The sequence below is a fragment of the Mytilus californianus genome, unplaced genomic scaffold (genome assembly GCF_021869535.1).
Source record: "Mytilus californianus isolate M0D057914Y unplaced genomic scaffold, xbMytCali1.0.p SCAF_4, whole genome shotgun sequence".
NCBI classification, from domain to species: domain Eukaryota; kingdom Metazoa; phylum Mollusca; class Bivalvia; order Mytilida; family Mytilidae; genus Mytilus; species Mytilus californianus.
Window position 1 is genome coordinate 44,271,189 of NW_026262690.1, and position 72,089 is coordinate 44,343,277.

Sequence of the window (72,089 nt, forward strand, 5' to 3'; positions counted from 1 at the left end):
ACATAACCACCACATGAATTAAACACTTTTAATGAAAGTAAAGATGTTTTAACAATTTACAGAGAATAACTCCACATGATATTTTTATTGTCATGTACGCGACATATCCTTTGGGTAGTTATCTAAAAATTAATCTATAACCTTTATTTTAAACATGGATTTAGGACGTTTCGCTGTATGTATTGACATATCGGTTTGTTAAAGGCAAAAATTCAATAAAGAAATTGTTAAAATCCCATTCGCTACTTTTTATCTATCATGTATACAATTGTAAAATTTGGAGAGCATAAGACAGAAAGTTTCGTCTTAAGGTAATGTTTTGTAAATATTTCACTATATTCAAGTTTAAATCAAGATTTACAGTTCTGATTTTTTAAAAGGGATTTTAATTACTTTTTAAAATAAGGAAAATGTTTGTCGATGCATGTGCAATTTATTTGACATAAAAATATTTTTTTAAATTATTTTTGGTATACCATTTAAGACAAAAAGCAACACAAATAACAAGAGTACTGATGTCTAGATTGACTGTTTGAATGATTTCATCAGGCATATTAGTTTACAGTCTTCAGATGTGAACAGCTTAATAATTTACAGTGGACCAGGAAAAAGGGCCCCACATTGAGTATAGATACTTAATAAAAATCGGCGCAATTTTCAGCAAATTAAAAAAAATGTCATACAGATTAGTATTACCATGCAGTCTTGACGATTCGAGTTCTACCGGTATTTGAAGCGACAGACCCAGTCAATCATTGTTGAAGGAAAGCATGTTCAAACGTTACAAAACAATGAAAGCTTGTGACAAAAAACTAAGGAGCCTTAATTGTAAAAATTTACCTTCTTTGTAGTTTAAGTTTATTTAGAGAGTAAATTAAGCACAAACTGAACAAAGTACTAGGTTTTCTTTATTTTAAGTGATATATTATACTGGTCGACTTTCACCTGTGTATTTTCTTTTGAAGAGGGTTTAAAGCTTTTGTAATGTCCGTTAAAGGCATTGTATAAATATTCATAAATATTAAGATTTTATTGAGTTCAAACTTTTAACACGGACATTTTACAGACTTAAACATTGGAATTCGAAATTCATTTTCATTTGTGTTGAATTTAAAGATTTTGATACAAAAGATTACTATTCAAAACTTTCTAAACATAATAGTCCCCATAATAAAAGTATGAAATTTCATTCCAAAATTGCATAGAGTAACAGTACAAAGTTAAAATTTCTCTCGAAAGCTTATTTCAGTATGGTGCGTAGAATAATAATCGTATACACCTGTGTTATGTTAATTGCAACTGGGAACACTTATAAAAGGTATGATAGTAGGTTTAGGTTCATAGGCAACCAGCAAATCGTCAAATTTAAAATACTATTATGTAAGAATGAAAATAATTCTAAGTTTTGTTGTTCAATCATTTTAACTGAAAAGAAATTAATTCATGTACTTCTTTTTCGGTCAATATGTTATGCTGAAAATAAAATCAAATCATACCTGCATTAACTTCAATTAAATAATTTTAAACTTTCTTTTTAACAGAGAACATTTGATTATCAATTTCAAAAGAATCATACCTTGACAGTTCAAGAAAAGTACAAATGTCTTTTGGATTCAATTATTGATAGAAAAGACTAAAAGATTCGGAGGAGCAAGTTTACCACAAGAGACAAAGAACACTTTTTTTTCTAACTTGTAGGTATTAAATGCAATTTCAAAAATAGGACTCTTCATAAAAGATAAAATCAGGTATATAATTTAATTCAAATGACGTTTAAATTTCTTTTACAAACATATAAATCGTGTCATTTTGTATGCACAAACGTGTATTTGGCATAATATATTTTATACTTTCGTTCTCTTAAATGTACTGGGTAATAGAAAGAATTCAATGAAAAATACTTAAGAGACAAACAGCGGTAAGTTTTCTTCTATAGTGTCGTAAGACGCTTTAATTAGAAAAACAAAAAATCAAATGAATTGACAAATTTGTACATTTTACTTTATTATAATCTTCTAGCATTTAATTTTGCTTTCAATAAACTGGAACATATACTTTGTTAGTGTTATTTGAACATATATACTTTTATTAGACTGATACGTTGAGACGGACTTCGTGCCATCTTTTAATGTAGCACTGCATTTATTCTGACTCCGAGTCTCTTGCTAAATGCATATTGCTTAGTTGAGAAGCAACACATACATTTTATTAAGCATTGGTTTGACCAGTCCGTGGATCTAACCTTCGACACCTTTACTTGAGACAGAGACATATGATATTATATGTCTCTACCTTCTAGGAAATACACCGAAGAAGGACAACTGGCTTCTGTGTGATTTTAAAACTATTCCCTCTCAATGTGTTGCATCTACTGATAGACAAAATATCTGTATTTTGTACACGGTCCATATTTCGGGGTTACATGTTTCTGAGTTTACCTGTATTACGCAACACTTAGTTTGACAGATCAATTGACATTAATTTCCTGTAATTGGTTACGTAAATAATTTATTAGATACCAATATCCATATTGATCATTCTTTATACATTTGTATTTTAAATCGTATACTTTGGTCTTGAACACTGTTTGCATAAATTTTGTTCAAACAATATTTTTCTATTGTAGAAATATCATTTATTTTGATACTCATTTATTTTCAATTATTTATGATAAAGCAAAAAGTACATGAAAAAGTCAGTGTATGAGATTGTACAATTTGAAGGCTCAACAAATAAGTGCTTAACATGGTCATTTCTTCATTATACCAAAATAAAGACTGATTCCTTCAATTGATCTGAAAGTTACGAAAATAGAAAACTCGGACATACGTTCAAAATCAGCAAACGTATTGAGTTTCTAAATTTAAAGTTTATTGTCTTGGTTTCTATATGAAAAGTTTATTGTTTTCTTTATAATTAGATAAAAAATAGACCAGAAAGGCAGGAGACATTTTATACATTAGTTATAATATATTAGTCAGAACTGAATTTATTTATTTTGAATACTTTATTTAAAATATAGGTAACTACAAATGTATACAAGTCTACAAGCTGTAAAATCTTAAGGAAAACTGAATTTACAAAATGTGAATGGAACTTCGTATTTGACAATATACAAAAATCGAGTTGTAAATAGCTGTCATGACAACAGAACCGGAAGTAACACAAACACCACCTCCATCAGAAGCCAGCAGTCAGTGTAAGGAATCGGATATTGATACGGATGTCCACGATGAAGACGAGGATTGGGATACTGATCTGGAAGAAGACAGTAAGTTCGCAATATCTATGTCTTACTTAGAAGTAAAGTTTATGATCCCCAAAAGTAATTAAAAAAACGGAGAGACCAAGGGGACATTCAAAATCATAAGTCGAGAGAAACTGACAACGCCATGGAACAACCTGGATAACAACGAAAATACAAACATGTTCACAAAAACTACACAGGAAACTAAAATATGGGTTGACTCCAGAGGTACCCTGGAAGTGTAAGAAAATCCTGCTCCATTAGTGGCACTCGTCGTGTTACTCATGATAAATACAAATTTGGTATATCACAAGTTTGACGGTTAAGTTACGGAGTGTCTGTTTCGTAAATAGGTGGCTGTCTCTGTACCACTTACTAGTATAGAACACATCGTAGTGACTTATTGTCCTGTGATCGTCTAAATCTGTGAGATTACGTGAGATTGTCGGGCTCAGAATTATGACAGTATTTGTGATGTCTTTGCCCGTTATAGGTGTAGCGTTAACAAAACCATCTATTATTTCTTATAGTCGCTACAAATAATATTTCTGTTCGAATTATGTTTATTGATGGAAACCCTTTGAATATGATTCTGATTGAAACTTGACTTTGTTGATTGTACATATGTTTCTAACTATGTGGAACTTAAGTTTAACATTAAAACATATATCATGTTTATTTTATTCGTCGCTAGATAATGCGGTCTAGCAGATGGGTTATAAAAAAAGCTATGAACGCTTCTGAAGTACAAAGTTCGTATAAAAAAAAACAGTTTATTAACAATTCATAGAATAGCCAGCACCCATTAATATGTCTTTTAATAAATTATACCATGTGTCATCTATGCAGTTAATTTTATTATGCAATCTAATTATTATGTTTATCAGTGTAATACCTTTGCAGATAGTCAATGTATTCGTAAATGAAATACTATAATGGCTGTAAGATATCTATAAACATCTTTTATATAGATCTATCTTGAATGCTTACTAGGTACGTTGTGTATAGAAATAGAAAATGAATGCGATTGATAATCGACACTTTACAAATTTTAATGCATATACTTATCATAATACGACATGCATTAAATTAAAGTAACAGACGTTTACCGATTGTCTAACCTCATAAATCGATTGAGAAGACAAATCAAGATAACAATCTAAAACATATGAACTCCAAAAGGATCTGTAAAACAGTTCGGACCGAATCCGGTGCATTTTGATAACATAGAGACATCGCTCACCTATTATTTCGTATTCGTGTCAAAAAACCTATAGAAGTTTGATTTTTTTATTACTCGTCAGTTACATCAGTATAAAAAATAGTTCTCCTTCAGCACGGAACTGTGAAACACCCAGGTTAAGATATGATCCCTGTGGTCATGTTATTACAGGGAACGGCAACCTCGTTCAAGATCGAGAAGTTATATAAAACATTATAAAAAAGAACAAAAATATTGTCTTCCATCGAAACTAAATTTAAAAGTGTGTCATCAGTTCATTAAAGATGCTCGTTCATCCTATTGCTTGAAATTGGTGTTAACGGGAGAAATCCCTTAAAAATCACTTGATTCTTATTTGACTAAATGGATGAATGTTGTGAATATTCGCTTATCACGTTTGGAAAATAAATTAGTAATTAATGATAGGGTTGATAATACGCTCATTTCTAGGATTAGAAGTAACTTCGAAAACTTGCTACGCGTGTGTTATTACCGTCCGACAAAGCAGACAACATTGTGGTAGTGGTAGGACGTAAATACTACACGGAAGTTCTAAAGAATGAAAATATCAATTCTACTACATTCAAGGCCGTGCGCTGCACAGAGAGTCAAATATCGGACAATCATATCATTTCCACATTTCACCTTAAGGTCTCTTTTGAACACTTGAAGGTTCTTATTATTATTATGGCTACAAAATTAACACAAAAAAACGTCAAAATCCATTTCATCTCTTCTTCGTGCGAGTGTTCTTCAACTTATCTTTCTGTTCTTTTAATTATAAAAATAAGGAGATGTGGTATTGTTGTCAATGAGACAAATATATACCAGAGACTAAACGACGAGGATGTAAAGTACTATATGGCTCTGTATGGCCTTGTATGGCCTTCAACAATGAGGAAAACTCTTTACGTAAAAAGTAAGCTTTAAAAGACCCCGGCATGAAAATGTGAAATAAATCTCTTTGGAACAATCCCATTTTAAAGATTTCCAAAAAGAAAAAGGGGAACTATGTGTATTAGAAAATAATATTTTGAAAGATTTATTACACTATTCAACTTATACCAGGCCAGTATAGTGGCTGTTTGTAACAATATCCAATCGAACTTTATCTCAAGTTCATTTAAACTTCCCATGGTCATAGGGGTTAACCTCTTACAAAAGATTGAATATGCTATTTCAATTTGATGTTACTTTATTCCATGCAAGTACATCTAAAATACGTCCATTAACAACTAGCTCAGGCTGTTAAATATGCGTCCATGGGACACGTGCCTATATAACGTTAGTTTATGGACTACGTGTAGATTTATTGTTTATAAAGCGTTTAGGGTTTCAAAAGAAGTAGAATATTGCAATATAATGTATTCAAAAAACCTCAAAATAAATTTTAAAATTTTAATTATCTCTCATAAATTGTATATTTAAAGAAATAACTCAAACTTTTATTGCAAATTTTGATAATGTTTTGTGAACTATTGTATAACATGTAACGTGATAGGATCTGTTGCGAGAGAAATAGACAATGAAGGATACAGTAGGTTATATCTTTATGTTTAATCAGTGGCGTAGCTTCCATTGAAGCACTAAATGTTTGACCAAGAAAAAAAGGAGAGAAAGAAAGATAAAATGTATAACAAGGATTCAGTGTATATAAGATGAAGATAGTTATAAATGTTTGAATTTTCTTTTGATTACACATGTATTCCTCATTCAAAGCTTGATATACAGATTGAATTAATGTGTACAACTTTGTTTCATTATATAAAGGCTAACGTATTAAAAATGTCTTGTTTTAGGAAGGGACAAATCATATTTTGTAAAAATCACGCTGATTAAAATAAAAAATTCCCTGAAACTGACAACATTAAGATATTCGATTTTTTTTTATTGACAATAGGTTTGTTATGTTTGGTCAGTGTGTTTTTCAACAGACAGTTGGTATTCCAATGAGAACAAACGGTTCTTCTTTGCTCATCTACTTGCTCCTTTGTTCATTTAAAACAGAATTTATACAGCGGCTTCTCAACAAAACTGAAGAGAAGTTATCATAAACTTTTAACTTTAGGTTTCTCTATATAGATGATGTCACAGTATGTCAATGAAAAAATCAAAGTTTGGAGTCTATGTTGATTGCATCTATCCAATTTGATTTAATATCTTGACTTTCATCTAGAAATTGACATTACGCATTGTTTCAAAACTTAATTTTACGACATAATAAATATAAAAAAAAATCACCTTACAAATTTTTCATTTTAATGTTGCAACATTCTAGAAGCACCTGTATTTGGAGTATATATATATATCTCCCAGTTGACCCGATTTTCCAGGACCTGCGTTTCATATCATGATATCCTTGATAGAAAGTTGCTGCTTACAAGAGAGCTGATAGACTTATGTTTCGATATAGTAAAATTGGCGTCATCAGTTTAAAAAAAAAATTCTGACGCCATCATAATTTGGTAAATCCTTACGAAATATTTGTGTTAGGGTTTATGGTATTATATAACCGGTTTTTTAGTCGCCACGAGCAACACGATAGGTACCATTAGTGGATCAGGAACTGCTTACCAATCCAGAACACATTAGTTTACCTCTGGTTTTTCTGCCCCTATCCAGCAAGCGCTCGTTTCCCATTGGCAGTCCAAATTATCCTCCCATCATCTTGATCGATCAATTTTGCAAAACCAAACTTCTGGATTTATTGTTGATATGTTCTCGTCCTGATTATTCATAAATTATTTATAGAACATATCATTTCAAAATAACAGGAGAATTGAAGCAAATGTGACACTTAAAAATCTCCTTCAAAACAAACCAGATTTTGGGCACCTGATATAGACATGAAAGACAATCAGTAAAGACCAAATGCAAACGTAAAAGTATAACACGGAATACTGAAAACAGACCGAACAAATATAAAGTTCAAATGCAAAACAAAAATGCACTCATTTAAGACCAGTTAAACAAGTGAAACACATGTATAATTACGGCAAAATATATTAAATGTTATAAAGTCACCACATAAACGTTAAGCAATGAGCATGTTATAGTGTGTCTTTCTATGTTGTGATGTTACACTATTGTTTCAGGTAGGGTGAAGGTTGGCGCCTAATAAAACGTTTAAACCCGCTGCATTTGTTTGCTCCTGTCCTAAGTCAGGAACCTGATGTTCAGTGGTTGTCGTTTCTTGATGTGGTTCATAAGTGTTTCTCGTTTCTCGTTTTTTATATAGATTAGATCGTTGGTTTTCCATTTTGAATTTTGAATGGTTTTACATTAGTCATTTTTGGAGCCCTTTATAGCTTGCTGTTCGGTGTGAGTCAAGGCTCCGTGTTGAAGACCGTACTTTGACCTATACTATGATGGTTTACTTTTACAAATTGTGACTTGGATGGATAGTTGTCTCATTGGCACTCATACCACATATTCTTATATCTTTATATTAAATTAATTTTGCGTATTTATTATTCAGAATTTCCACATCGAGAAGCTATCCCAGAGAAAGAGAAATCTGTAGTGGTGTATGAAAAAGCTTGCAAGAAGTATGGCATTATAACTTCTTCAAGTTTTCTCAGAGGTCTAAAAAAAGGCAAAGTTAATGTCAACAACCAAGGATTTGGTCCACTGGGTGCTAAAGCAGTAGCTTTGAGTTTAGTTGTAAGTTTATTGCACTCAATATTGATTTGCGAGTTTATATTACTTCTCATAACAGCAAACATGAAAGGAGAAAATTTTACCTCCCTTGGACCATGACATCTTAATGATTTTTATGTGAATCCATTTTATTCCTTTTATTCTTTAAATTTTTGTAGTTAAGATAACACATCAAATTGGTTATCTTAGGAACAGAAATATGACTTTTCTCGTAAAAAGCAATGATCATATAATTGGTTTTGCTGGATGTATAAATACAAAGTCACGTTCGTTTCGGAATATGGTCTTAAATTCTGATGCCTTGAGTTTGAAAAGTACCACGATCTGTGTACGTTTGAAAACACTTGCATCAAATCTTCGAAGGAGGTCAACGGCTGTTTTGTTTGATCCGAAGGCCGGTAAATTTTTGCTCGAAGCATAAAAACAACAGCTTTTGACCAAGAATCCAGTTTGACTGTTTTGCTATGCCACCAACCTACCAACAGTCTTTCATTCCCCCAAAAAAACAGAGGCTGAATTCATACAAAAACATCCAGTTTTGGAAACTAATAATGCTGATCGAGGATCTATACCAAGGCCAATACAGAATAACACTTTAATGAAATAATTCTATTTTTAAAGAAACGTACCACATTTTGAAAATATCTTTTTTCAGTTACGCGATGCTTTTTTTGTTTTGTCAATATTTCAGTTTCCCGTGCAAGTTCTCTATCTATGCTAATGCAATTAATTTTATCTATATAACAAATATAATTAAAAGTACATGGGAAGAACAAATCAGACATTTAATGGTCTTTCGTTGATGTGGAGGCTGTCATCATGGCAAAGCCCGTTGATAAACAGCTAAGTGACTCGTTTATACAGATCAACCGGAGAGTGTATCGAAAATGATAAAAGCAGTTGAAATTTGTAATAAGGAAGAAAAAGTAAAAGCTAATGAAACAGTTTTCTACATAAGGAAGTACCAAGTCAGGAATATGACAGTTGTTTTCCATTTGTTTGATGAGTTTGAGCTGTTGATTTTGCCATTTGATAAGGGACTTTCCGTGTTGAATTTTCCTTGAAGTTCGGTCTTTTTGTTGTTTTACTTTTTGTTATTTTTACAGTTTGACAGTGCTGTCACTCAACTTGCCATTTCTGGGAACTTCATTGGGCGATCTGGAATAAAACTTATTACAGATATGTTAAAAGAAAACGACACCATTACCAGTGTGGTATGTTAGCTTATATTCAGTTTGTACATTAGAAAGGAAGCAACTGTTAACCAATATCTACTGCAATTACATAAGCACATTCGATATAACATCCTGGTAAATGATCAGGTTTGCTATCTGTTTAACATACTTTCTCATTTCTAGTTTCTTTTCAACTGAAATCCGTTTGTTTATAAGCCTAATGTATTGTAACGGATGACGTAAGTTGAATATAGAGAAAAACTCCCCCTTTAATTTATTTAAAGTCATACACTAAAAAGGTCGTGTATTCTTTCAGGATATATCGGAAAATGCATTGGGATCATATGGAGCCGAACTCTTGTCAAGTTTGTTAGAAGACAACGCCAACATAATTAATATTAATGTTTCAGGTATAGATGTTTTATACTAGTAAATAAATATTCAGTGAAAAGAAAGAAAAACAACGTAATGGACAAAATGAATAAATGATACAAATGTGCTGGTATTTCACTTTCTGTTCAGGAATAAGTAGTAGAACTATCGTTTTGATTTCAATATATGGAATGTAAAAATACTGAGAAGATGTGGTAAGATTGCCAATGAAACAACTATGCTCAAGAGACTAAATGACGTAGATGTGAGCATCTATAGATCACCGTATGGCCTTCAACAAGGAGCAAACCCCATACCTTACAATATGCTATAAAAGGGCTCGGAATAATAAATTGTTTAGTTATATATCAAATGTTTAAAACTTAAATTCTTACTAGTACCGATAAAAATAATATTCAAAGATTTTGTTTACATTGCTTAATATGTAACCTTCAAGAGAGAGTTTATTCTTATGAACAATAAGTTTGTATGTATAGTATCTTAATTTACGAGCTCAATAAATAACATCACCGTAAAAATTAGTGTAAGCTATCCGATTTGCTATCAGCTGTATACATTACATCTAAACTTTCAAACCCAATCTGAGTATCGATGAAAGAACTTAGAATATAAAAATAAATCACTACAGGCACGAGCATAGCTAATATAGGACGTGTTGGGAAATATACACAGCGGAAAAGGGACCAAGAGAACATCACCGTTAAGGAAAGAAAAATATTGATTAGTACGCTTTAAATAATTTCAATTTGTTTTATAGGCAATGGATTCAACGAATATGATGCTTGTTATTTTGGGACCATTTTATCCAACTACGTATGTATAAAAACATAATCGGAACGTTTGAAAATTCTGTAATGACAAGTTATCTTGTGAATAATACAACTGGTAGTAAACTACGAACTTTGCTAAAAAGTGATTCATCTAAGTGACCCAATAATGTGTTTTAATACAATTTGTTCTAATCAGAATCAGAGGTTCCAAGGAACAGTTTGGCTCACTCAATATATTTCCTTATATTTACTGCTGCTGTCAGATTGAAAAAAAGGGAATTTGATGGTTGAGAGTGTTTAAAAACTGCAGTAAATTTCTTATGTAACTTCGTTTAGAAAAGTTCGCGTAGATGTTCCCATCCTATCCCAGCATAATCTGATATGGTATATTCAATGAATACTAGAACGATAAAAAATGAATATTTTTCTTAACATTATCTTTTGTTTGTGATTAAGATTGGATGTAATTTACAAAGTGATTTTAGATGATACGAATTTGGGGGGAAAAAATCCCAACCTACGACCCTTTGAGCAATGACAAGATTTGGTCCCTATCTGGAATCGAAAGTTAAAGGATACGATTGAAAAAGTGAAGTTTTGGTTTCTGCTGAAATTTTACCAGACTTTATGATTGATTTAAGTTGTCATTTCTCAAAATCTGCCAAAAATTTGTTTCAGAAAAGACATACAAATGTAATTAGCCAACAACAGCAAATGCAATCTCTGATAATACTTACTGGGTTTCAGTTATACACCATCATGTATTACATGACTTAGTTCTAAAAGCAGATGTTTATTTTTCCTTCTTACAACAGACCAATTTCCAGAGAAAAGCTTAGTTGAACTAAACAGTTTTCTTTAAATTTATTAATGTCCAATAATCTCACTGCTTTAGACATTTTCAGAATTGTTTCTTATACACGTTATTGTTTCTTGTCAATATTTTTCTATATTAGAAATCTGGTCTGAAAACCTTAGATTTGAGCCACAATCAGCTGAGTGACCAGGGCGGTATTATCTTGGGAAAAGCTTTAGGTAAGTGTACAGACAATTTTGAGGAACAGGCTTTTTTGAATTTCTGTTAAATCAAAATATTGTTTTTAAATTTAACCGTTGCTTTTAAGTTGGTCGTAAACTTGTTTAAATTACTGCAAGAGGTTATTACAAAAGTTTATATGAACACAAAATGGGAGAATAATTGTGTCAACGGCTTAGGTTGAAGTGCGAATCGAAAGTTTGGTTAAATAATATTATCCCCTCTCCCCACTATAACAGATCACCACGGGATTAAGCTATTTTGCACCGACTCCATATAAAGCAATCATAAATTATTTAATCATATCTACTAATGAGTAGCAGGTTTACAACCGTTTATATTGGTAAGGTACAAATACCTATATTCCATATACGTTCCTATTATATTCAGGAATAAAGTAAACAAGGTTTTGTGTAAGGAGACTCTTCGAAGATTTCAAACATTTTTTTATGTCACATTAGATTGGGAAGAGTTATGTTATTTCTTCTAATGAACAAAGGTCTGCTTGGTATAACATATTAAACCATATTAATAGATGAACAAACAGAGATATTCGAAATTGTATTTAGGATGTTTCAAATAAGGTGGCTTTGTCCAAAACACGAGAAGCTGTAAATTCAGAAATTATTGCGTGCATTTATTATTGCGATTTTGTCATTTTAAACTAAAATGCGATTTTAATTTTTGCGATATTGAGAAAAATCCTGTTTAACTCATATAAAAAAATTTAAAATGCGAGTTTAAATTATTGCGATTATAACCCTGTCGCATTTTTCGCAATAATAACAACATCGCAATAATTTCTGAGTATACAAATTATATATTGAATAGCATTTTTAACAAGTTATCAGTATGAACCTTTGATAAAACAAGATCACCTGTCTATGGTTGAGCCTTTGACTATCATATTTCCATGACTACTAGGAGAAGAAGGGGAATTCTGATTAGCATATGTATTTGATATATCCTTCTGTCAGTTCTTATATGGACTACAATATATTCCAAGATACGAAAGACTTTGTCAATATTGCAATTTGAAGACGATTGAGGACGAGCTCCATTTTGTATTGGAATGTCCTCTATATGCAGCACCAAGGAACATTTTACTAGATACTTAACTACAGATTTTGCTAACATTATTTAGAGTGGAGTTATCTCTCTTTCGCCTAGCTATCTCTCCTCTCAAAAATTGTTTATCTATATAATATTGTTTAATGCATGCAATGCCTATGAATGTGTATGTGTTTGTCTTTTAACATGTCTTGTTGGTTATTGACATGTCATTAAGGGCCCTTTAATTAGGAAGTAAATTGATTTGATTATATAATGTTTATTGTAATGTCACTTAATATGTGTTTTCATTTTTTAGCCAGCAACGAAACGCTGCAAGTTTTAAACCTGAGCTGGAATAACATTAGACAACAAGGCATAAAAAGTCTCTTTATTGGATTAAAGGTAAAAGTACTGTTACATCACAATTCTATAAATGATCACAGGTAGGTAACATATCACATACCTATTCAATGTGTTATCATATGATATCACAGTCGTATCAACGGTGATCAGCTACATTCTTTAACAGTTTAAAGGCAATGTTACTAAATATCATGTATCCATTATCAATATAAAAGTGGATTGAGATAGGTAATATTACAACAAAGTCCTGTTCCTGGCATATTACCGTCTTACCAGGTGGATTAAAGATAGGTTATATTACATAAAAGTCCTGTCCCTGGCATATTACCGTCTTACCAGGTGGATTAAAGATAGGTTATATTACTACAAAGTCCTGTCCCTGGCATATTACCGTCTTACCAGGTGGATTAAAGATAGGTTATATTACAACAAAGTCCTGTCCCTGACCTTTTACCGTCTTACCAGGTGGATTAAAGATACTAGTAGGTAATACTACAACAAAGTCTTGTCCCTATCATATTACCGTCTTACCAGGTGGATTAAAGATAGGTAATATTACAACAAAGTCCTGTTCCTGACCTTTTACCGTCTTACCTGGTGGATTAAAGATATGTAATATTACAACAAAGTCCCGTTCCTGGCATATTACCGTTTTTCCAAATGGATTAAAGATAGGTAATATTACAAAAAAAGTCATGTCAAGTTCAAGAGATTACCAGGAGATTAAGGTTCCTTTTGCATATAATGTTTTTCAGCTATTTATTCAATTCTCTCAATTTATTGCTCTGTTCCACAACAACTGTGTGGATGCCACTCACGGATGGGAGGGCTGTCAGTCCTATAGGGTATTCTCAACCCAGTGATCAGTGCCGAAACACTGATCATAATAGATGAGTTAAATGAATTCAGTTTAGAATTGCAGTTTTTGTCAAATGTAAGGTTCTCATTTCATTCGACAAAAACCTATACGGGCTTGGCATTCATGTTTAGTTTCAATTTTGATTATATTCCTTCGGTTCATTTATACATACAATGTATTTGGCATACTAAATTTTATCGACGAGCGTACCTTGACAGAGTTTATCAATTAATGTTTCTTCGATTGGGTATGATTCATTTGGTTTATCATTTTCCCTATTAACTTTAGTCCACACAGCATGGACTGAAAAAGAACGAAACAATCAAACTTGTTTATATTAAAATCGTTCTACAGTTTCCAGTCCATCTTTTTAAGTGGTGAATTGATACAATCAAGCGATGATCTGTTATTAATTGCTTGTTCGACATTTTAGGATAACACTACTTTACAAGAGTTAGATTTATCTTATAATGGGATTGGTGATAAAGGAGTAGAAAGTATTGCTGAAAGGATACATGAATTGGAATCCTTGCTTCACCTGGATCTTAGTTCCAACAGAATCGGTCAGATTGGCATAGGAAAACTTATGAAAAGTATTGGGCATAACAAATCTTTAATCGAATTGAAGGTAAGTGAAACAAGTTGGTTGTTATTTAATCTTGCTGAAGTCTTTACATTTTTATTATAATCCGATTTTTAGTAGAAGAATGTTTGCCCTATATCAGTTAAACTTGTTACTAAAATTGGTTTTATGATAAATAAATCAATTCAGTACCAAATATTATACCATACGAATTTTTATATCAGAAGCGGGGGTAACTTTTGCATGGCACGGACTTTATCATATCCGTTCACGACAGTTCACATTTGTATCCGATTCTTCTTATGAACCCTAATCTGAATTTTTAAAAAATTCACAGAATCTTGACTTTATTATTTCTTAATGCATCTCCTATTTAATTTAGTGTGGGTTTCCCTTAGCAAATCGTGGACTTTGTCATCGCTCTTTCTGGTTGTACCAATTTGGTATCCGCAAATTCCCCTAAACCTTTTATTAGAATTTACGGAATCATTCTCAGAATCTCAACCATATAATACCATTTTGTTTTCTATGCATAATCTTTATGGTTTCAACAATTTTTGTTAGTTAAAAAACCAATTATTTATCTATAATCAGATTTTATTAATTTATATTAAAACTCAAATCATGGTATGATACAGAATTGACTTATAAATTGACAGAGTGTGTACTGTATTAATTAAATAAGCATATGTATGATTTCAGTTGTCAAAAAACCCTATTACTGCGGAAGGTGTATGCTTAGCTATTGGTATTCTCAAAGAACATCCAGAATGTGGATTACAGATTTTAGAAATTAAGGTCAGAATTATAATACTAAAACAATGTGGTCGTAATGGCTATAAATGACCAATTACAAAATAAAGAATTAACGCAAGGACAATTGAAAAAGCCGAAATGCAAATATTAGGGGGGAACGAATTTCTGAATTTTGAATTATAATACATATTTCATTAATAGAAGAACGAACTGGTTCTAAAATTTCTCTATTCTTGATTTTTTTTTAAATTCGCCATAAATAGAAATAAAGTCAAAGCGCGATAACTCTATGATCCCAATTGTCATGAAATAGAATATCCTTCATAATAGAAGAAAATATTCTATAATATTATTTCCACTGGGACAAACATTCCTGCGGAATAAAGGGAATAAAATATTCCAATAGTAACAGATATCATGTCATTGTTTTTTTCTATCAAAGTTTCCAGAGAACTTCTGTAAGACTGAATAAATATACGTTGACACAATAAACTATTTTATTTTAATGCCGAAAATTTTATTTTCAACAAATTGTCGGCATTCCTATGGGAACGAACTGTGTGCCTCTCCTTGTCGACCTCTTCTTATTTTCATATGAATCGGGGTTCCTTCAGACACTTGTTAAAAACAAGAAGATCAAAGAATCCAGGTTATTTAATTTCACTTTCACATATATTGATGATGTTCTTTCCATTAACAATCCGAACTTTTCTGATTGGGTTCCATTAATATATCCCCCAGAACTAGAAATTAAAGAAACAACAGACACGGCTTCCTCCGCCTCATTTGTAGACTTATACCTCGAATTTGACACACACAGTCATCTCAGTACCAGAATCTATGACAAACGAGACGATTTTAATTTTGAAATTATCAATTTCCCCCACCTTAGTAGCAATATACCAACTTCACCTGCATATGGGATATACATTTCCAAACTTATTCGGTATTCAAGAACTTGCAGCTCCTACTCAGACTTTGTAAAACGTCACCAGTGTCTGAGCAGAAAGTTGATGAACCAGGGGTATGTCAAAGAACGTCTCGTCCTTTTTCTAAAAAAAGTTCATCGGAAGGTACCAAGACCTTGTTGATAAATATTCAGTAGATATCAGGGTATTCCCCGAATTAACCGAATATGTAATAAATGTTCTTCCAATACTGTCGAAGATGAGGCTCATTTTCTATTTGATTGTAACAAATTTGAGGATGATAGAAATTGTATGTTAGCTAGTATTGCAAAATATAATTCTTATTTTAATCATATGAGCAGTCAAAGCAAAATTATCTGGTTATTTAGTGTAGAAAATGTTGAGTTACTTAAAATAATATGTAATTTTATATACAAACATCTTCCTTAGTGAAGATAAGTTAAAGGAAATCTATGTGTGTATATACATTTGATTGAACATAGAAAATTATATTCATCTGAATATCACAAACATACTAGCCGATTAAAAAAAAAAATAATTGTTAGAATATATTATTTATTCAAATGTTCTCTTATATCCTTGAGGCATCGTCCCCTGGTATCAACTGCATTCAAGTTACCTATGATGCTTCCTTGTTTGCTTTTGATACAGGTAGGAAAGAGACATTTACACACATTTTACATGCGTATGGCCCATAAGGTATCGCCCCCTGGTGTCAGCTGCCTTTAGGAAACCATAATACTTTCCTATTTGCTGCTGACACAGGATGAGTCATGGACATGCTTAATTTCTACTTTCTTTTTGGCTAATTATTATATGTTTAATTGATCCAACTTTTTGTGTACTATACATAAATGGATATCTATTTTTCTTTTTTCTTTTTGGGCTGCTTGTTTGTTATCTATATCAACCACACTTGCAATAAAATGCATAAGTATTAAAAACAAACATACTATAGATTCTTTATCTACGTTTTCTTTAAGAACTTAAATAGTTCTCGTTAAACTTTTTTTTTTATCTCATTGTTTGTATTGTATTATGAAAAATTATTGATGTTGTAATGTTTATGCCCTTTGGGGCCCATAATTGGAAATAAAATATCTTATCTTATTCCGTATCAACTTCACAAATAATACACGATGGTCTTGAATTATAGATTCTGCGTACTGACGTTGTTTATCATCTTAATAACGTGATATAGTATTCTTTTATTTGTCTTTATTATTATTACTTTTACTGTTAAGTCTGTTTTTGTGATATCCATTTGACGTGACTCTGTACTTATGTATCCCGTCATACTTTGAACGACAAAATTGTTTTATATCTACCTGTGTGACGTCAAACGCGCGATTCTACGCCAGTACTTAAAAAACCTTCCATCCTTTATGGGTGGATTTTACATAGATAAATAAAATCGTATAATAAAAAAGCAAAATGAGGATGTTAAATTTGATGTATGCCTTTTTGTGCTTCTTTGTTACATTTGTTTGTTTTCATAGTGATTAAGATGATAACCGACACAATGTTGACTGCTGTACCCCTATTTTTGACATTTTTACCTTGTGTCTGTTTGTTTTGTTCACGCATTGTTGTCAATATAATGGAATTTGATGCGACTGTCATACAAGAGAGAGGTTTAGCTAGCTATAAAACCAGGTTCAATCCACCATTTTCTACATAAGAAAATACCTGTACCAAGTCAGGAATATGACAGTTGTAATCCATTCGTTTGATGTGTTTGAGCTTTTCATTTTGCCATTTGATTAGGGACTTTCCTTTTTGAATTTTCCTCGGGGTTCAGTATTTTTGTGATTTTACTTTCTATTTATAGTTAACAATTTCAAGACGGGGTAAAACAATGCACGCTCCAAGTAACGTATTAAAATCCAGAATTTTCAGAAGATTCCGCGTTGTTGTGGAGTTTGCTGTACCAGTTTAAAATCTAGATATGTTTTTCTTTTCAATTTTGTGTTAATATAAATATTCGACTCATTTAAAAGTCTACTTGTAAGATTACATTTCAACAGTTGCCCTAGCATGATTAAACACTATAAGGCCATGCATAAGAACTTGACCACACAAACAAGAAATCCTACAATTCATTTTTCTATGAAAGATAAGGAACGAACATTTTTTACCGAAATCAAGTTATGGTACTTAGGTTTTATTTTAAAAAAGCATTTCTTCTAAAAAAAAAAGCATCAGAATTTTTTAGTTGAAAATATATGATACGAATATACTTTTATTATTTACAGGACATATCAGTATCGAGTGCATTTTCTACATTATTGGAGGAGTTATTAGAATTGAAACCAAGGTTTCGATGCAAACATGGTGGTTTTAGAAACCAAAATGACATATTCAAATTTGCAATAAAACAAAGGGAAGAAAATCTCTTGAACGATCCTTTCATGCAATTAATGGATTTTGTTCACCAAAAGAAGTTAAGATGGGTCGATTTATTTTATCGGCTTGATACAGACAAAAATCTATCGATAAGTGAAGACGAATTTCGCACTGGATTAAAGGTAAGATTCTGTCAAAATTTGAAGACAAAAAATGTACAAATCAATTGGTGGGATAAATGTACAAATCAATTGGTGGGTTAAATGTGCAAATCAATTTGTGGGTTAAATGTGCAAATTTTTATGTGAGCTAGTCAAATTCTTCGCATGAAATTTTATACATTCTAGTTAATTATAACTTGCGAAAAATAAGATACGAAAAGATAAAAAATATGTACTTTTTGGATGAATAAACTGGCATAGCCCTCCATTTTAGTTAAAATTCTTTCTGTGTGCTTTCAAAGACAAAAAGGTGGCAAAACAAAATATGCAAAATTCGGAATCAAATCTTGTAATAACTCCAGCATCAAATGACGGGACATTAATTGTCAAAATGCGCATCTGGTACAGTAAAAATGATACTGTTTATGTTTTTACTTCCATTTGGTCGATACCTCTGCTGTTGGACTATTAGTCCCCGAGGGTATAACCAGTCCATTAGCAAGTACTTCAGTACTGATGACAATACGGATATTTTTTCATGGAAATCCTTTTAGATTAAAGAATTATTTCCCTCATGCAAATCTCTGATTCTTTGTCCAGGTTTGGCTATACTTTGGATCTTTTTTGGTTCTGTCAGTTCTTCAATGTTTGTAAGTGGTAGCGTCTTTTCAGATATTTTGGCCTCGAGCATTATTGTATTCACATTAAAATGTGCATCAGGTGCAGTATAATTGGTAGCGTAAATGTTATTTTAGTTTTTAACTTTATCACGAATCTTTCAGAGCGCTGGTATACCAGTAACAGATTTTCAAATAGATCAACTGATAGAAAGGTTGGATGTAAACGAGGATGGAGAAATAGACTTCAAGTAAGTAATAGTATTTTGCAGACGACCGGAAATAAAGTGATGAAACAAATTACCAGAAGCTAACGGTCATTACTTTCGGTATTTAGAGCACTAATAGACCGACCGCAAACAGTGAAAATGTTTTGGGTCATATTTCTCTCAGAGAAAGCCTTAAAATACAGACATATCACTAAAATGTGTTGGCCCTGTATGATAGTAGAATATTTTCTAACTTTACCAGAATTCAAAAAAGGCAAAGCGTTATTGTGAAGCTACTGAGTCATCGAGAGGAGTCAATCAGGTTTGGATACTAAAGAAAAGGGCCGCTAGAATACAAACAATCAAAGTTCCTCTCCATGTGCAATAAAATATTCGCGTCGGGAAAGAGTTTGTGTCTCGGGGACAACAAAGTTGCTATTGTCCTCATTGCTAGTAGATAAGTGTTTTTATTATTACATGGCATTTTTCATATCATACCCTTTATCGGCCCTCGGTCATGATATCATCCCTCGAGCCTGCGCGGCTCGATGTCATGACCGAGGGCCGATAAAGGGTGTGATATGAAAAATGCCATGTAATAATTCTATACTTATTACACCGACAGCACGGGAAAATGTTTGCTTCCAGTAAGTAGTTCATACCCAGTAAATAGTTTTTGAAACTTTTAACCGGTAAATAATCATATAAGGAAGGCTTCCAGTAAATAATTCATACCCAGTAAATATAGTTTTAAAACAACAAGCATTCTGTGAGTATTGCCTGGCAATACATAGTCCCCTACCGGTTAAAAATTCATTGTACTGGAACAAAAAGCTAACTTGATCCATAACTTGTCATGGTGTAAACTACATGTATATAACAAATATCAAGTCAATATCTTCAAGCATGACGAAAAAAAATGTGGAAAATTGATTATTTGAGTGAATTTTCTAAGTTCAAGGACCATAACTTTGCACAAAATCGTCAGACCGGAACAAAATTCGAACTTGATCTGTAACTTGTCATGATAAAACTAAAACAATGCACCAAATAATCAAATCAATATCATCAAGCACAACGAAAAAAGTGTGGAAAACTGATTTGCCGGACTGACGGAGGGACAGACAGACAGACAGAGTGCAAACCTAAAGTCCGCTTCGACTTCGTCGGTAGGGGACTAATAAACCGGTAAATAGTCCTTTTCAGACAATTTCTTGCAAAAAAGTTAATTAACTCGTTTATATATAAAGAAAATATACACTGAGGTATAATGATATAAAATATTTGACTTTTCTACTCCTTACTTAAGTATTCATCATTTCAAACTTAAAACAGATTATGAAATTAGTCCAAATGTGTTCCATCAACAGGAGTGGTTAACGTAGATACAAACAAGAATGCACGCATTGTCGTGTTAAGTATTCCTCGTCTTGTAAATGATAGTCTCGGAAAACAGCAAGTAGATATCTGACAGATCCGAAAAGTGATCACACGTTACAACTCATCACTGTCAAACTGCTGACCAAATACGATGTTATTCTGTTCAAAATTTTCTGAAAAAAGATTGACGAAATATTTGTTAGACTGACGGACGGACAAGATGATCGCATTATAGGCTGCACTCTACAATATCTTGTTTGAGGAAGGGACGAATCATACTTGGTAAAATAATTACACTCTGATTCAAACAAAAAAAGATGCCTGAAACTGACAACACCATGATTCTTGCTTTTTGTATTGACAACATATTTGTTACTTTTGGAGAATGTATATTTTATATTTGTATACCCCACTCGACGGGTTCACTTCGTTCGTCTGTCCAGCGTATTCCGTTGGTCCGTTTGTTCAATAATTATTTTTGTCACATTTTTCTCAAGTACTACGTATACTTTTAAACATAATGACTTCATCTTGACGGTAGCTTGACAGTGGTTAGTTGTTACGTATGAGCACTTTTCGGACCTGTCAGACAGCTACTTTCTGTTTGCCCACACTTACAATTTTTAAAAATGATGAATGAACTTAATGTTAGTTGTTTTGAGCTTCGTACTAATCTGATGATTCAAACCATACCAAACTGATGTCATGCTGTTACACCACTAACAGAGATTAATGGGAGGACTGAGCATTCACACGTTTTATGTTTAACCCCACCACGTTTTCTGTGTCTGTTCCAAGTCAGAAGCCGGTTATCCGGTGATAGTCATAAGTTGCTGTCTGTCATATTTGTTTTTCGTTTGAAATGTTTCATATTTTGGCATGTCGGGGACTATTTGACTATGCGGTATGGGTTTTGCTAACTGTTGAAGGCCGTACGGATGCATATGTACATGCATTTGTTGTTGCTTACAAATACACGTAATTCTGATTATGTTGGATAGTTGTCTTATTGGGAATCATACCGCATCTCCTTATCTTATATCAAAAGTTTTCGTCACACCTTTCCCAAGTACCACTTAACAGAATAACTTCATACTGGTGAGCTGCAGGGCACTTTTTAAACCTACGAGACACATACTTTCAATAGTTTGAATTACGAAAACGCGTGCATTATTGTTATATAACATTAGCATGATTTCTAAATGATTATCATATAACAATTATGAATGGTGGTAGATTTAGTCTGAGGTTTCCTGATATGTACTGTATTAATATACAAAAGCAAAACATATACTTAATAGGAATGATAAAAATAACAAGTCAAAATAGAAAATATTTTAGGCATATTGGTTAAGGATAACATTCTTAAGAGAGAATAAAAATTGTCATCAATGATTAAAAAAACCAATAATTTCACAGAAGATGTAGACATATCACCAATAACTCTCATGCTTTCTAATATTGTCATTTGAAAATTTAAACATTGAAGTGTATAATCATCCCATTTCATGTTGTTTTCTACAGTGAATTGCTAGAAGGACAAAAAAGGTATGTCAGAAGATTGGAGAAAATATTTGGGGCATCTCCGGTTGAACCTGGACAAACCGGTCGAGGGACAAGACCTACAAGTGGCGCCAACAAATCTCGCCCATCTTCGTCAAACGAGTCCCGACCATCATCATCAAATAAATCTCGACCGGTTTCGAGAATATTAAATAGACCGTCTTCAAGGTAAGTCAATTTTAATGATGATCCACAAAAAGCAAAAAAATACAAGAATTTTATAAGAATGATTTATTATGATATGCCTGTCCGGATGCATGCAATTATATACTAGTGTTAATTTGTCAACTATAAATTAGGCACGATGCTGCTAGTTATAAAGCTGTAAATGTGTAAAAAAAAATAACTTGTAAGAAGAAAAACGTCATGGCAAATAAAATGCAAATCGACGAGACAACGAACAAGTTTTCAAAAAACTACTTAGTAAATTAAAGATTGAGTAACACGAACCCCACCAAAAAACAGGGTGAACTGAAAGCTTTATAATTTAAAATTTATAAGGTAAAAAATATATTTGATGCTCACAAAAAATATTCAAATTAGACCACAGTTAACAAATATAGTCCCTAGTTTGGACAGTTGTATTATTTATCAACTTGTCCATACAACTTCCAAACTTACCTCTTTGTGTATTATTTGCCAACTTTTCCATACAACTTCCAAACTTACCTCTTTGTGTATTATTTGCCAACTTTTCCATACAACTTCCAAACTTACTTCTGTATGTTTCATGCATAAAATAGCAAGAATGGTGATGCAATTACACTTTCAATAATTATTTGAGTCATGAATTTCGAAGTACGGAAGTGATTTGGTACAGTTAAAAACAAAGTTAAGATCGATTACGTCTGAAGCTATCGAACCGATTCAAGACCTCCTTAACATTTAATTGTCTATATTTTGAGTTACATTTCGAGCTGATGAGGTCTTCTATAATGTTAACACAATTATACAATTAGTCCCATAAATAGAACACTTAATTACGGTAAACATCTGTTTGAGAACACGCAGATAGCATTTTTAATTTGCATTTATTGTTCTAATGAAATGCACTACATATGGCCACATGCACCATGCATTAAGAAGGCAGCCTTAAGCTTACTTTTAAAATGTAATGAGTCCATTTACTTCTAAGCTTGAGTGTGTTTCAAGCAATGACTTTGTTCGGTACTATGCACATACCGCTGGTAACGGAAATATAAAAAGTGATCTATATAATTATAATCTAAACAACATGTCAGATATGAAAATAGAAAGTATCTGTCGTATCTTGACGATCATATGGCCTTAGTTCCGCGCAATCATTTAAAAAGTCCTTTTCGTATGTATGTTTACTGATTGCAAGGCGCTTTTATCAGGCACGTTGAATCGTGACGAAGTGCCGACAATATCTCAGGCATGTATGATATCTCAACATGACTTAGATAGTCAATGACTGATCTATACCCATGATTTCGACTGGGATCTCAGGTGGCTAGTATTTCGGTACCAGTTGTGTTACTGCAATGATTGCACAGCCAGTCGTTTTACCCACTGATAATAAAACGTATGAATATTTGCTTGTTGAATAGAACAATAAATGCAAAAATTCCGTTACCATTTAAAAAATTCACGACCAAAAGAAAACTAAAATACGCGGTTAAAAAATATTTATGATGTGCATGATAATTATGCATAACGTTTTAGTAGTCTTGACTATCTTTAGTCTGTTTATTTTGTTTATTTCAGGTCAGATCACCATACAGCTGGTTGAGGGAAAATATCAGTTGATAAAACAAATTAAATTCCATTCATAAACAAGATTGCGTTGACGCAAACGTCTGTCTCTCATTTTTTTTTGCCTTGATATATTCATGCATATATATGTTTATGTACTAGTACATGTAGAATGCATACGTGTGATTAAAACCCTTGATATGCCTTATTGTTGTTTTCATCTTGTTGGTTTTGTTTTTAATGTAACATGTTTTCATTGTTTTCCCTTGTCCTGTACTCTACTTATATTGCCAGTAATTTAAAAACGAATAACCAGGAGTTACCTGTAATTTCTCATGAATTCAAAATATGCTGAGCAAAAAGATATATAGTTAACGAAGATAATGTTGCAAATTATCATTATCTAAATGAATTCAAAACAATATTTCGCATCCATAATTTGATTCAGAGGAAATACTTGGTATGGTTGGGTCATGATAATTTACCATAATCAGAAACAGGAGGAAAATACCTTACTGACAAAACGAAGCAAAACAGAATTGTATCCAAAAAGAATATCTGCATATAACTTTTATCATGTTTATTTGAAAGTTTATTGATTGGTATTGTAACTTTAGAAGAACTCTATTTGTGTATGCATTCGAAGTACTTGCAATACATTACTTCCAGAGTTTCTACAGCTCACTTTCTCTCGTATTTGTACTATTATCCAACAGTAAATTTACTGTTAACGGATTATTAATGATAAGCCAAGTATAACTTTCATTTTTTAATAAAATTGTACTAAATCTATTGGATGTGTACTGATTGATATTTAAGTCTGAGATAACGTGTTTTGTTCATAATTTGTAATTTGCTTTGAACTATTTTTCAGTTATTGCGTGTACACTTAGATCGGTACTTTTGTCTTTCTGTTACATTAAGTTGTTTATATATAAAGGTCATGTAAGCTTTTGCCATCACTTGGTTTCTGTCGTCGTCGTCCAACGTCTTTCTTTCGTAAACTTTAAAAAAAAATCTTCTTAACTATTGGGCCAAAGGTTACCAAACTTTACCTGCATGTGTTTTGGGGAATCTAGTTTAAAAATTGTATCCGGGAATTTGATCAATCAACATGATCCCTGTTTCTAAAAATCAAACATATGGTTAGAATGCAGTTTTGGTTTATCTCTGAAAAACAGTTTGAGCAAAATTGAAAACGTGAAATTGATCAGCAGGCCAAGGTCTATCGCCTATAAATTTTCAGAAAAATCAGACACGCCTATTTTGAAGTTATTGCCCCTGAAATGTCAATTTTAGCCAAATTCAGTTTTTAGTTTATTTGAAGAAAAAAATATTACAGTAAGAGTAAATCTGTCAGGCTAAAAATGACCAGCAGGTCAAGATGAAAATAAGAAGATTTCGCATGATAGCCAATTAGTCAACTGTCCACCAGAGATCAAAATGACTTAGAAACTAACAACTATAGGTCACCGTACGGCCTTCAACAATGAGCAAAACTCATACCGCATAGTTAGTTATAAAAGGCCCCGAAATGACAAATGTAAAATAAATAAAATGAGAAAACTAACTACCTGATTTCAATGTAAAAAAACAAATATGATATACAGCAACAAACGACAACCACTGAATTACAGGCTCCTGACTTGGGACATGCACATTCCTATGGAATTTCCAGGAAAAATCAGGTAACCCTATTTTGGACTTAAGTTAATGCCTCTGAAATTTCATTTTTGGGATTTTTTTTGCAGTTTCTAGTTATTATCTTGAAAACAATGAAGATAGAGAGAAATTTGAAATAGTAAAAATGACCAGAACAGAAGGATTTACAACTAAGTCCACATGGATTTTTAATGGTGATTTTACCATTTTATCCTTTTTTGCAGAAACCATAATAGATAGAAACTTTAAATAACAACCATATTCAGCAAAAAAGGTCTACATAAACATATTCAGTAGAATAAGATCAACAAATAAGTCAACATTGACGAAATCGTCAATTGACCCGTTATTGTAGTAACTGCTTTTAAAAAGGTAAATATAAATACCAAAATGTTTTTTTGTTCAAGGTAAGCGATTCAGGCTCTTGGGAGCCCCTTGATTGTGCTTCGTGACGATCAAATGAATCAAACCCTTTCCAATTGATTTTTAACAGTTTGTTTTATGTATTGCTGATACACCAGTGTTATAGTAGGGGTTGACGCTCATTAACGTGTTAAACCCAGCCACATTCTTGTCCCAAGTCAGGAGCATATTATTCATTGGATGTCGATGGTTGGTGTCTTCCATAGTTGGTTTTCGTTTGTTGTTTTATTATAAATCAGTCATTTGGTTTTCTTGTTTGAATTGTTTCACATTTTTTAGAACTTGGTCTTTTATAGCCGACTATACGGTATGGGTTTTTCTCAAAATTGAAGGCCGGGTGGTGGCCTATAATTACTTACATCCACTTCATTTGACCTCTGGTGTGTAGTTGTGTCATTGGCAATCTTATCACATCACCTTAGTTTTATATATTTATATTCAGAACGAGAACAAAGTTAAATGACTGGAAAATCCTTGTATATGAGATTGAAGACAAAGTTTAATGTACAAACACGCTAATTTCAGTATAAAAGAAACACAACGATCATAAATTTAATTCTTTTTTATAAAATAAATATACTTCATTAAAAGTATAACAGTGAATTTGATGACCACGATGCACATTAAGGCAAAATGTACGTAATTGGTTTGTATTTCGTATTTTGGGAAAATATTGTACAAATGTACGTAACTGCATTTGAATATAAAAAGATGACATATGTAGCTATTAAACTTCCAAACAACAGTCAATTAAAGAGGAGTACCCCCCGGAATAGCTTCGATTTGGCCTTGAGTGAGGATTTATTGACTAATGTAACAATGATCCATAGGTAGGAAATATACCTTTTTGTTGAAAATTTATGTATAAACGTTCTTTTTTCGTGCATCACACTTTTTGATTTTCCATGAAATTTCAAGAAAGTAGGTAAATTTCCAGTGAGTCTTTGGACTGGGAACACAGAGCGCACACGTCGACATGTTTGTTGTATGTTTCCAAGACCTTAATTTGGTAGAAATCCAGATGCCTTATAAGAAAAGCTGTCACTTTATTACGTGTCTTTTCGTCGACTTGAAACATTTTGTTTATCTTCAAACAATGGACTTAATATTCGGAACCGAATATGACCCTTACTGAACTTACCACTTTGTAAAATAATTCTATAAATGTACAAAACTTTCGAAAAAAAGCGGCGAAAATGTGCATTTTCCCCTTTAAATTGCGATTTCTCGAAAATCCGTCTACACAAGATAAAAATTACTAATATATTTTAAGAGTAGTTTTAATCGAAATCTGATTTTTTACACTAAATATGGATTTTTTTGTCGTGCGCATTTCAGTTATTAATAATGACCACACACATACCACAAACTTTTTTTTATTCAAAATGAAATCGGTAGATTAGGGATGGTGTCTTGATGTGTTCAAAACGTTTAAAAAAAACATATCAAGACTGAGATAGCTATTCATGGATCGAATGAATGAAGTAGATAGCTTGCAGCATGTACCGGCCGTTCGCATGGCAACTGTGTCTAATATCGAAAATGGTTATCTAACATGAAAATGTTATGTTATCTACAATTCAATCTTATTAAAATTCAGATCTTGGATCTGAAAACGCTCCATTCTACTTTCTGTTTTAAAGAACTTTCGGGATCCTCTGGCTTTGTCGGATTAATACACAGCTTCAAAAATTTGAAGACTATTTCATTGGTGGATATAATAATTAAAGAACAGAAAGTAAAACAGAGTGTTGTCAGATCCTTGTAAGCAAAGCTTTGACACAGGATCTGCATTTCAATCAGATTGTTTACACGTTTGTACCTAAAATGCAATAAAACCGTTTCTTGAACCTTATTCACAAAAAGGGATCATGAATTTCCTATACCGGGCTGTTCTAGAGTAGCTTTTTGTGTGTGTGTTTTTTCGTTTTTTGATGGTTTTTTTAGGGGGAGGTCGGGGTAACTGATCATACAAATATATGACTGTTGATAAGATCATGGAAGTACTATAAATAAGGATAAGGTTTGATGAAAGTGAGACAAACACGTGTTCAATATGTTAATATTTATAATCTTCAACAATCTGTAACGAAATGTACAAAATACTATTTTACAAAATAATAATGTATGTTATCTATAAATTATAATTTAATTTTTGCTGACTGTTATAACTGAGTAAAGTTAGAGGGTTGCATCTGATTAGACCATGCGACTGATGAGGTAGGGGCATAATATGGGTTATTTAAAGCTGATATTGGCAGAGCTTGGAATACACTTTGTTCTTCTGGGTATCCCGATTGCGGTAACATGTGGTGTCTAAATGATTCAGAATGCCTGAGAGTTGAAAGGAGTAACGGCTGTTCGGCAATGAATGGCAATGGATAGAAACGATTCAAGCCATATGGCATAGTTAGAGATCCCTGATTGTCACAAGATATTGGTCGGTTTGGCTGTCCCGACCGTGGCGAAGTATTTGAGTTAATAAGAGTATCATCTGTTCGAGATTCAAGTCCCGTCTTAAACGAGAGTAAGTCTGATAACACTGGTAAGTCACATCCAGAATGAACTGGTCCAAGGCCAGAATGACCTGACATTGGAAATGGTGGTTGGTTCGGATTTCCATGCAAACTGTAATGTTCCAAGAAAGTTGAAACTGATGTTGGATATTTTAATGCCTGTGATTCTTTCGGAGATTCGAATGCTGATGATCTTAGTGAATGGTTAAGTTTATTCGTGGTTCTGTTCATAACACCGTGTGAGTTTGGAATAACTTGATTCGGAGGAGAGATCATATCGTATGAACTATGTAAAAGAGCACTGGATATATTTTTCTTTATCTGTTTCTGTTTCATAGATTTAGATTTTTTCTTCTTTTTTCCTTTAGGCGCTTCTTTTTCGTAACGTTTTAATTCACTGATAATACCTTTCATCACAACTGTTGGAACCATGTTTCCTTCTTTTGTCGATGGGTCATCCTCAGAAATACTTTCACAGTCACTTAAACTTTTACTTATATCACTACTTTCATCTTCACTTTTATTTTTATTTTTATCTTCGTCGTCAGACTTTTTGTCTTTGCCTACAACATCCTTTCGTCTGCGATTTTGAAACCAAATCTGAAATAAATTCAACATTTATTTTAAAAGAAGAGAATGCTTAAGGGGTTTATTTTTGTGTTAAACTTGAGATCTTCGGTTGCTTCATAATTACTATTTACCCACCAAATAACCCTTTGTATTCACGTGGATAATTCTAAGTTTGTCTTAATAAGAAAACTATCTGAACAGACAAGAAATTCTTCATCTTAAAAAGTAAAGTTAATCATGTTTGGATATACTTTCCGGTGTTAAAATTTAAAAACACGTTCAATGATTGAAAAAAAGAAAGAAAATTAATGTACTAGAGAAGTTGAAGCTTCAGTTTTGGATTAACGGAAAGGGTTGACATTACAAATAATTTGAGATTTCTGCAATTACCAGTTTTTGAAAACCGATTTTCCCTATAAATTTATACTAAGCAATGTCTTTTCAAATTTTTCGATTTTTGCCATTGCATTGCCTTTTTTTTCCTTCGATTTATGAGTATGAATATCCCTTTGGTATCTTTCGCCTTTCTCCTAAATATTGAGGGAAGGGGACTAGAACTATATCGGGCTACCTAGCGATTTCGATTATTTTCTTCATATACTGTGCTTACATCGGATAGAGACGTTCAGTACAGTATCCAAGGTTTACAGTATGTTTAGCTTTTTTTTTATACATCATCAATTCAAAATGAACAAAACTCTGCAGACATAATACAAGTGTGTAACACTCAAATAAAGTGCAGTCATTGCACAAGATAAACACTTGACAGTATAAATTACCTTCACTTGTTCTCTTGTGATGCCCACACGTTTTGCTATTAGTTGTTTCTGCGAGCTGTTAGGGTAGCGAACTTTTGCGTAGATACCATTCAGTAATTCTAATTGATATCTGGTATAACTCAGTCTCTCTCTTGGTGGTGGAGGTGTAAATGGTCGGTATTCTAAAATAAAAGAAGCATTCATATGTATTAGTATACATGTACAAACAAAACGCCAGAACAAAATTTGCATATACATGTATAATGATCTAAAATAAGTTTCTCCTTTTGGCGGGAAAGTTAGGGGATACTCACTTTTCGTCAAAAGTTATTTTTGATTTAAAAATTACTTGTTCACTATAAAAGATTTCAGCATTCCTTATGTAATCATTAGCATATGAATATCGACTTACGGGCTGTCAGTAGAGATAGATCAGTAGATATTTCACTTTACTATATGAAATGAAAGAAAATATACTACATGTACCAGTAATGATGTTCGTGATGAAATTCCCGCTTTGGTATCTGATTGTTGTTATTTTAAAAATTACATTGAATGGGTAGTCGGAAAAAGAATCAAACGAATCAAACAAATTTGAGTAATAAAAAATTACTTAATTTCAATACTAAATGTAGACAGAAGACAAAAATATTTATATAATTATTAGGAAATATATATGGAAATAAAACATATGGAAATAAAACATCTTCTTCTTCTTCTATATGAATTTTAAGATTACATAATGCTTATATTTTTCCCTTGTAATAATATTTATTCTATTTCGAAAGAGACTGATTCGTATTCAAACTCATTGAATCATTTATCTTCTTTTTTACCGGTGAATTCAAAATTAATTTTTTTATAATAATTTTATGCGTGTTCATTTCTAGATTTCATTTCTTTTAAATCCAATCTTTTTTATGGGAAAATTATACTGTTTTTTTTTATAAAGTTTTTAAGGAGATTTACTGGTGTTAACATCGGCCATAGACAACAATGCATGTCCTATTTAATCTATTTGTGTCCAGTAGTCGCCACTGAGAGCGATGATAATGGTTCTTATGTCAACACGTTTTCAGATTTGTTGTATTAGGGGAAAAATTATCGTTTGGTTATTTTGTTTCTGAGCAACGTTTGCTCTGTAATGCAAATAGATTAACAAACAGCAATAAAGATTAAAGAATTGTCTTCTCAAGTTGTCTTACAAAAAATAATGAAAAGGTCCACATTAGATAGTGACACATATGGTTGGAATTTCCGCTCTAGGCCAGTCGTTTTGTCTTGTAGCTCAATTATTCAGACATATTGGTTGTAATAAAATATCAAGGAGTGTATGTTAAAAATACAATTCCTTGTAAATTATAGATTAAAAAATAAAATTATTCTATTTATATTTCATTTTTATATAATTAAATAAATAATGAGAAAAAACGGCAAATATTTCATTATAATAAATAACATATTAATTCTGATAAATTAATAAATGAAATGAAAATTAAAAACGGCAATTTATTAAATGTAATAGACTCCTACCTTCGTCTTCATCCTCGCCATCAGATTTAGACTCCACTGACATTGCTGGTGGTGATACAGTTCTCTTTCCCCAGTCTATGAATGGGTTGCTTTTGTCTGGTCTTGTGGCTGTAGGGTAATATAACATCCCACCGCTCTGGTCATGGTTAAAGTCAGAACTTCCATGAAATAGGCCTGAAATTTCAACAATGACTTTTAATATATTTGGCATTTCACATTTACGAAGTAATTCTACTTCATTTATCTAAATTTTTATTTGTATTTTGTTTAGTCTATTATTTGTTCACATAATTTTTTATGTAAAAAGTAGATAAATCCGAGAGGTCGTTAAATATTCCTGAATTTGTAGAAGTTAGACAAATCATTTGTTTAGACTTTAGTTTTGTTGCAAGACTTATTTATTAAAATTATTATCGAAACTCTTTTATTGAGAAATTAAAGCTTAATACAATTATATGTATATTAAACAATAATTGTATCTCGTTGCGTTCTTTTGGTTGATATTTTCATTTTTTTGGCTCCTACATCCATGATATGTCCTGATGGAATTTACATGTCACTAAATTTCAGCTTTTTAGAAAATACCGTTGTTAAACTACCAGCATTCAAATTTTATTTGTTTTATATCCGATCGTCCATTTATAGTGAGACAGAGAGGGTGTTCATTCACTAAATAGTGAGAAATCTTGTCAACTTTTGTCTCCTCACCCATTGATCAAATGTATTTAAATTATCTGTGTCGTCTTGACTTATCTGTTTGAAAGGAGACATGCAAATGAAAATCTCTCGTCTCCGAGCAAAAATATAACAATTTTCGAATACAAAAATATGTTAATTTTTGCAAAATTATGTAATCTGTTCAGAATCTTGACAATACTTTTTCACCAATAACTTCTGACTTCTCATTAATTTAATAAAGTATTTTAAGAGTATTAATAAGATTTATTAAAATTGTATTGAGTGTTTTAGTGCAAAATACAATAAATTTCCCGATTATAATTAATTGAAGTGACAATTGTCTCTCTTTGGAAATAAAACATATTTGTAGATTAAGAGTATAAATACTATTATTAATGCAATGATAAAAAAAGTATTATATTTCCACTTTAAGTAATAATAATAAGCAAAATAAACTATTTCAATATTTTTTTGATTTGAATCTATAACTACTCTGAACATATTCAAATGACTTTTACTGTAATAATTATTTTAACGATATATAATTGATATAAATGGACTAGAACTAATACATGAATTAGTCCTAGAAATGAATAAGTAACTAAATAAGTGAAATTGTGCAAAAATAAATGAATATGTATTTGTATAAAAAGTAACAAGAAATAAAATAATAAGGATCAACTTACCAGAAGGATGTACCATTCTCCTGAAATTCTCAACCTCCAACATCCTGTAAGCTTATGACAACATCTACTGACTGAGGACTATCAAAAAGCTTCACTTGTAGGAATAATAGTTTGTTTGTTACACGTTTCTGTAGCTCTTGGTGAAATACAGTTCTTTCCAACCGTGAAAATAAACAGATAATTTCCCTACTGTTTTTCTCTATTATTCCGCACTTCGCACCTAAACGATTCCCGTCCCTTTTTTGAATGATGTAAAAACCAGTAAATAACATAAACAAATTATTACTTTATGACTCTGTTGATAAATGCTGACACGTGTAATGTTAGGTGTTGAAATGAAAATTATTCCCAAATTTGATTTTTTAATGGTCCCAAAATATGGACCGACGCTGATTTGAAGGATTGGTTTTATCAGTGCTATTCCCAGTTGATTATAAACTTTGCTGATAGTGAGCTTTCAACTCATTGGTCAGTCAAGTTATGATTGACCAAAACTACCATTGACCATTTTATATATTGTTGAATTGACAGTTCTGTTTTAATTGCATATAGGTTTACTAATACTTTAACGGGTTGTTTTCACTTGTAATTATCAATACAAGCAATTGAATCTTTTGTAATAATTAATCCTCCCAACAATACATCAATGGCCTTTTAAGACCAGTTAACTCATTAACAGAATAAAGTTTTCATATCCCTATTGTATTTTAATCCCACCTTTTACAAGCAATTTTGCCCATAGGGTAAATATGTATTTCAAATTTGATATTTCCTTCCATATTTATATACCCATAATGATGTGAAAACATGATTTTTAACAAGTTAAATAAATGAAGTGAATTGATCCCTTGGCTAAATTGAAATTTATCACATAATTGCATTAAGAACATGTGAAAATATGTGTTTATTATGAATTAATTAAGTGAAGGCACGATCGGATGGGATATAATGAAGAAAGTTTCATATTTTATGTTAAGGAAAATATCTCTTTTTTCATGTTTTGAACTGAAATATACTTTGTTATGGCTTTTTATAGGAACATTGTTTTTTCTATTTATGTTAAATTACTTGTTTTTAGTATTCATCAATAAATGTAAGTTTTGAACAATTGACATGAAATATAGTCTTGTTTATTAAAATTAATTATACCATAAAATATTGTATACCAACAAACAAGGACATATATATAGTACTATGTATGTTTCTGTAATAAACAAAGTGAAATTTTTATAATCGCCATGATACCTGTGTGTATAATATTATCCACAATAAACCAGCATAAAGAGATAGTACAATAAAGAAATATTATCAGTTTTAATCTCATAATATATATAATTTACTTCTTAATTCCTTTACAAATCTCTATAATCCATCTTGTCACATTTTAGATCCCCTATATTTGATAAGATTTCATTTTACTATTTTTACAGATTTTTGACAAATCAATTGGGGCTACTAATTTTTACCAGTTCACGAGACCCTTAATAATAAATTACTGTACTTTTGACTTTTTTTTATCCCTTATGATAGTGATCTAAGTTTTTTCCTGAGATTTTCAGGGCCATAATAGCATAATTATTATCTGCCATTTGATATATTAAGATTACTTTTGTAAAATTTTCGTTTTTTTTTTCTCATGTAACATAATATTTTCAAATTTTGATTTTGTGATAGTGAAATAATATTTAAAAAAATCCTTGCCGGAACCAGCCTTTCATTTTATTATTGGAGATTTGATGAATAAGTTGACCAGACAGCTAACTTCAAATACCCTCCTCAGATTATTAGATTATTTGAAGCGGAATGAGCACCTGCGTGTCATTGTCTTAAAAAGGTAAAAGAAGACGAAATGAGCGAAGACAGTACATACAGAAGTTGTGAACAAAAAACAAAAAAATTCACGAAAACAAAGATGCCTAATTTTAAAAGAAGAAGAAGTTTTATTTCCATTAAATCAGCTCACAAAAAGCATATTATAATATAAGACATTATTTAAACAACAATACAAAACAATAATCAAGTATACATATATTGATATATGATATTCAATAAAATGAACACATAGATATAAAAATGTTAATGATTTCGATTATGCGTTAAAGTGTTAAAGGAAATTAAAAGTAAAACAAATCGAAGAAAAACACACTGTGTAAAGCATTTCATGTTTGACGAATCTGCATGGAGAATAATATTAATAGGGATAGTGCAGTAGATTTAACTTCAGTTTTTGTGTGTGCATATTATCATTAACGGTAAACATTTTCAACTGCAATTAATTTCAAAGGAAGTCTGTTTGTTAACCAATTATGAAAATGTACAAGAATCTGAGAAACGGTCTGAAAATATTTTAAACAGAAGAATGACGATACCAAATAGATAATGAAACTGAACCATTAGTCCAAGAAAGACAGACAAAACAGTGAAAAAAAAAACAAAAACGAAAAGATAAACAGCTGCTAACAAAACAGACTTTTCTGTAACACAAATGTCCCAGGTTAGGAGAGGGTAAAATGCTCATAAACATGTTTAACCCCGCTACATTCTTTCAGTGCCTGTCCCAAGTCGGGAGCCTGTAGTATAGTGGTTGTCGTTGGTTCATTTCTGTCATTCTGTTTTTTTTTTCGTAAATTGTTTTATTATTTAAAATTAGGCCGTTAGTTTTCTCGTTTGAATTGTTTTACATTTTTTATGTCGGTGCCTTTCGTAGCCGTATATACGATATGGGTTTTTTGTCATTGTTGAATACTACATCTCTCTAATCTATACAGAGGGAAACTAAATATGTTCGTTGACGCGAAATGTTTCTGTTTCCCTATTAGCACCATTTGTGTTCCTCACGATATGTTAAAATTTGAAAGTTTTTAGTCGCACGAATTCGGTGACGTCATAAACAAGGAAAAAAGGACTACATTGTGGTTACGACAAATGGAAAGTATCCGTAGTAAATTGTAACACATACACATAAACGGATGAAGTGAGGAAGGCAAAAAATCTCATGAATTATCAATGTATGAATTTTATCATACTCCTTTCCTTGTCAATTTGTTCCTCTATATGGGAGCTTTTCAGGAAAAATGAAATGAACCTTAAAGTTTAGTCACTATATCAATCGCATCTATAAAATCAAATTGGAACAGATAGAGATAAGTTAAACAAAAATAGTTTTCTCGTTTGAATTGTTTTACATTTTTTATGTCGGTGCCTTTCGTAGCCGTATATACGATATGGGTTTTTTGTCATTGTTGAATACTACATCTCTCTAATCTATACAGAGGGAAACTAAATACGCATCATGATTAGGTTGACATGGTTATGGAATATATGTGTCATAGATATGTTCCAATTATTGTAGTAACAACTCCGTCCTTTTTTCTCAAATGTGATATCACGAATGAGACTTATCAACAAATGTGTAACACGACGGGTGCCACTTGTGGAACAGGATCAGCCTACTCATCTGGAGCACCTGGAATCATCCACGTTTTTTGGTGGGGTTCGTGCGACTCAGTCTTTAGTATTTTAGTAGTGGTGTACCCTGTTGTTTTATCTTTCTTTTTTCGTTATTTTCATGGTATCGACTTATGTATGGGTTTTGCTCATTGTTGAAGGTAATATAGTAACTTATAGTTGCTAACTTCTACGTCATTTGGTCACTGATAGATAGTTGTCTCCTTGGCATTTATACCACATCTTCATATCTTTATAAAATCGCGAATAAGAACAGACATTTATCGTATTCTTTTGGCGAGAAAAATCAAGATATAAATCTTGGACGTAGACACAAACATACACACGCCTTTACCGGACTTATAGTTTTATCTGTATTCTTACGCCAGCATCAAAGAGAGTTCATTAGATGAAGATTTGTGTATATATTTCCCGTATCGTTCATATCTCTTCACTATCCACTTAGACTGGCTTTATATATGTTATAATCCAAGAGTTTGCATCAATGCAATATGTATCTCTCAACATTTGTATATAAAGTCTTTGAGATACGATTTTAGACATTTTTCGCAGCAACACAAAATTTAGCTTAACTACAAATAATGATATCCCTGTTTTTATCAGGTTACAATGCAAAACGTTACGAGAAATAATATCAGTATACATACGTTTAGTCTATCTCGAAACCGATATCACTTGTAGACCTTTGTCTCTCTTGTTTTATAGTGTTGTAGAATATACAGTGAGAAAAAGAATTCATGAGTTTTAAGCAATTACACACCGAAGCAGCAAATAACCATCTGTTAAGCATAGCATTTTAGGTCAGATTTAGATGTTACTAACTATAGACATACTAGACTGAAAATCAGCATAGCTAAAAATCTCTATACATATTTTTTCCATTTACAATAAATAACACTGAGCTGTTATTTTTAAACAGAATCTGGGACCAGATTTTAAACATCATTGCGCGTATTTCAGAGTCGATTCTGAAAAAAGCGGTGTAAATAGAAGTTTTGATATATGACATATTAATATATATATAAGGAGATGTTGTTTGAAAAGTACCGATCTTAGAGTACTCGCAGTTGCTGAATTCTAGTTCAAAGTCAATTTCAACTCATAAACCATGTTTTCACAGTCTAAAAATCAATTGGTACACATAAAACGGATTTAGTGAAAAGACGCCATCTACATTTTCACAAAAGCATGACATTGTGCAAAGATATAATTTATAAGCAGACAGAATCTGGGACCAGAAGTGCTCTTTTAGATTATGTTTGATGTTCAATGATAGCGATGTTTTTATTACCAAAAAGTTTGATACTGAAATTTTGCCTTTAAAAGCAAATATTCACCAAGTAATATCAACATCCTCATAGATCAACCCGAGAGCTCTTTCTTGATATTTTTATCACATAAAAAGATTTCAAAATTTTTTTTTTTAGCATGTTGGAATAAAAAGGATGTATGAAGGTTCGGGTATCGTATACCAATCCAAAATGTATAAACATGAACACATTGAAAATAAATTTCAAAACTTTAACTTTACATGGACCTATGAGGAATAGAATATTTTTAAATGTCTTCAAATCAAAGAACTGGATAATAGTAGCATGCCCCAAGAAACTAATTATGAGGGACATATTTTTCTTCAACATTTTTCTTTCATGCAACTAAGGTAACTGTTTTTTTTTTTTTCATTTTTCGCCTCTAAAACCTTTAAGACAATTTAAACTAAACTTATCCTTAAACATTATTCATTGATAGAGTGAAAGGAAGGAAGAAAAATAAACATAGACCGAGAAACACCCTCCTTTTAATCGTACTTAAAAACCGTGATCGATGAATATATCTTACGCAACTTTCACATTTTTTAAAGTCTGTTTTAATACGGATTTTTTATTAGTTTCATCTTTTATAACAATATTTGTAAAGTTTACATGTGTTAAACCCAACAAAAACGTTTTTATTCCCTTTAATATATGGGCGTGTCACCTTGCCAAATTGCCATATACCGTCGCCAATTTATTTACCTATCACTTAGTTTGCAACAATTTAAAACTTATTTTATCATGTTGACGGGGAAATACGATGATAAATTTACTTGCTAATATCAAAATCAGTTGTAAGAAATCACAAGCCTTTGTTGATATGTTTAAAAGTGATAGTTTTAATTATTAACATGAAATATCTACATCGTTATGGACTTAAAGTTATCTTCACAGCTTATTCAAAGCTGATTGCAAAAGTCGTTTGACAGAATGGGTAAATTTCTGTATTAGTTTTGGAGTTATTGAAACACACACAAAACATCTTATTATATTTGCAAATATTTCTAAGTTACCAGATATAAGGTTGAAAAAGAAAGCAATAGATCATTAGAGAAAACAAATTGATGAAATTTTGATAATTTCTTTGCCGATATCCAGCATTATAAATTAACCCTCTTGGTCCTAGTTTTAAAACAGAATTTGCAGTCATCTGAAAATACTACGTGATGGGTACAACTCACTATGAAAAGATCTGCTTTAGTTAGAAAATATACACAAAACAAATGTTAAAAACTATTGTTTATGGAATGTTGTTAGTGTGATAGTGTTAGTTGGCAAATATTTCATGGAGACACGGTAAAAGAAAGAAAGTAATTATGTAGGCCCTGCGAACCTGGTTGACTGGGATGACGGGTGGGAAATTTGGACTGCTACTGGAAAAGGATATGCTGTCATGAAATATCAGTGTAAATGATCTATTTGTAGCAGACGACATTATGCTTTACGTCCCCGTTTAGGATATTTATTATCGAATACGACTTATCATCAGATGTTACTTGTCATGCGCAACACGAAGGGTGCTACTAGTGGAACAAGAACTGCTTACTCTTCCCGGAATTATTCACCTCAACCATTGTTTCTTTTATTAAAGGCGTTCCTGTTACTGTTGCTTCAGTTTGCAGTGCTGTTTCTATCGGTTACCGGATATGGTTATCCTTTTACCTGACCTTTGGGTTTCCTTTCAAACTTTCTCAGTAGGTCCTGTTTTACACCGCTGTAACGATCTATCGGTTACCGGATATGGTTGTCCTTTTACCTGACCTTTGGGTTTCCTTTCAAACTTTCTCAGTGGGTCCTGTATTACACCGCTGTAACGAAGGACCGGGTATGAATCATCAACGGATTTTTTTTATTGACCATGGCATTGTCTGATTTATGGGTTTAATTGCACCATTGGTATTTTTCTCACCTATTTGGGAGGGACAGGAATTTTACCATGCAATAGGTCAAAGAACCTGTCAATGACTGTCAATGGTTAGACAAATGTATACTACATACTTCCATTGAGATTTGGGGTCAAACTTTGGGGGCTCATATCTTTGTAGGAAATGCACCTTTTTTAACTAGACCATGCGCAAATTTTGTTTATAATTGTGACTTTCAATTTTGACCCCTTCCCTTAAAGTTTGTGAACAGTGTATCTGTATGAAATTGGCCAACATAACTGTATTACTTTTGAATACATAACTGATTGTAGATTTAGACAACGAAAACTTGAAAGATAAATATAGATTTTAATTTATTCTATTTTCAGTCAAAAGTTGGGTTGTTTTATACTTTTTTGGGGTGGTATATGTTGTTAGATGACTGTCTTATTTATTTAGCGTATCTTTAGCTGTATATATATCATTATAATACTATGCACAAATAATAAAAAAAACTAATCGATAAAATTGACAAAATTTGTTCGAATATTGAGCTTAACAGACTTCCATGATCATAATTTCCTGTGATCAAGCACATCTTACTGGAGATCATAGGGCATAAGCATTAACTGTAACTGTGCTTTGAAGACATCCAAATCTTGTATGATGAAATATGAGATATTAGGGATATGATAACAAAACGAAAAAAATATTGTGTTTGAAGATAAAATAAGGATATATTTCATAATGATATTTCATAATTTAGCAATATTTTTGAAAATAATGCGAATCAGGGGCCATGCCAATGAAAGTATCCTAGGATATATCCTAAGATATGAGCTGCGTCGGATTGAAATCGACCTTATGCAAGTGCATGTATACATATACATGTTTAAGATTTTCATTGATTTTGTAACATTCAAATACGAAATAAAAGATGAATTTTGGTCTGTGTTGTAGGTATAAATAAGAAGATGTGGTATGAGTGCCAATGAGACAACTATCCATCCAAGTCACAATGTGTAAAAAGTAAACAATTATAGGTAAAAGTACGGCCTTCAACACGGAGCCTTGGCTCACACCGAACAGCAAGCTATTAAGGGCCCCAACAAGACTAGTGTAAAACAATTCAAATAGGAAAACCAACGGTCTAATCTATATAAAAAACGAGAAACGAGAAACACTTATGAACCACACCAACAAACGACAACCACTGAACAACAGGCTCCTATAACAACTAAATTTTAAACAGTTACAGACTTTCCGTAGAGATTGTTTTTCAAACAGAAATAGGTTAACAGATATATTGATATATTTATAAACTAGTTATGTCCTTAGGTCCACCCGATTTCATTTCATGTATTGAATCAGCCTCACTAATAAAAAAAGCCAAAATTTAAAATGAGCGTAATAATATGACATCGTCACAGATACTTTTTAGAGAGCTGCGATGGATGCCCATTTCAGATTATTTTGTATATAGAAAAGCAATTTTAGATCTTATAAAGTACGTCACCAAATGACTCCGGAATAACTCAATGTATTTAGATATGGACATTAGGTTAGTTCTAGAACAACCAGACAAAGTACTTGTAATATGTTTTTCCTTCCAATAACTAAAACAAATACTATATAACGCTCCTTGATATCTGGAAGTATGTTCTGGAACAATTTGTCTACAAATTTAAAACAATGTAACACAATTGATTTTTTAAAAATAACATATATTGAGGAATATTTTGTTTAATTCTAATAACAGTATAATAGTTTAATATGTGTATGTTCCGAACCATATGAGTATTTGGACCATACGCGTATGGTCATGACCATCTGCGTATATACTCATATTGATAATTTAAACACTAAGAAAACAGAAAAAAAATCTATGCCCCAAATGCATGTGGTTTCACTTACGGACGAATATCGGCAGTAAAAAGGCGATTTGAATTGACTCTTAGCGAATGCAAGATAACAGATATACCAAGATTTAGACAATATGTAAAAGATAAAAGAATTCTGATAGTAACTTGTGCCGTTTTTTGTTCAGAGAATGAGCTGTGTGTTCCTGCAAAGAAAGATAGAGTTATTCGAAAAATACCTATATGGTCTAAATACTCGTATGGTCTGGCCCGTTAATAACCAAACGAGTATAATACTCATATGGTCCGACCATACGCGTATGGTCGGACCATATGAGTATACGCATATGGTCATGACCATACGCGTATGGTCCAAATACTCATATGTTCCGGAACATGTATAATACATTTTTTATTGAATTTTAACTTAACGTTGTAATATATGTATACAGTACAGGACCTTATTGAAAACTAGTGTTTGGACTAAATATGTTAGCCTGTTGAAATAAAGGAAATCATAATAATTAAATTCTGCTTGCCGAAGTAAATAAGCATGGGGGAGTTTTATTTAACAAGCTATCAAATGTGGCGACCAATAGTAGTAAAGAGAAGACATGGGATAGTAACTACACAAAGATAATTTTTTCAGATACTGACTGAAGGCCAGTGTTTGAAAAATGTATCATTGTGTAGACAAGACCCCCCAGGGGACGTTAAAGTTTTCACTACATTTTTAGGTTTCTTCCCGATTGTCTCACTTTTTAAAATTTTAGAGTTCTGATTGTCCCACATGAAAAGTTCTGATTGTCCCACATTATTTTATGATGTAAAATGTTCTTAAATAAACAAGATAGTTGTTGTTTGTTTTGCCAAATAAACAAGAATTAATTATTGCATGTTCTAACTATTATTTGATATTAATTTTATAACTGTATAAAATATGATTTTTTTTAAATCATCAGATTAATGCACTTTTGATTAAATTCAATATAACATTACTGAGTTATAACATATATCTATAATGTTATTAAATCATCAGATAATTGCACTTTTGATTAAATGGTATAAAATTTCTGAGTTATAAAACATATCTATAATGTTACTTTTTTTATAAAACAAATATCAGTACTGAAATTTTAATTGCATTTTTTTAAGATTTAAAATAAATTTCAAAATAATGCATGCAAATAAAAAAAAAGTCTTCACATAGGATTTTTTTACACTACTGAATATAAAAAAGATGTGGTATGATCGCCAATGAGACAACTCTCCACAAGAGACCAAATGACACAGAAATTAACAGCTATAGGTCACCGTACGGCCTTCCTCAATGAGCAAAGCCCATACCGCATAGTCAGCTATAAAAGGCCCCGAAATCACAAATGTAAAACAATTCAATTGAGAAAACTAACGGCCTAATTAATGTACAAAACAATGAACGAAAACCAAATATGTAACACAGCAACAAACGACAACCACTGAATTACAGGCTCCTGACTTGGGACAAGCACATACATACAGAATGTGGCGGCGTTAAACATGTTAGTGGGATCCCAACCCTCCCCCTAACCTGGGACAGTGAAGACTGCTTGCACCCAACGTCAGATTCACCTAAACCCAACAACTTTCTTTTATGATTACGAAGCTGCTGTTCAGAATTCTGCCAGAGCATCCTTTCCAGGAATCACTATTGGAGGGTATTTTTTTCACTACACTCAGGGAATTTGCGTAAAGTGCAGGCAATAGGACTCGTCGCCGACTATAAATTTCAAAAAGTTGGACAATCGGGAAGACACCACATTTTTAGCATATATTAACCAAAAACTAGTATACTAGTAGTCCATGATTGCTCTGACATCGGACGGTCTCTTTATGACTTTTTGGGGCCGTAGAACGCCAGATCGCAGTCCATATAGAAAATATGGAAATCGCCGACCAATTAAGACTTGAGGCGGCATGTTTCTGTTTCGAAATCGTCAAGTTCCACGGTCCTAAAAAGTCCTAAAAAGGTCGTCAGAGAAATCTCGCACTAACCCAAAACTAGTCCAGATGGGGCATTAATATAAGGCTACGACTTTTATAGAGAATGATAAATCTTTCTGCTAAGTCTATATTTATAGAGGCTCCATAAAAATTGCAGACTTAACACTTGTCCACTCGTTATAGGATTAACTTCCAAAAGATTGCGCGAAGATAGATTTACTTAATCCTGTAACGAGTTCTTAATCCAACACCAATTTTACGCCAATTTGAACGTCTATGCAAAACTTGGTATCATAAAAACAGGCGAAGTAATATTTAATTGTATATTTTTAATTTGAATGTGTTTTAAGAAGATAAAACCATACTTGTGGAAAACATGATTACAATTTTCTTCCTCCAATACACAAATAATTTTTAAATTGAATCTTATAAATAGGAATCGGTTTTAATCTGAGATTTAAAGAATTGTGTCTTTAAGTCCGTACAATTACACTTAATTCTAAAATTCATTACTGATAATCTATAGATTAACTTTTTAAGACGTATTAATTCCAATTACTTTAATTCGAGGTGTTTTAGCCACTTGTGGTTCGAGACTCTCAAGTCGAGTAGGTCCAAAACATGTCAAAAAGCCATCATTGATCGTATAAACTACAAGCATAGAAAAATAATTTCGCTTCCATTTTTCCCCTCATTTTATTCTAAATAATCCTACTGGTCTTGTGGTAGAGAAGACATATTGATTTCTTGAGGACATGGATTATCAAACAAAAACTTTAAAAATGATGTAAGTAGTTTCTCCGCTGAACACACGACATTTAGAAGTAAGAGCAAAGACTGGTAAATTTTTGGTAAGGAGACATTAATTTGCTGCATGACGTCAAGCATTACTCATTCAATTTCTACAGATCTAAATAATCTCGGTGCAATACATTGTACGTTTTAAAAGATATACACGGGGAAGTGACTTCTGCAATTCTAACTTTAAAATCTACAAAATCTGCAATGAATTCTTAAATTTAAAATAAAATAAAAAATATCAATATAACAATTATTAAGGTAACAATTTACAATGTACATCTATATAGCGGCCACATGGTACATCTCTTAGCAAATAATATAACACAGAATATAAAAATGAAAACTTTCTGTAAAAAACATTACATACGCGAAATGTTATAAATGCTATTTGTTGTTAAGTTCATGAATCATTTTTTTTTTATAATGTAGAGTGACCTGGTCGCACATGGTGCAGTTAACTCTCTTTTTAAATGTTATAAATATACAGACGACTAAAACTTTTTTTTTAAATTTGAAGCATTCTTAACTGTAAATATACCCAAAAACGTTATATAAGCAAAGCGTTATCTATTTGCGCGAACTACATTCAAAATTCATTACTCTGTAAGCCTCGCGAATTGATTTAAATGAGAACAGTAAGTGACAGAGACATTGGGTACCAGGAATGATCACGAGACCATATGATCTACCTAAAGATCAAAATGTTTGTGTCACATATGACCTCAAACATTTTTTTTTTATCAAATTTCACAAAAACCGCAATAGATATGGAGAATCCAATAAATGGAAAATGTTCTACATGCCATAAAAAGTTCAAAAGAAATATATAGGACGAGTTTTCTAACCTGCCATTTGAGAATGTTAAAATATCTTGAAAATGGTTAACATGTCAAGATTCATTGAATCATATATAGGATGAATCCCCAGTGGTCATCCCCATCCTCTGCCATTTGAGAATGTTCAATATCTTGAAAGTGGTTGAGATCCCCACCCTAAACCATATATTTTCTTGTTATATATGTCAAGATGCGTTGAACTTTATAGAGGACGAGTCTCTAAGATAGATTAGGTAATACGGGACTATAAAATTTGGAGGCACACGTTTACAAACATTAGAATCAATGAAATATTTGGTATACTGTCAAACCGAGTCCTCGATTAACATAATTAAGTTTGAAAAAATGACTTTGGTATCTTCTATTTAAAGAGCTCCGATTATTTCCTTAGTACAGGTTTATAAGTGGACTATAAAAGACATATTTTTACAAGTTGATAAGAATATAACTGAGTGCTGCTATGCATGAAACTGCATGACTACAAAGTAAATTAGGCATTCCGTTGACTGGACATTGTCTATTGAGATAGTTAAAAGATCTTAAGGATCACGGTTCGCACCTCTGTTTAAAAAAAACCCAAAACAAGCCTTTTAAAAGCCTCGTATAAATTGATAGTATATGAATAACTGAACTTAAAAAGCAGAAAAAATGGAAGGTCAATTGCGGGAAATGAATTTCTCTAGATTTTTCATTCATTTAACATTGGTAATTCTTATCTTTCTAAAACTATAAAAAAGTAACAAGGATTTTATAAGATTTAGAAAAAAGCTGTTTAAACTATATTTATTAAAATTATGAAAAGAAAAGTAGGGAGCAGCGGCCAAAATTTTTAAAGGCACTACATAAGTCAAGAGGATTCCGAATATCTAACAAAAAGTCAAAAGCAAAAGCAGCGAACATCCATAAGACCCTTAAAAGAGAACCGTGGCAGTAGTAAACTGTATTACATGTTTTACGTGTGCTCAACACGTTTGTCTGGATCAGCTTTCATTTGGTACGTTTGAGTCCAAAATTTTGGAAAGTCAGAAAATCAAATAAGATAAGTTTGAGAGCATAAACACATTAAGGACCTGAATAAAATAGCCAAGACATTGTAGGATAAGCTTTGCCTATAATTGATATGTTTACTATGCGATTTTCTTTTTGTAGTCCAGGTCCATGATATCAAAAGTGAGAAATAAAATGAATCACCATCAGATCTAACCAAAGACCAAATGACATAGAAGTTAACAACTACACGTCACCGTACGGCCTTCAATAATGAACAAAATCCATACCACATAGTCAGCTATAAAAGGCCCCAAAATAAAAATTTAATACAATTCAAACGAGAAACTAGCGACATAATTTATTTACAAAAAAATGAACGAAAAACAAATATGATATACAGCAACAAACGACAACCACTAAATTACAGGCTTCTGGCTTGGGGCCGGCACATACAGAATATGGCGGGGTTAAACTGGTTTGCTGGCGCCAAATACTCCCCCTAACCTTGGACAGTGTTGTAACAATACAACATAAGAACAAACTATACAAATCAGTTGAAAAGGGCTTAACTCATCAGATAGATACAAAGCAGAAAAAACATCTAACAAAAAGACAGACCGGACGTGGCAGGGTATTTATACATCCTCACAACAAAAAAGACACTGAGTACAGATCTGAGAGTACTCGCAGTTACTGACAGCTAGTTCAAAGCTAATAACAACTAATAAAAAAATCATGCATCTAAGACCAAAATAGCAATCAGTACACATCAAATAGTCTGTCTTTATCAGGGGAATATAAAGAATGTCCTTACAATCATTGATTTGAGCCCACCGTACGAGACCATCATGGGTAGTCAAGGTCGTTAAACAATCCCTAGTAGTATTGATTTGATGACTAGAAATTAAATTATACATTCCGTCGTTTTTAATGTAGTTAAAAGAAGAAATACATTATTTCAAAGCCAATAACAACTTATAAACAAATCATGCATCTAAGATAAAAATAGCAATCAGTACACATCATATAGTCTGTCTTTATCAAACAGCCCTTGTGTAAGTGTAAAATGTCCTTACAATCATTGATTTGAGCCTACCGTACGAGACCATCATGGGTAGTCAAGGTCGTTAAACACCCCCCTTGTAGTACTTAGTATTGATTTGATGACTAGAAATTAAATTACACATTCAGTCGTTTTTAATGTAGTTAAAAGAAGAAATACAGAGAGACCCTAACAGAAAAGCATAAACCGTTTAGGGTCAACTGGTACGTTTACTCTGTGATCTTCGATTATATTTTCTCTTTGGAAGTCAGGTCCGTGATATCAATAGTTGTGGAATTAACCATTTTAAACAAACTTGTTGGCGACGAATCTAACGAAGAAGCCCTTGACGTTAACAAGGATTTGTATATACAAATCATTGGTGTTAAGGAAAAATAAATGCATATTCACATTTAAACAATTAGAATTTCCTTAAAATAGTCTAGAGTTTGAATCAAAGGAAGACTAGAAAAAATAAAATTAAAATGGAAACAACATTCAAAGTACTGCGAGCACTGTTTGGTCATCTTTTGCAACGAAAAAGACTCGGTCAAGATAAATGGTAATCTATCCAAAAACTGGAGAAGCAGAAAATGACTACAGTATATATTTTTTGTACGAATAAGAATTAAAGAAGGTGAGGAGAAAAAAACAAGGAGAAAGCAACATATCGGCACAAAAAACTATAAAGACATCCCAGAGAGGACACGACAAGATTGTCTATTTTTTTGTTAAACCCATAACGCAAAGCAAGATATATATAAAAGGCACCAAAATGACAAATGTAAAACAAGTCAAAAGAGAAAACAAAATGCCTGAATTATATGTACGAAAAACAAATATGATATACTGCAACAAACGACAACCACTGAATTATAGGCTCCTGGCTTGGGACATACACATACAGTATATGGCGGGGTTAAACATGTTAGCGGGCGCCAAACCTTCTTCTTACCTAGGACAGTGGTGAAACAGCACAACATATTAACAAACTATACAAAACAATAAACGAAGAAAAAATATGACAAACAGCAGCAAAAGACAACCACTCAATTACAGGATCCTGACTTGGAACATCACAATATAAGAACTAACGATAAAACTCAGTTGCAAAGGGCATAACTCATCAGATCGATACAAAGCACAAAAACAACTAACAAAAACACCACTATGACACAAAGTACAGATCTGACAGAACACGCAGTCACTGAAAGCTAGTTCAAAGCCAGCTTTACTGATTATGACTGAATTTTGTGTTGAAAGTCTCCAAGACCATGGCTTAACTATACAGGTATAAAAGAAAAAGAAATTATCAATGATTCATGAAAATAGGATCACGATCATATAAACCCTGTCAGACGGACTTCTAACAATCATTTTATACAGCCAATATACTAGTAGTTGACCTATTAATAATTGTATCTGAGAAACAGACATAATGGAAAAGAACTTAACTTTGACCAATGAAAATGAAAATGAGATCAAGGTCAGATGGACGCTGCAGACGAAAATGTGAGACTTACACTCTATACGTCCAATTTATAGTTAACATATTTCTTATATTATCCGAGATATGGTCATAATCACGGAAACATAAGACATAAGAGGTTAAGGTCAGACGGACAAGTTCACATTGTAATCACTAAAAAGTCAACATAAACCCAGTATAGTTGACCTTTTACTTATTGTATCTAAAAACGAACATAAAACGAAAACTTTACATTAATCACTGAACCATTAAAATGAGGTCAATGTCAGGTGAACCCTTTCTGGTGGATATGAATCTTTATACCATGAATTGTTATATTCCTCATAATAACTGAAACAAGAATGTGTCCACAGGACACCATGCCCCATCTCGCACTATGATATTTCCGTTTTCAGTTAACTGCGATAATGGGTCCATACCCTAATTAGGCATTTATTTTCAGCAGCGCATGTCCTAATGTGTACTAAGTTTTGAGATGGTGTGACCAAGACTTCATGGAAAGCTACCGTAAACAAAATTTTACCCTGCTTTCAACCTAACTAATATGATCAGTGAGCATCGAAATAAAGGTCCACACTCAAATTTTGCATATATTTTAAAAAGGTCACAAACTTTAGTCTAAGATACATGATTTTTGTATTAGTTGTTATTGGCTTTGAACTAGCTGTCAGTAACTGGAAAACTCTCAGATCTGTACTTAGTGTCTTTTTTGTTGTAGGGATGTATAAATACCCTGCCATTTCCGGTCTGTTTTTTTTGTTACTTGTTTTTCTGCCTTGTTTTCAACTGATTTTATACCAGTAGCTTGTTCATATGTTGTACTGTTACACCACTGTCCCAGGTTAGGGAGACAGTTGGGTGCCATCTATCATGTTTAATCCCGCCCCATTCTGTATGTGCCTGTCCCAAGTGAGGAGCCTGTAATTCAGTGGTTATCGTTTGTCGCTGTATTATTTCAATCGATATGACCACAACTTCATGGTAACCTTCAACTTGATTCGAGACGGACGGACGCATAGACTGGAAGAATAACGCACCCTTACTATCGTATGAGGGACATAAACATCATGTGATAATATTACTATGCAGTATGAACAGAGACATATATACACATGTGTATATATGTCTCTGGTATGAATAATTGGTCATTTGACCATAATCAAAGAGTGGATTGCTCTGAGGTGGAAGAAGATGCATAAAAGGTAACTTGAATTACCATAAGAGCAGCCCCACCAAACCAGTCTGCTTTGTCCCATTATTGCTTTTGACGTTTTTTTTTCTTCAAAAATTAGTTAGACTCATAACTCAACCAAAACTCACTATACTTAACATTAAAATCTGCAAATACTGTTGATTCAAATTAATTTTTCTATAACTAGATTCCATACATTCGTCTCGGAAATGTCAACTTGATGCAATGCAAATTCGCCAAGCAATTATAACATTAATTGATTTGGTTTCACTTAAAAGTTTTCTGTCAAATGTAGATAGTTGACCTTAAAAAAAAACTGGCTACCAAGATTTTAGTCAAGTTTGTTTAAACTAGGGTTTTCAATATAAACAGATATTGAAAAATTCTAAATATATCCAATGCAGATATGTGTCAGGCCAAGAATTGGGTTTTGAGCACTTATCAGCATTTCAAACTGGTTCCGTACTCGAGCCTCGATAATGGGTGTACCTAAATGACGAATAACGGTAAAGAGCTGGACTATTTAGTAGTTAAGATCCCGTTTTTGGTCACTTATAAAACTTTGAATCGTAAGGGAATAAAGACAATTATTGGGGACATTTCGACAATGACCGACGGTGCATCGTTTGATGTGTAACACACCAGCAGATTCACGTGTGCGCTTGACTCTTTATCATCGCCATAACATACTAAAATATTCTAACTTTCGTATTAAAAATCACATGTTGTCTAAAACTGGAATATGACTTGATTGCATTAAAGATCTAAACGTAGACGGAACAACCCAATCCGTTTATTTTTTCAAGGATCATTGATTTGAAGTCGTACTCTCCACGAAGATACTTGACTTCAACACAAGATGGATTGTATGAATATATGCAATTCTGTTTATCAATATTTTGAAACTTTCGTACGCACAAATTGTCTATTAAAAAGTAAAATCACAAAAATACTGAACTTCGAGGAAAATTCAAAAAGGAAAGTCCCCAATCAAATGGCAAAATAAAAAAAAAAAACAAACACATCAAACGAATGGATAACAACTGTCATATTCCTGACTTGGTACAGGCATTTTCTTATGTAGAAAATGGTGGATTGAACCTGGTTTTATAGCTAGCTAAACCTCTCACTTGTATGACAGTCGCATCAAATTCTATTATATTGACAACGATGCGTGAACAAAACAAACAGACACAATTTTTCAATGTGTGCACATGCGCAGATATGTAACCAACATGGTTTAGATTAACCCGAATAATCCAGTTGTTTCATTCCGATAATTCCAATAATTAATCTACTAAAGACAATTATTACACCAATCAGAGAATTGTTATCATGACCTATTAATGCTCCAAGACAAGCCATCAACATTTAATTATTTTTTTTTCATGTGTTTTCATGAATTTCGAGAATTTATACATAACTGAATAAGTTTATTAAAATTGAATACCCTTAATATTAATATTTTAAATAAACGAAAGGACGTATAAAACGTCATTGATAAAAGTAAGTAGAAGGAACTTAGGGCGAACGTACTCTATCGGCGGAAGAACATAGGACGAACAGACCAAGGGCGAACCAATCCGATACCAAATTCACGCATGCGTACTACAATAATCTACATTAAAATCATCCGGTTACAAGTAAACAAATAACGTTCCGACCATTATCCTATTAGATGTGAACTTAAAATAGGGATACCAAAAATTAGTACAAACAAAACCAACAATTTACAGCAAATTCAACCAACTATAAAATGGGACAAAGTAGACCAGGATTTATATCTGGCAATTATAAACGAGCAGGTGGATACGATAGCAGAATGCCCAGCTGAGACAGCAGAGGACGCCAACCTCCTTATCAGTAAGATGCACCAAATGCTAACAAAAGCAGCAATTGAGAGCTCATCGAAGAAATCAAGATATAAGGCAAAGCCAAAACTGAAAGTATGGACGCCAATCATCAAAAGTAGTCTGAAAGAGATGAGAAAACGCTATGATGTATGGACTAGAAATGGGAAACCCACCAACCCAGCTGACAAGTCATATCAAGACAGAATTAACACCAGAAAGGAATTTAAAAAGCAGGTGAAAGTTGAGCAGGCCAGAGAGCGAGACAGGGAAAAACAAGAGATATTGGAGGCAAGAACAAGAGACAGTAAGCTGTACCACAAACTCGTAAAAAGCAGTAGGAACAGAAACAGGGCTGGTATAATGGATCTACATGTAAATGACAAATGTTACTCTGGTGACCAAGTAATCGAAGGCTTTACTGAACACTTTGGAAATCTAGCATCAGCAGAAAAATCATCCCAGCTGAAGGATTATCACTATCACGAGCTGGTAGAATATGAGATCGAATTAATCAACGACATGGTAAAAAGTAAGAAAACACCTTTGGCAAACCACACAGAGCTTAAGAAGGCCATAAAGTCATTAAACAAAGGTAAATCTGCAGACATATATGGCATCACAGTTGAGCACCTCATCTATGCAGGAGAAAAACTAGAACAACTACTTTTACTGCTCATCAACCTAGTATTTAAACATGGCTGTATTCCAGACATACTTAAGAAAGGACTACTTACTCCTGTCTTCAAAAACAAGGGGGACCGATGTCATGCTGCCAACTACAGAGGTATAACAGTACTGCCAGTCGTTAATAAGATAGTAGAGGCAATAATCAGAGACAGAATACAACCAAAAGTCCTTCAAGATCAAAATCCCACCCAACGAGGCTTCACGGCAAAATCATCGCCACTGAACGCAGCTCTGGTCGTGGAAGAAGTTTATCGTGAGAGTGTAGACAGCAACCAAGATTTTGAGCTGGTTCTATTAGACGCAAAGTCGGCATTTGATGTAGTGGTACACAGTCACCTAATGCGACGACTCTTTCATTGCGGTATCGACGACACTCTCTGGAGGATAATACAGAGTATGCACTGGCAATCAACGAGTGCCATCAAATGGGAAGGAATGATTGCGGACGAGTTCGCAGTAAGCCAAGGTGTACGACAAGGAGGAATTCTCAGCACTGATTTATACAAGGTCTATGTAAACCCTCTCCTGAATAGATTACAGCAATCAGGCCTTGGATGCAAAATTGGTAATGTCCTATGCAATACCACAGCATGCGCAGACGACATAGCATTATTGGGAAAAAGACCACCTGATATGCAGATACAAATAAATATATCTGCTGACTACGCTGGAATGGAAGGCTATAAGCTCCAACCCCAGAAGAGTGTGGCAATACACATCCAACCTAAACCAACCAAGAACAGTTGTGAACCAGAACAATACCAGCTAGGAAAAGATCCAATGCCAAACGTCATAAAATCAACCCATCTTGGTATAATAAGAACACCATCAATGAGACAAAACATCGAGTCCAATGTTGAAGAGAATGTTAAGAAAGCAAGAAGAAGTGCCTATGCCCTGCTCGGCAGTGGATTCCATGGAGAAAACGGACTAGATCCTGAAAGCTTAATCCATCTATTTAAGACCTACATATCCCCAGTACTACTCTACGGGATGGAGCTTTTGACACCAAAGTCAGCACACTTGGAAACCCTAGAGAAGTTCCAGAAAAAGATGCTCAAACAAATTCTCTCAGTCCCCATGAGTACTCCTGACCCAGCAGTCTACATCCTAACAGGCATCCTACCAGTCGAGGCACAAATCTATGCCAAAATGATGACATTCTTCTGTAGCATATGTCAGCAAGCAGACAACAGTGTTGAAAAACAGCTTGGTAAGAGACAACTCACTGTAAAATCATCAGGAAGCCACAGCTGGTATATTGAAGTACAGAGGGTCATGTTCAAATACAACCTCGGCAGGGCCATGGACATGCTAGATAATGCAGATGTGACTAAAACCACTATCAATCAAATAAAAAGGCAAATTGCTAATTACTGGGCCAATGAAATATCGGTTATTGCCAATCTGTACCAAGGGTTAAAATACCTTCAGACAGATAACTTCAAAGCGGGTAGAATCCACAACATATTGAAGATAAAAAGCTATACCAATAAAGACCGTTCTAGAATTCCAGTCAAACTAAAACTCCTGACAGGAACCTACGCCCTGCAGCCCCTGAGATATAAAATCTATAAGGAGGGAAATCAGGAGATATGTAACGCCTGCAGCCAGAAAGAGGAAACTGTTGAACATCTGTTAATTGAATGTAAAGCTTGGGATAACATCAGAAGGCCAGTCATTAATGATATAGAGAGTCTACTGACAAACCACAGCAATATAGAATGGGAGTCCTTAAGTGAAGGGTTTAAAATACAGATACTGATGGACGTAACCATGGTACAACGACAACTTCGACTAAACAGTGAAGAAGTCTCAAAGATAGAACACCAAGCAAGGCGTCTTATATTCCTTATACACAGTGCCAGATGTAAACTCTTACTACAACCATAGCTGAATGGAAGATAGCCTGGTCATGGTCTATGGGAGGGTGGGGTCTGGGATGTAGGGCAGTCAACTCCAAATAGGTCAAACACATAGTATAACATCATAAATGTCAAATGCTCATGAGAGTATTATGCCCATGCGTGCAAAGAACATTATGCTTATTAATACGTAATATGGGTGTGCCGGTGCCAATACAGACTCGAGACGATATCTTTTACCTTTTAAAGTCATTTTATTCTTTATTGTGCTAACATAGATAAGGTGAATATTTAAATTCTATTAGATCTTATGATGTGTAACGACAAGCTCAATACGCGGAGTACAAGTGATTTAAGTAGATTTTACAATGTGAATATAAAGACAATAAGCTCAATGAGCCGACTTTTTAGATCCTAAGGCGAACTATCCTAGATTTTAGATTTTAGAGTGCGAATCTGATTGAAGTAATTATTTTACAACGTTTCTTTTTACGTATGAACTATTTTACCACGTAAACATAAATAATCCCCCTGTAAATATGTCCAGTAACTAGCCTATGAATTTTAAATGCAACTAAGAGTACACACAAGTTATGTGAGCAACTACAAAAGTGAACCTGTATATATTGGTGGAGGATAGTATTATTCAAAATAGAGTGTACATATATTTCTTCATTCATGGTGGTGGGTTTTGTTCTACATGCCGAACAGATATTGTAGCGGTGTGGTTGTCCTACAAAGGATGTGAAGATTTGGAAAGAAAGAAAGAAAGTTCATGTAAGATGAGATGAAATCTAATAATTTACATAAATAAAAGGGTATATATTTTTACATTAAAACATTAGAAACTATAACACTTACGCTAGTGATTGTTTTTCAAGCCTAACTTATAAATTAAATGATGCAGATACTTAATCATGTGTAAAAATCGGTGTCACGAAATGGCACGGAAGTTGTAATGAAATTGTAATACACAGAAAAGGATACGGCATACAACCTGGTAATGGTTCAATGATTTTACAGCCGGCAGTAAAGGCTTTCATAAGACTTGAAGTCTTCTTCCACTAAAAATGAGGTCGGACAACGGACATATGCTTGACGGAAACCTGACCATGAGGTCGTCCTAAATATGAATGAAATATTTGCCAATGGATGGTAACCAGGCAACAAACAATCAACCAATCAGACCATAACCATCTGTATACCAAAAACTAATTATCCAGATCTTCTTCTGAAATATGAAGATTTATTTAAAGAGCTAATGCCACAGCCTTCATCACCAGACCCCCCCCCCCCCCCCCAAGTCACCAGGTTCCTATTTCTTGCAACATAACAAATTTAATAAAACATAAAATCTAAAAGTTTGCATACTGTCTAAACTTTAGACATGTTCTCATTAATGCAGAAAAAGGGAATTTGTCTAGCTATCTTAATAGATCTAAATCAAGACAAGTTGAGAACAAATTTGACATTAGCCAATGTAGTCCATTTAACTTTAAAACTTACACTTGACCAGACATTAGTCCAGGTCGTTTTAAAGCTTGGATTCTGTATTGTTTCATTATGATGGATCAAACAGTTATCTTATTGTTGATACGAGACATACTTGTATTTGTAGCATGTGTATTACCACTGTTAAAATCCGAAGTTTGTGAATTGTAATTTCTTCCTATTTGTGACATTAACCATTTAGTCCCTCACTGAAACTTCCTGCCAAATATCTGTGATCTAAAACTTTGGTGAAAAGTTTTTGTTTATTGACTCATATTTTACAACAGATATCTCTTTTTAATCAGCCTTGTTACAAGGAAAAGGCCTCCTATGCCTATTGTCATAAATCAATCAATAAGACATATTTGCATCTTTCTATCCTCCAAACTGAACAAAGAGAAACAACTCTAGTTCATTGATTAAATATCAAAGTTTTTAAAGTATTTTCGTTGAGATTTTTGTGAAAATTTCATAATCTATACAATGGAAACACAGGATCATTGAATTAACATAATAGGAAATGGATATATTCTTAAAAATAAATTATTTTATACTAAGTTTAACTAGTGAAAATTGAGTTGTTTGTATTTATCTCAGTCCACAAATCAATGTATATATACATTTGACGTCTTTGCATAACAATCACTTGGTCATTAAAATCAGATAATGAGGAATAAAATTTGTCAGGTTAAATAAAGAAATGTTATTGAAACTAACCTACAAAACAGCTCCAAACTTGTTTCATTATTCAACTCAATGTTTTTAATAATCTCATTTTTACTTTGCTATGAATTTTGATTACTTATTGAACTCGCAAAATCTTCCTTGTGTTTAAATGTTTAAAATGCATTTACTACAATCATTTTAAGAATTTAAAAAAGTTATGAAGAAAAAATCTTCTCAGATTGGAATTATGTGTTTTTTAAGATGGAACATAGGAAATAAGATGACCACATTTGATTTCAGACAAACAACATATGATTTTTTCTTTTATATTTGAGTGCTAAAAATTTCAGTCTTCTTAATAAAAATATATAACAAATTAATTGTATTTAATATTTTATTACTTGATTGGTGACATTGCACCAGACATATCATAACATTATAATATTTATCACATGAGCATGATTTAATTTTCACACATTAAGTTGAACAATCAACAATACATACTTGTTTTTGACCATTATTACTGTATTACCTTAAAACAAACAATACAATGTAAGAGCAATCCCTGGATGCACCAATTAACAGGAATGATATAGGATACAATGTTACTAAGATTTTATACTGAGACATCCACTTATCACTGACAATTATATGTAAACATAGATGCCCTTCCCCCTGAAATATATGACACAATGTTAGCCACAGTAACCCTAATGATTCTGAACAGCATTAGTATACATGAGAGCTGTGGGAAAATATCAGGGATACATTATTATGATTGCTGTGAAATAGACCTTAACCCAATCACTCAAGCATGAAATGTAAGCTATTGTGACCTAAATCCTGTCAAATGACATTTTACTATGAGAAAACTTAAATGGTGAAATATCACTGATATACTACCATAGCTTTTGGAGGCAAATAAAATTCACCTAAATATGAAATGTTGAGGACATAGTTACCCAAATGACACCGTTGTATTAACTAAGAATACTGTAATTATGCAATTTGATTAATATCTAAACACACATTGAGAGATTTACATTAATCTTCACCAGTAAAGTTATACATGTATATCATAATAACAAAGATGATGGTGAGCTGCATTGCACTGTAAGGAAGATTGCAGCATATATCATATTGTTTTACTGAGAAATGGACCTAAACATTATACTAAGAACAAACAAATATAAAGATGGACATGACAAAACCTCTATTCCCATTGCATGACAAGGTAGGGGTGCTAAAGTGTAGTTATCCCATGTAAAATAAAATATTCCTTGTCAATATTTCTGATATTATTAGAATTGCCACATAAACTAAGAAGTGTTAAGAAGATTCATATGAATCAAAAAATATAAAATGTATCATCAACAAAAAATTCCCATAAATCACACAGTATAAATATGTGGTGATAGAAAAAAAAAATGCTTTCATACATCTACATTGTAAATAATGCTCAGTATGTATTCAATGTTTAAGGTTCATTAAATTAACACAACCCTAAAAAAAAAATACAAACTTGAATATCCACTGCAGATTGGTGGGGTTTTTAATCATACTTTGAACTCTTAAGACAATTTTCAAGAAGCCTGTACCAAATGCTTTTCAAAACTAGTAGGGACACTCAATTTAGGATACTTCTGCATAGGTATTAAATATGTAGGACTCTAAAGTGCGATGGTCACGCTAAAGTGCGATGGTGCCAGACACTAAAGTGCAATGGTATAGCAATAAGTTCAGGCAATTGTTTTTTTTTGGTTTTTTTTTGCTGTTCCTATTAAATTCTTTGTTAATTGTTTTTGCCGGATTATAAATCATGCCGTTGTCTTTCTCTTTTGAAATGTTTTCTACTGGTTATTGTATGGCCCTATACGACTTGCTATGCGTCGTAGGCTAAGACTCCACGTTGATGGCCGTACGGTTATTAGTTGCAACATTAACGACATTTGGTGTTGGGTGGATAGTTGTCTCATTGACAAGTTATATCACATCTTCTTACTTTCATTTAATGTACGATAGTTGTTAAAAAAGTGAAATGATTACATTGCAGTAGCTAGTATTAACTTTATGAACCTGTTTCAATCCAATAAACCGACAGCTGTAATTCAGTGGTAGTCGTTTCGTTGTTGCTGTATTTCATATTTGTTTTTCGTTTATTATTTTGTATATAAATCAGGCCATTATTTTGCTCGTTTGAATTGTTTACACTGGTCATTTTGAAGCCTTTGTAAACCAAAATTATCCGAATTAAGGTAACCTCTTCGAGAACCGACCAAAAATGTTCCGGATTGGGGTCATTTGGTTTCTTTTTTCTTTTTTGCTGTCTAATAAAAACCTGGACAAACATTCTTGTTTTCCGGTATGTGAATGACTTCGTTTGTACAAACAGCGTGTAATGTCAGAATGCTTTTAAACCTAGCTAACTTCCTTATTTTCGTAAACAATCGCACTTTCGCGGAAAATTGCATTTTAGCGTATTGAGGCATCATACTTCAGCATGTTCCATTGAATAGCACAGACCATTGCACTTTAGCGTAACCAAACATCACACTTTAGCGTAGACTATCGCTTTTTAGCGTAACCATCACACTTTAGAGTCCTACAAATATAAAACCCAATGAAATTTTTTTACCAGAATGTTGCACTGAATGTTGATCTGTAGACCTGTTCATAAGAACTGTATTTTTTGTGACGACTTTGCATTAACACCTTATTTCCAACTAAACAACAAATAAAAAGTATGATTCCATCAAAATAAGTTAATGAGAAATTACACAATTCTGTAATTCCTTAATGTAAGATTCCAGTAAAATGATGAAAACAGATATTTGTAACATATAATAGTACTTTTCAAATCAAAAGGGAAAGGTGACCTAAAATCTTAAATTGCAAACAAGAAATTAGGCAAAATAGGAAATTGGAAGATAGAGAGAAACATGTTTGAAAAGTAAAACATAATTATCTGTATATCTCTAAAACAGATCATTTCAAATCTAATGTGTGTATGGAATACCAATAAATGTAATGAAAAATAAATATATGAATGGTCAACATCATAAATATAATAATAGAAAGTAAAACAACAGACTACAATGTAGGTGGTCCCTGGTGAATGACATGATAACACCCAATGATCTATACAGTTATATTTTACATATATGGAAGAGAAGTACATAAATAAAATTAATACTTTCAGTTTTATATCCGTGTTGATCGAAATTTTTGGTCTCTTAAAAATAGCAATATTTTAAGCATTTAAGATCATTCATAGTTTTAAATAATGATTGTCAAAGTAAGAATTTATAATGCAGAAAAAAATAAGTCCTAGATTTTTAGTTTCACTGTTTCCAAATATGGTCATCATACTATAAATCTGGGTAATTATACAAGATGATATAAAACTATCCCAAGTTTGTATCTTTAAATGAAATGCATTCAGCACAACAACTTTTGCCATTCATGTTTGGTCTTCAATAAAGGCACTTTAAAAAACGTAATAGAAGTAAAAGCCAACAAGTATTCTGACAAACTAGTCACTTCAAAGTATGTGCAATGAATTATTTTGGAGAATTTTCTATTAAAAAGTTACTTCTTGCTTTAAAATATAAGATTATATCTAATACTAGACATACTAAAAATAACAGTATACCTGTGTGGTGAAATAACATTTTCCAGTTTAATTCTGGTGAAATAAAGATAACAGATCAAAGTAATTCTATTTTGTAATGTATTTAGTATAAACAATTTATCTCATCACCTTATAGGGTGAGAATGGGATGCTAAATATGGTTCCCTATTTGGGAGAGTGTCATGATCATTGCACTTTACAAACACTTGCAATAGTTATTTAAGGGATTTTAAAGGGCCTGTTGTGAGAAGAAATTTCTGCTCCAACTGAAATAACACTTCTCTTTTTTTCCAGTGAGAGTCCATTTTACAACTAACCATCTCAGTTGACCAACTTGGCAGAACCTAGAACTTAATAGTATAATTTTTTATTCTCCCTAATAATATGAATACATTTGCAACTGGACAAAAAGCAAAACATATCTTGTGTTTAAGTTGGTAAAAAGAAATATGGAAAGTTTGTTTAAATCAAAAGTTACTACTATATCAACCATGGGTAAATATAACTTGTATTTAATTAAAGAATGTAAGGATATAAATTCAAAATTTGTTACTAAGGTTTTTATTTTACCAATATTTATATGAAATATAAAGAAAAAAGTTTAATAATATGAGTAACAGATTTACTTTTCACGTAGAATCCCCCTCCCCTTCCCTCAATAGTAAACAATAAAAGCTGGATACATCAGACACATATCATATAGAAAACACAAGATACATTTTTAGGGAGAAGATAACAAAACCTAGTCTAATTTTTTTTTCTCAAATATAATATAAGAAGCTCTTTAAATCAAATACTGTTGTTATTGATACTAATATAAGTACCATCTTATTTTCATAAAATTAATAGTTTTCTTTAATATTGATTTACTAGAACATTGTAGATTGAAAAAATAAATTAAAAAATTGGGACTAGGTGAGATCACTATGTTTTTAACTTGCTGTTTCATTCTAAGAGTTAATACTTCAATAGAAAATAGAGTTTCAGTCATTTTTCAACAATTCAAATTAATAAATGCACACATAAACTTCTGCATTTTTAGTGTTAAGATAAACTATAACAAAACTGGCAATATACATCTGCTGTCAGAATCTAGTCAAGCTAATAGACTTGATCAATATTAATCTATATGCCATCTGAACTTAATAAGTAATCATACATGATGTCAAAATTACCCAAGAGATGTTAAAACTGAAAATGTCACCTAAAATATTATAAACAGACTATTTTCATATAATTGGTCCATTCCATAATGTTCATTTATTCTGCACAAATCTCTTTGGAGACAAATAACAATTAACATGTAATACAATAATATATTAACTGATAAAAATATTAGTACATATTTTGTTTGAAAAAGTGTTGATAAAATAGTGGAGAATAACTGAAGAATAAGATTTAGATTAATTATCCTCTTCAAATTGAAATTTATTTTGCCCAAACATATATAGAAAAATAAAAGATGTTTATCTTTTTTAGCTGACCAGATATAAAGCACAGATGATCCTAGTCAAGGCTTCACTATGTATCACAATCTTTCTAATTGTTACCCATGGTTTGTCTCTCTCTTTCGCTTTGGTCCTGACCTGGATGGAATATAACTGAATCGGTAACAACTGGCATCAATTTTACTGGATTTTGTATAAAAATCTAAAAGTATTTCTTATTTTTGGTGGTTGATCAATTAGACTGCATAAAATTCCATTTAAATAAATGAGTTATGCCATAAATACAACAAATACTATAAAAAATATAATTAAAACAGCAAATATTTTTATCATCAACCATCTGTTTGAAGTCACTGATTGAAAGTATTTTAATATTTCTCCATGAGCTGCTTCAATGTTCATTTCTGTATCCTCCACATTAGTGTCAATTCTGAAAAAATATTAAAATGAAATAGAATGTTTTATATTAAAATAGTAAGAGTTATCTCCCATTAACAACATTAAGTGTATTGGAATTATAACACAGAATGACAATTCTGTCCCCTACTTTAGTGGTAATATTGAATTGTGAATTCAACTTATAAACTAAAAAGCATACAGCTTTCCATACAATGATTGCAAATGCTTCTCCCACTTAATGTTATTCAATAATTAGATTTTGAATGGTATGCTCATGGGAAACTAAAATTTTGTAGATTACTGTTGAACATAAATGTCAAAGAGAAATGGTAAAACTTAAGTGATATTATAATCAGGTATGTTTTGGCCTTATGTAAGCTTTGAAGTTAGAAAAAATTAACAAAATAGTCTTTAGGAAAACCAAAATAAATATGGTTATACTTTTTCTAATGTTCTTTTTTTTTTTCTAATATGACGTTATAACACTAAATATAAAGCAAGTTTAAATGTTATTGTGTTTTTTCATTGATGCACTCTAGCTTCTTTCATTCTTTTCTTTTACAGACTGTTGGAAGAACTTTCCCCCATTGCATACCATAATGATTTTTTTTTTAAAGTTCCCTAAATGTAAAATTACAAGCTTTCTAAACATAGATTCAATGTTTGAAAAAACTTGGTTGAATAAACAGAAAATGGTGATAGTTTATATAACCAAAATATTCTCCAAATGTACCTTTGAACCATTTCTTCCTGGTCTTTGACCATATGTGCTAACTGTGAAAATATTGAGCCCAGTTCGACTATCGTTGATTCTATACTCTGCATCGTGTTTGCCCTATCCTCTATATATGTGTCCTGAAATTAAATGTTTCCATTCTTTCAAATAATGAAACCTTTTCATTTTTGTTCTAGTTTTATGTTTTCATTTGTACTATATACATGTAAAGTGATCAACATTTTAATATTTTTTCTACAGCCAATTCATGAACACAAAAAGCTTTATAATTACACCTAAAAACTGTCATGTTATTCCTCATTGGAGAAGAAAACATACATCATTTAAACATTTTGTTTAATTGTATTTCAGGATGTTTTTATTAAATTTTCTATATAAACTGCTGCCAAAGATATGCTTCCCTTGTGTTTACTTTTGATAGTATAATGCAAATGTTCAAGTTTAAAATAAACACTATAATATATGTAAACTATGCAAAACTTTCAAAGTCAATATACCATGACTGAGGGACGGGGCCAAGTAGTCTCTATAGAAATGTGATGTGTTAATGCTAAAACAACTGCTTAAACAAATTGTTGAAGACCTTTGCCATAGTAGAGGCAAAAGTAGAAACTCAAGCTATAAGAATTAGGTCTTGAACTAAATCTTGATCTAATTGATATCATATCAAGTGATTTTCTGCAACAAACAAGTTTATTTTTACATATATATCTTGCGGTCATCAAAGGCTTAGGCACTATGGATGGTTGGTCTTCTTAACCTCAGACTGATCCAAGATTCTATATAAAGTATGTGAGGCTACATCAGAAATATTCCAGGAACGTTTCATTGTCTGACTGTCTAAATACATTGTCAAATCATGTTCTCGCTTATCATTAAACAACTGTCTTAAGGCTTAAAGATTCTGCATATAGAACTATTTTGTTAAACAAGGGTCTAAATACCTGTTGATCTATCAATTGCTGCTGTTGTTGATGTTTAGATGAACCATCCATGTTCATCACAAAATCTCCACCACCAGAAGCACCATTATATGTAGCTTCATCTTCAAATAATACAGATTTTTCTGGGAAAAAATATACACAAGATAGGTTAATAAGTCCTTGTTTTAACAAGCATGCACACACTGAAATGTCTTGCCTGCTTTAATGTTCATGATTGAACTTATAGTGAAAGTCTTAGAGAAAAAGGTTATACAACAAGTACTATATAAATTAGATATCATTGAGATGGGAGCCATCACTGTGGGCCCTGCTGTGAATAATGTGCGTTAAAAAATTTGTATCTTTACCATAGGACATAGGGTTGTCAACTGAAACCAAAGTTTTTGACCTTGACCTTTGACCTAGGAAGTTGTACATACATTATGACACACCCTCTGGTGTTGGTTAATATACATGTCAAGTATAAACTTTGAAATCATAACGGTTCTCAAGATGTAGAGCAGACACGATTATTACCATAGGACATGGGGTTCTCAACTGAAACCAAAGTTTTTGACCTTGACCTTTGACCTAGGAATTTGTACATACATTATGACACACCCTCTGGTTTTGGTTAATATACATGTCAAGTATAAACTTTGAAATCATAACGGTTCTCTAGATATAGAGTGGACACAATTTGGAAGGACAGACGGATCACTATAGGGTGTCCGCCAATCTGCGGGGATTCGGCGGACGCCCTAATTAACATTATCAATGATTCATGTAAATGAGGTCACAGTCAGATGAACCCTTTCGGACAGATATGTTTGCCTGACAATCATTCAATACACAAATATAGTTAACCTATTGCTTATAGTATCTGACAAACAGACCTTACTAAGAAAAAAAAAAATTTTGACCAATGAACCCTGAAAATAAGGTCAAGGTCAGATAAACTCTGCTAGACAGACATGTGCACTTTGCAATGATTCCATATTCCACATATAGTTAACATGGTGCTTAAGTATCTGAGAATTAGACTTCACCATGAAAACATAACATTGACTTTTGAACCATGAAAATGAGGTCAATGTCAGACAAACCTGCCGGACAGATATGTACACCGTACAATCATTTCATACAAGAAATATATTTGACCATATGCTTACAGTAACTGGGAAACAAACCTTACCATGAAAACATACCATTGACCAATGATCCCTGAAAATAAAGGCAAGGTCAGAATACAATATGTTAACCTTGCAATCATTCCATACACCAAATTTAGTTAACTTCATGCTGACAGTATTGAAAATGGGCAGACACCTTACAATTATTCCATACACCAAATTAATAGACCAACTGCTTATAATTACAGTATCTGAGATACAGACTTGAACACAAAAAACTAAAACCTGTTCCAAGAAATGGGGACCAGGTCTGGTGATCCTTGTCTGATGGACATGTAGACATTGCAAGGATCCGAAATACCAAATATAGTTATCCTATTGCTCCTAATAAGTTAGAAAGTATGACATAAACTAAACAGTTTTTTTAAGCAGTCACTGAACCATGAAAATGAGGTCAAGGACAATGGACATATGACAGACAGAAACTTCGTAACATGATACACCACATAACAAGGAAGCATCTACCCCTAGAAATTTTTAGCCATCATACAAATAATTTGCAGATGCCGCTGCTGAATTATAATCCCTATGACTAGCATTCTGTGACTTTCGTGCTGGTAAGACAAAAATCTGGTATTTAAATATACTATAGTAATAAAGGTTACATTGAAGGAGTACACTAATGTGTAAATTAGGTCAACTTGTCAAAAACTGGATAAAGTCCAAAGTGACCTTCATTTCTTATAACTACAATTAAATGCAATGAAATGTATGCTTAGATCAACCATTTCATGAAAACCTACAGAAATATTTTGCCTATGAAGGAATAAATACTCCTGACATCAAGAAATAGGTTTATGCAAGTATAAACATTTTGGTTGCCATGATGCCTACCAATGAAATAAGACTGAACATACAAGTTGGAATTATATTATTGTAATCACTGAAACTATTCTAATGTTCAATTGTTCAATTGGACAGGTATAATCAAGCCAACAATTTTACGTTAGATACCATTGCAGTGGCAGACAGTGGATGGAAAACCTAAAGAATACTACAGTGTTTGTTACTTCACTACTTACATTGTTGAAAAAATTGATTGGAAAGCAATTTAAAAAAAAAGTTAATAATGACACATGTCAAGTGGTGACAATAGTTCAACTTATCCTTTTGGACGTAGTTAAGCTTAAAATTCCTTGCAACCGCATTGAGCAAGAAATTTTAATAATTTTATAATTAAGAATATCTATTGCAATATACTTAAGAAAGTACACACCTCTACTGCCAACTGTTGATGGATGCATTGACATTGCATTTGACTGTGAAAATTGTTCTCGACGAGATTTTTGGTGTTTCAGATTCTGTAGAAAAGTAATAAAACACATCAAACACAAACACTATGATTAATTGTATTATATTCTTGAAAATAGTTTAAAACCTTAATGTCACAAGAGAAGTTGGTAAATAGCAACCACAATTATGAAAGGACAACCAATTCATTTTTCATGTTTACCTGAGGTTAAGAGACACAGTTTCATAATCCTGGAAGGGTGTCAAGTAAATATTGGTTATAACTGTATACTGTTTTCATTTAATATACAAAAAGCTAGTTATTTCAAGATCAATATAATTTTAAACAGAAAAATCAGTGTTTCTTCAAGTATTAAAAGAAATTTGTGCTTGTTGATTTTTTTAATACTATATGAATACAATGATGTTCAAAATACAGGTAAGTAAAATTTCACACAAAAAAAGAACTTTTTTGTCATCTTCTTTAAAAATTGATTTATTTGTACTTTTATTATTCCAAGTTAACTGTTGTAATTTGTAGTAACTTCAAATATATATTTTGTCCTAGAATCATACCTTTTTCACCCTCAAATGTCAAGTTATGTGTTTGTAATAAGACAAATTTTAAGCATGCATATGTATTTGTAAATGTACACCTCATGGCTGTCCAGTGATAAATTACACTTTCAAAAGAAATAAATTAAATAAAACAAGTTTTGAAATCTTTAATAGCAGACTGTACCTAAATGATATTTAATGCAAAAAAAAAAAAACCAGACAAATTAATTGTAAATTCCAATTATAACACATAATCATAAATTATTTACACATGTCATAAAGCATGATTTGAGTTAAAACTGCATTTTAGAATCTGGAGTCACAATAGGTCGCTAAAAAAAAAGGATAACACACTCTGAATTTTTGCACCTTGCAATATGTCAAGAGAAACACTGATAGTGTTTATGACAAGGTTAAACATAAGGTAGAGATTAGATTGTATATTACTTGATCCAGAAATTTAAATTTCTTAATTACTCATTTTCATACCTCTGTTCTAACTTCCAAAACTCCTTTAAAGTCATTTGACATATTTGCCAACTTTGACTGAAATAAAGAAAAATAACATTGAAATCTGTGAATCAAGCATCAAATATTTTAGTATTTTAGAAGTAAACACTATTTTTTCTGCAAACCCCATTCATCCTGTATTTCACCACACCATAGCTGACAACAATGTCAAACAAATCTGTTATACAGAACAAAATTTAATCCCAGTAATGTGGGTACTCTGTGCCTTTTTGTCAATGTTGTACTTGATTTTCTTCTTTGAATTGATTCACATTTCCTCATCTGCCTAGCTTGCTATAAGTATTGGTTTTGCTCATTGTTAAAGGTTGTATTGTGACCTGTAGTTGTTTACATCTCTGTCCTTTTGTTTGTTTGATAGTTGTCTAATTGGCAACCATACCTTATCTCTTATAATGATAATTATTTTAGATGTTGTGAATACTAAGCATGCTAAGAGACAGTTGGTGTCAGGAATGACATGGTATTCAAAGTGGAAACTGGATCATCAGGCTTATGCTAAAAGTTCTGTATGTGAGAGAAGTAATTATAATTCAAATTTTATGAAACATTAAGTATTATGATCCAGTGTTCTCCAAAGGCCCTAATAGCACTGTGGTGTTATATTATTTGCCCACAGTTCTATAAGTCTAGCTGCAACGTTATATATGTGTCCCACAGTGTTTAACATTTTCAGTTTATAAAAATTTCATGTAGTTCAGGCAGTAAAACCGTTATATAATATAATTTGTTCTCATTCATAAGTGCATTAATTTGTTCTCATTCATAAGTGCATTATTATACCTGCAATGACACGACAACTGTATTGGAATGAGTCTGCAGATGTTTTCCATTCTGCTGTTTGTGATGTTGTACAAACTGTTGTAACTGTGCTATCTGTTTGTTTAAACTAGCAATGTCCTGTTTTATAATATATGTTAATTCCTGTATCTCAACTGGCTTATCGTCAAATAAGGATTTTCTTTTTGCCACTTAATTAAAAATAAATAGAATAGAATAAATTATAATACAGTAAATTAAATGATTTGTTACTATATATTACAGATTTACACATTATAAAAGTACATATTCTGGCTTTAAACTGTCTACAAATAGAATGATAATGTTAATTTTAAAATTGTCACAATAAAAATTAAGGCTTTCTGAAGCTTGTTCTAGAATACAAGCAATCAAATTATTTTTTGAATTTTGGAATTCCCCACTCTCTCTTCATAGAAATTGAAAATGGGCCACATGAACAATAACCAACCTGGTAAATAATTAAAATGTCCTTAGTGTTTTGAATTAAATGATCTTATTCATACTGCTTAAAACCACTACAACTCCACATCAAAGTGTTTTATATAGATATATACTCACATATTGTCAGTTTTTCTAACTTTGTAAAAGTATTAGCAAGGTCTCTTCCTATACGCCTGAAATTGTACACTTTTATTAATACATTGTAATATTCAATGCATCAATGAGTGTTGTTCAATAGATTATAAACAGTAAAGTAAAATTGACAAATGTGTCTAGAGTAAATGTCCAATGGGCTCACTGGATATTCTTGCTGCTAAAGTCAGCATTTAAAACAAAAATACCAGTATTCTATAAATATAAGCTGTAACCAGCATGCACTAAAGATAATAAGTCACCTTTGTTTTACAAAAAAAATACAAATAGGGAAGACTTTTAGCCACGATAAGTTTAAGACACTCACCAACTTCAAATCAAAGGATTCTAAGCAGGGCTTCCAAAAAATATTTGAGCCAGCCGGACATTTTTTGTCTTATCCCAATTTCAGTCCCTTAAGACTTAGTAACAAAAGGCAGTAACAAAAGGCAAGCATTTTAATCAGTTGGGCTCCATATAAACAATGAGTGACACAAAAACGATTTTAAACTTGACTTTTGATATTAATCATTGTTCTGACGTAAACTGTTCTAAATATAACTTTTAAATAAATAGACTGATCAACGTCAGGTACAAAATAGTATACCTGTTGCGTCTAAATTATGATCTTATCGTTTTAAATACGTTTTTCTGATAGTCTCAATCTGTTTTGCTAAAAAGTAGTTAGATTTAGACCAGGAATGTTTTTAATTTGAATAAAAAATAACTTCCAAAAAGATCGATTGATGTCTGGCACAAATAGTTTACCTGACACAGGTGATCACAGGTAAATCTCACCTGTTAGACACTTAACCTTGATTGTAATGAGAGGGGATTATAGTAGGGCTTGTTTATAGAGTACTGCCACTTTAATGACACTGAAAAGTGTGTCTGTTTAAGGCACAAGGTCAAGTCAAAATGGTTGATTTTTCGTAATCACATGAACGTTGAAAATGTCCGTTTCATGCTTGGCCCAGTCAGACAATGTCCGATAAATTTACATTTGTCCGGCAAATATGACCGTTTTGGAAGCCTTGATTCTAAGGTTAGATATGTTTAATACAACAGCCTTTATTTATAGCAGAGTGTGGTGGAATTCAAAACTCCATAATCCTGACAAGAAAACAATTTCAAGTATAAATGATTCTAGATAAATTCTAAACACCAAAAAAAAACCAAACTGAATACAAACTTAGCTATCTGTGTAAATTCACTTCTTTGTCTCAGAGGATGACTTGGTCTTTGAATGGCTCCATTTATCTGTTAATCAAAGAAAAACTTAATTAATTCTAGGCAAATATCCTTGTATTGAATGAATGAATGAAGTTATTAGCAAAAAGCACATACATACAAATGTACTAGAGCAATCAAAAAATACATTAATCAAGAAATGAGCTGTCAAATTGACAGCTAACTGTGTTTTCTGCATTTTGAAGGTGCTTTCGGGTTTGTTTAACCTGCCACGTTATGTACCCATTTTCTGATCTATCAAGCACCATAACGCTTGAACAGAAAAAGTGAAAATTATCAATATTGAACTTGACCTCAATTTTGTCATTAGTAAAAACATTTCAAAATTTTAAAAGCATTGGTGGAATGGTTCACAAGTTACTGAACAGAAACGACATCAAATGCAAGTTTTCAATCTATCAAGGACCATAACTCCTGTAAGGCCAAAGTGAAAATCTTCAATTTCAACTTGACTGCTATTTTGATGTAAGTAACAACATATTAAATTTGAAAAGCATTGGTAGAACTGTTCATAAGAAATTGCATGGAAACGACATTTTCCCATCAACATGTATCATGGACCATATCTTCAGTCCTGAACGGTAAAAGTGAGAATGGTCAAAATTAAACATGAACTTTATTTTGTCATCAGTAGCAACAAAATAAAATTTGAAATGCATTAGTTGAAGGGTTCATATTTTATTGCACAGAAATGACATAAAGTGCCATTTTCCAATATCATGAATATATCAAGGACCACAACTCCTAAGCAGAAAAGTGAAAAATCTGTTTATCAAACTTGATCTCCATTTTGTCATCACAACATTTTAAAATTTAAAGAGCATTGGTTAAATCATTCATTAGTAATTGCACAGAAACTGTTGACAGCCACCTACCTGCAGTTTGCTTCGGAAAACCCGATTAAAAATATGACAAAATTATTAACAGCCGAGAGCATACACAACACAATATTTATGAATAATGATAATAATATGAGTCTTTATGCATGTTATGAGATTATGATGTCTTATTTACAATAAAGCCTTCAGATAATAACATATCTTTATAGTCAGAATTGTATTGCCGGCCTATTACAATTGATCTATTAAAGTCTGTACAGCATTGACATCATTATGCATGTTATTTTAGCACACAGTACACACAAAGTGATTAACTTAAAAATCAGTATGTAATAATAATTAATAACTTTTGTATGTAATTGACTCCAGGTCTGGACCCTGGTGTTCAGTGATTCACTGTGAATTAGAGCAATTGTTCTTAAATATCACATATTAGAATATATTGTTGACTGAATCAACTGTGTGTACTGTACATGTAACTGATTGCATTTTACAAGTTTAAATCACTCATGTTTTCTGCTAATTATACACTGCAATTATGTATATGTATATGTTACAGTGATTATAAATTATAAATTACCTGTCTTGTTTGTAAAACTTTACATGCTGATAAAAACTCCCCTGTACGGTCACGACATGACATTTCTGGCTCAACAACTGCCTTGGTAGTAGGAACTGTTGGATTGCTGGTTACAAATGTGTTTCCACTGTGTTGTACAAAACCGTTTTCTTGTTTTAATTCAGACCCAGAATTATTTCTCCTACGTCTAGCTATCATTGGACAGCATTTACAATAAGGCTATCTGTAACTTTTAATTTTCTGTCAAAAAAAGAAAATTCAAACATAGAAATAAAATGCTAAACATTGCTAAATATTTTAATTAAATTTAGGTTTATTCACTGAAAGTTTGAAACATAGTTTTACACAATCATCTAACTACAAAATGTATGTACTCAGTTAGTAATGAAATATCACTGAATTTTGCCATTTTGGAGGTTTTTCTATCATATAAGTAGATGAAGAAGAATATACATATATACATTGTATGTATACATACTTATATGTAAATTGGTATTAAACAAATAGTATGTCACCATAGCAAACATCCTGGTTATTTATCTCTCTAGTATTATGATTATATTTGTATTAAGTCTTACTCCATTAACAAATGTCAGAGCACTTGGACATGTTGGAAGAAGTGCTATTTTTCAGCTTAAGATCAATATATTTTTTCAATAAAGATGTTTTGGTAGACTTAGTACATATATCCTGTATTTATATCACCTTATCTTTGTTGAAAGCATCCTACTCAAAGTTTTCTTACATATAAACTGCTAAAAAATGGGCTTAGACCAAAAAAATTATAAACTTATACCAGCATTCTTACTGGTTTGTAATACTGTAATCACATTTATACAGGAAGTTTATAAGTATCTTAATAATTTTTCTACTGACATCATAATCAAATCTTTACATTTGTAATAATAACACAATATACTGTCAATTGAATAATACATAGGTCATTTTACATCAAGTTTGATCAAAATACTTTACACATAAACAAATTTCATGACAATGTGTAGTGACAAACATTTATAGATATTAATCCTTTTGAACTTTTTTTATTGATGTGTAGTATGGAAGTATGCCATCTAGACTTTGTTATGTTTATCATGTTGATGATAGAATAGGTAATGACTTCTGTGGATCCGAT

The 72,089-nt window shown here is 32.2% G+C and overlaps 3 protein-coding genes across 7 annotated transcripts in view; 1 reads left to right on the forward strand and 2 right to left on the reverse strand.

The window, feature by feature from the left end:
- Positions 1–246: 246 nt before the first annotated feature.
- On the forward strand, positions 247–24,246 carry LOC127738072 (leucine-rich repeat-containing protein 74A-like). 3 transcript variants are annotated; one of them, XM_052249153.1, is made up of 15 exons: positions 247–311; positions 1,542–1,694; positions 3,023–3,271; positions 7,948–8,132; positions 9,236–9,343; positions 9,621–9,714; positions 10,455–10,510; positions 11,424–11,502; positions 12,873–12,958; positions 14,212–14,406; positions 15,064–15,159; positions 18,302–18,574; positions 19,336–19,421; positions 22,284–22,490; positions 24,051–24,246. In XM_052249153.1, exons 3-15 carry the CDS (start codon positions 3,142–3,144, stop codon positions 24,073–24,075), a joined length of 1,620 nt encoding a protein of 539 aa, XP_052105113.1. In that variant the 5' UTR covers positions 247–311; positions 1,542–1,694; positions 3,023–3,141; the 3' UTR covers positions 24,076–24,246. The 3 variants fall into 3 exon arrangements, with proteins under 3 accessions (XP_052105113.1, XP_052105115.1, XP_052105114.1); XM_052249155.1 differs by lacking the exon at positions 1,542–1,694 and having other exon boundaries at positions 253–311; XM_052249154.1 differs by lacking the exons at positions 247–311; positions 1,542–1,694 and adding an exon at positions 1,804–1,918.
- Positions 24,247–28,173: 3,927 nt separating this feature from the next.
- On the reverse strand, positions 28,174–32,907 carry LOC127736934 (uncharacterized). Its single transcript, XM_052247499.1, has 4 exons — positions 32,865–32,907; positions 31,501–31,674; positions 29,989–30,149; positions 28,174–29,239 (listed from the first exon to the last, which is right to left on the reverse strand). Exons 1-4 carry the CDS (start codon positions 32,905–32,907, stop codon positions 28,289–28,291), a joined length of 1,329 nt encoding a protein of 442 aa, XP_052103459.1. The 3' UTR covers positions 28,174–28,288.
- A 23,737-nt stretch (positions 32,908–56,644) lies between these two features.
- The window catches only part of LOC127738075 (syntaxin-5-like), a 19,348-nt gene continuing 3,903 nt past the window's right edge, over positions 56,645–72,089 (reverse strand). For all 3 annotated transcript variants that reach the window (XM_052249160.1, XM_052249161.1, XM_052249162.1), the window contains 9 exons: positions 70,955–71,194; positions 69,477–69,544; positions 68,270–68,325; positions 67,694–67,881; positions 66,872–66,928; positions 65,811–65,895; positions 63,423–63,544; positions 62,476–62,597; positions 56,645–61,773 (listed from right to left, as the gene is read on the reverse strand). In XM_052249160.1, the coding sequence (XP_052105120.1) occupies positions 61,614–61,773; positions 62,476–62,597; positions 63,423–63,544; positions 65,811–65,895; positions 66,872–66,928; positions 67,694–67,881; positions 68,270–68,325; positions 69,477–69,544; positions 70,955–71,152 (1,056 nt within the window). In that variant the 5' untranslated portion in view covers positions 71,153–71,194 and the 3' untranslated portion in view covers positions 56,645–61,613. The remainder of the gene's footprint in view (positions 61,774–62,475; positions 62,598–63,422; positions 63,545–65,810; positions 65,896–66,871; positions 66,929–67,693; positions 67,882–68,269; positions 68,326–69,476; positions 69,545–70,954; positions 71,195–72,089) is intronic.

What these genes read in the sequence shown, in the direction of transcription:
- LOC127738072 (XM_052249153.1), top strand. Translation starts at nt 3,142, where the DNA reads ATGACAACAGAACCGGAAGTAACACAAACACCACCTCCATCAGAAGCC. An exon ending in AATTAATATTAATGTTTCAG is followed by an intron (nt 9,715 to 10,454) that starts GTATAGATGTTT and finishes TTTGTTTTATAG; the next exon opens with GCAATGGATTCAACGAATAT. An exon ending in TACAGATTTTAGAAATTAAG is followed by an intron (nt 15,160 to 18,301) that starts GTCAGAATTATA and finishes TATTATTTACAG; the next exon opens with GACATATCAGTATCGAGTGC.
- LOC127736934 (XM_052247499.1), bottom strand. Translation starts at nt 32,907, where the DNA reads ATGTTGGAGGTTGAGAATTTCAGGAGAATGGTACATCCTTCTG. An exon ending in TGGCGAGGATGAAGACGAAG is followed by an intron (nt 30,150 to 31,500) that starts GTAGGAGTCTAT and finishes CTTTTATTTTAG; the next exon opens with AATACCGACCATTTACACCT. An exon ending in TCACAAGAGAACAAGTGAAG is followed by an intron (nt 29,240 to 29,988) that starts GTAATTTATACT and finishes AATTTATTTCAG; the next exon opens with ATTTGGTTTCAAAATCGCAG.